Source organism: Lissotriton vulgaris, chromosome 1_1 (assembly GCF_964263255.1).
Source record: "Lissotriton vulgaris chromosome 1_1, aLisVul1.2, whole genome shotgun sequence".
NCBI lineage: Eukaryota > Metazoa > Chordata > Amphibia > Caudata > Salamandridae > Lissotriton > Lissotriton vulgaris.
The window spans coordinates 353,235,502-353,307,590 of NC_141685.1; the positions used below are offsets into that span (position 1 = coordinate 353,235,502).

The window sequence follows — 72,089 nt, forward strand, 5'->3', positions numbered from 1 at the left end:
CCCCTACGGAGGTTTCCAAAAGCTATTCCACGTTGGCTGTCAGCAAGTGACTTTGGAGGCCCCTGCGGCCTTTGGTTGGTGGCCGAGGGGGTACCTAAACTTCCCCGATGTGAAACCCCGCACTGGGGTGCCTGCGACAAGGTGCAGGGTTTTCCACACACACCTCATTTCCCCATAGGAGCCTGTTTTACAGCAGGTTTTGGCTTCCTGTTGAAACAATGCATTGGTTTCCCCTATGTGATGATAGTAAGCTGTTTAACAATAACCGTTCAGGAGAAGGAAAGAGCTCCCTTACAAGTTTCATGGGAGTGGAGAGGATGTGGAACAGCTGCCAGAGCTGCTGACTTAGGGATCCAGCAGTGCAACAAGCTGTAAATGTAAATCGAACCGTGAACCCTGTGGTCCGGAGTCAGGCACTCTGGCCGCTGCGCCACACCTCTTCTTCAAGCTGTGACCTTGGGCAAATCATGTAGCAGCCAGGTCAGAGGCTTTCCGACCGACATCCACAGTTTAAAGTCCGAGTGCCTAATTACAGTGTAGGCGGTTGGAGATTAAACCAACTGGTCGGACCGACGGGCTCAAGCAGCTCGGCGACCAGTCGGAGACGGCACATAATCCCCAAGGACGGCGTTTTCCACTGTTGGAATTATGATGTTGGGCTTTCCAACATAAAAAGCCTGTCAGAAAGCGTATTTGATAGGTGCCCCCCTTTAACTCCCTGCATGGTGTGGCTGGTGCCTGCTACGAGGTGCAGTGATTTACAGAATCTCCCATTTCTCTATGCAAACTAGTGCTGCGGCCGGTTTCCAACCACAGCACAAGCTCCCATAGGGAAATGGAAGTTTGCAATCTCATCATGAGCGATTGCATTGTAATACAGTTTTCTGAACCGTGGACCTGCAGTTGGTCGGTTCCCACACCAAGATGGTGTGGATCAGAGGCAACTCTGACCGACATCTTAATTAGTACCTAAATCTCTCCTAGTGATAAGTTGCGCTATATAAATTTGCTGCAAGATGAAAAAGCAAAACTTTATGAAAATAATTGTTCCACCATAGCAGATGTTAACAGTATTTCGGTAACAAAAACACAACGTGGAGGAGGGTCTAAAGGGGAAAATGAATTAATGACCTAAGTGCACCCTATTCCCTAATCCTACTTATAATAAACACAAAAGGGGTGCTACCAGTTAATATTCCATCAAGATAGTAGTATTTGTTAAAACACTATCCATACTCTGCTTTTAATCTTGGCATCATGGTGACCGCCATAATAAAATTTATCTTTTGGCACCATGTTAGTCAATTTTAACACACCACTATTCTACTAGCACATTTATATTTTTTGAGCACTGCAACTCTTTCTTCCCACAGCTCTTCACACCACTGTGGAACAGGAGCCCGCATTACTATCGATGCCCAGGCTGCTGGCGCAAGTCGCCTATTAGTTTCCATTCTGAATAGTTACCAAAAAAGAGACGGGCGCTGGGAGCAGGAATCACAAGAACAGAGTTTATTTCTCATGAGGAGAGCCAGTCATTTCAGACACGAAACAAGGTGTCATCGGGAGGTGCTCTAACAAGTGAGCTGAGACTCCTTCTTTTATACCTTACAAAACACTTGATAGTACAATCAGGACAGTGTGACGCAAAGGAAAAGACATCCCTATAATCCTCGTGTCAATCCTACCCCACATGTATTCTCAATAGGGACCCTTGACCTGCTGATAAGAGGGGAGGGCAATCACGCAGCTGAGTGTTCCGTCAACAGTTTAGGATGTGCGCGCCTGATCATAGCCAGGGGGTGGGGTGGCCAGGATCAATAGTGAGTCCTTTGAAGGGGGGGTGACTTCATACAATAAAGTGCAGTAAATGGTATCCTCTGGCTTAGGCGATGGCCTCGGACATGTGTGGTCAGTCGGACTCGGGGAAGGGGTCATCAAAGGAGTGGCATTCATGCCGCGTGGACAATCGAGCGCGGAGGGAGTGCTTTGTCAATAGAGGGGCATTCATGGAGGGAAAGGAGGTGTTGGTCAGGCGCGGCTGTGACTCCCAAGGACAGGGCCTTGCAGAGGAGGAAGGTTTATGACTTGTCCATGTGAGGGAGAAGGAGGGGGTCAGGGTGCGCGCAGGGACAGAGTCGCACAGAGAGAGAGAGAGAGGTCTTATGACCCGCACATGAGAGAACGGGGGCAGTCAGATACAGCTGGGGGGTTATGTCAGCTGAGGCGAAGGATGCTTCTTCAAGAGGAAAATGGGGGGGGGGCATGGGTCAAGCAGGAGGGTTGCCTTTCATAGCAGGGTCGCGCAAAAGGGAGAGGGTTTCATGGTTTATGCACGAGAGAGAGAGAGAGTTCGAATACACGCAGAAGGGAAGCCGGTGAGTCTAATCTTAGGCGGGCAAAAGGCCAGGGTGCCTAAAATGGCTGTCATGTACACAGGAGTACAGGCCTTCGCTGGCAGTGGGATGTAGTTAATGCTTTACGGTATTCATGGTACGCACAGGGAGAGGAGTGGGAAAAAGGGAAATGAATGCTGTTTATGTACATCAAGTTCTTCAATTTCCACAGTCGCCCCTTTTTACATTACAGCGTTCATTTTCGTAATCGATGATGGTACATATAAACAGGTGCCGTCAAAGAATTAGCAGTTGTCAATACTAACATATGGCAAATGATCATGGACAGTTGAGGTGTTTGGCAGAATGCGGCACATAGGAGATTGCATTTCGTCGAGTTCCTATCATTTTCAAAGCACTACATAGCATAAATGTTTCTGACTTAAAAAAAAAATGTGACCAATGAACACTTCGACCAAGGCAGTTGAGGGCGGAATTCAGTTCAATATACAAGATCTCTTCGTCACAGTGTCTTTTAGCAGTGAGCCATCACTGGTAGGCTCTAGTCCGTGTACTTTCGTTGGCGCTGTGGAGCACCGGCGGTGGAGCTATAGGTCCAGCTCGGGTCTATCCTTACGCGTTGCAGGGTGCGGTCAGTCTTCTGCTGTTAGACCACAGTCCTGTTCCCTAAACAATCCGTTCAGCGGTGCCTTATGCTCGGCACCCATATTTCTGTGGCAACACCCTATTCCCAGTTGAATGCAGTTCTTCCTTTTGGCCTTCCTTTTGGCAATAAGTCACGTGGAAAAGAGTGTCACGTGGAAAAGAGTGGGTGTGTGGTTCAAATAGTCGATAGGAGAGAGAGTGGAGTTGGGTCAGAGTTCCTGGGACACACAAAAGGGACCAAGGGAGCAAAGGATAATAAGCAGGCAGGCCCATTAATCGGGCCTAAAGAAGGGGGACGGAGACTCCAGGCACACGTGGTTTAGCAGACGGGGGGCTTCAGGGCAGCCCATCAAGCTTCATTTTCCACGTTTGAAGTTGCTGTCTCGTCCCGTATCTTGTTGCTCTGCGGCTCCACCTTTGGTTGAGGTCACACGTGTCTCAAGATCTGCAGCTAGGCTGTACGCCACGTCCGACCCTCCTCCTCCGGTGATCGTGAATCTTTGAATAGGTACAAAAACAAGCTTTTAGAGAACTGACAGACGAAGGCATTTATGCATGTGAATTCCTCCCTTAATTCTACGTGCTTGGGAGATACGCTCATCGGTCACAGTCAGAGGTCTATTACCAAGTAGTGCATATGTCGGCATTCCTACTGAGTTCATGCCAAGTTTATTCATCGTCCCATTTATAATTCAAGTGAGGACAAAATAATATTCCCATCAACTGTGCATTTCATCATGTTCGACATTTTCGGAACATTTCCCCTCAAGGCTGGCTAACCTTATCAAACAGGGCGGGGGCGCTATCATCGAGAGTCAGGTAAAACAAGTTTTTCTCGAGGGACTCATGGTCATCATGTTTATACCTGGGACAGCAGCTGGGGTCTATCAATGGGGCGGGGACGCTTCGGGCATTCGCGCTTGGGTGCAAAAGGGGGGTGGGGTAATCTGGGCATTGGGGGTCAAGCTGGACGTTGGCGTTCGTTTCTGATGAACAGAAAATAAGGTGCCATTGACATACAGTTCCCCTATAAAGGCCGGATTGGGGGACCTTAGTCGTCTTACCTGTCCTTTCTTTCTCAGCCAATTCGAGTTCATTTATTTTGCAGAAAGGAGAGGTAGTAATATGGCGAGGTACAATCATTTTAGTTTTGGTCAATTTCGCTGAACACCTTCGTGTTCAATAATTACCCAATCAGACTGGTGCCTGTGAGGCACGATTTTACCATAAGAAGGAAGATGAAATAAGGAGACTCTCATAGAGTGAGAGTTGTCCGCAATCTAAACGAGCCATTTGGTACACGCATGACATGTAGTGAGAGAGAGAGAGAGAGAGAGAGAGAGAGAGAGAGGGAGAGAGAGAGAGAGAGAGAAAGAGAAGGGGAGAGAGGGAGAGAGAGAGAGAGAGAGAGAGAGAGGGGGAGAGAGTGGGGGAGAGGGATAGAGGAAGGGAGAGACGTGTACAAAAATAGGTCGTTTGGTGCGTTCACAACACAGAACAGTAGGAGGTCAGGTAACGGAGAGACGTAAACAAAGAAAGAACACAAACCCCTACAGCACACACACACACACACTCAGACGAAGGAAGACAGTACATGTATTACATACATAAGACATTCACAACAAAAACATAAAACAATAGTTGGCCAATGAGATCTATATGTTTTTATATCCTACTTATCTTTTACTATCCTATTTACCTACGTGCTTAGCTCTGTCTACCTTTTCCTCCCTTTTCCCTCTCACCTGTTATCTTTTCCAGCGTTCTCAATTGCCAATACTTACATCTCGATCAGTCGATCAGAAATTAACCTGGTTGCGCTATTTACCCATGGTTGGATCTTAAACCATTTTTCAGTTCCTTCCTTTGGTGGGAAGTACTCCGGGCTGAGGCAACGGCAAGTATTGATCGGGAGAACAGTCGGACAGCTTGGCTAGATCTATAAGAGTATGAGAAGGGGGAAGCAGTACATTTTGAACATCAGCAACGTTTCTAATTCCCCAGATTGGTGCAGTCTTGGTAACCCTTACCCGTGCACTTCTCTTTTCGTCCTTTCCCTACCTAGTCAAATGTCTAGTTACATTCTTCTAACGTGCTATTTCGAGCCAATATTTCGTCATACAGTACCCGTCAAGTCTCTATGTCAGTCCATCCTCCCAGTCGCTATGTTCTGAGGAGATATAGTCATGTCAAGTCTACGTCTTTTTAAGAACTTATTGTCATAAGGACCATGCTCATATTCCCTTCTTCCCTTTCTCATCGGCGGTTCGGTCATCGTCCTTCCATACTTCAGCCAAGGTTCCGACGTGACCTGCAGAAGGGGGGAGAAGAAGGGGGGGGGGGGGTGCAGCATTCACAACACATCAGCGCGCATAAATCCGGAAATGTTTTTACCTACCACATACTCGACCTATCTCCACGTAGTGCATTTCTTTACCATCTCGGCGTTTAAGCCCAGAGGGACCAGTAAGGTCAGATAGATAATTATTGACGATCTGCGTATCTACATGAGTTACTTGGTCGTAACCCCTTTTGGTCGGGTGCAAGGGTGGCGGTCAGGTGGCATTTCTGTGGTGTCGCTTTAAGGCTTCTAAAACACTTTTCCGACTGCCTGTGACACATAATGTGGCTGCTAAATATCGGGGCCTTTTTAACCTTCAGCCTTCATCATACTTTCTCGTTGCTCACAGTAGTAATACATTCAAAACTCATTAATGCAACCGCTACAACTATGCTTTCGTTTTCAAAATACTTTTAATAAAAAAGTGTTGATGTATAAATACAGGCCTACAACCCAGTGGACTGGCCACGGAGCAGATTTGAACTGTACATAGGAAGAACAAAGTTGGTGGCAGTTCATTGCATAAAGTGCGGCAGTGCAATAAAATCGTATAAAACTTTACCACAGAGCAAGCATGATGCATGTCGTATTCAGTCAAAAATAAATTAATTCATTATCCAGATGCTCGTTCACTGTCTAAATTACACCAATTCATTGTTCCCATTCATAATCAGTACCCACCCTAAATCAGTTCATTGTCCAAACACGTGATCAATATCGGTATTGCTTTTCCTCTATAAGCACATAATCACTATCCATCTTATCGACTTTCATTGTCCAAAAATGCATACATATCTTAGAGCATCAATATTCGAGCAATCCGGGTGAACAGGGAGTTCGAAAGTTCCGTTTCGTGTATCGGCGCCATTTTGGGCGAGGTCAGGCAGGTTCCGGTATAGTCAGAATGTCTCCAATGACTCATGGTTGGACCAGAACCTTCCGTTGGCAGTTTCAAAAAGTTTTTCGCAATGTGGTAACAGTCTAACAAATGGACCATCAGTCAAAGAGTGGGGAGGGCAACAACAAGTTTCCTACCGGGTCATTCTGGTGTTCCACCCGAACTGAACAAGTCTGTACTTTGGCTGTGTTTTAGCCATTTCCAAACTGAGGCTGGCGCCGGCAGGAGTGTCGATGTCGCGGGTCCCAATGAGGGGGGACGGGGGCACCCATGCAGAGGGGTCGGGGGCCCCCCGGCTCTTATAGAATCTTCAAGGTCGAGGAGAGACGGTATGGGGCATGTGCCCGCCCCGGGCAAAAAGACCGCTTTTCGATGTGGACCCTCTTTAAGTAAGAGCGTTGGGGTGTCGCTGGAAGCCTCCACCTGGAGGGAGGCGGGGGAGGCTCGTTCGCGCCACCTCCCCCTTCCAGCGACCCCTTGCTGATCCTCGGCTCCGCCGTTTCGATATTGGCCGTGCCGGCTATTGAAGATGGGGGGTGGTCGGTGGCTGAGGCAAGACAGCCCCCCCCCTTCTTGACATGTGGCGGGACTACCTCCAACTCTCCAGGAATTTGACATGTGGCGGGACTACCTGTAACTACCCAGGCGTCGGCATGTGGCGGGACTACTTGCACTTGTCCAGGCGTTGACATGTGGCGGGACTACATGTAAGCGCCGCCGTTCTTGTTTGTGGCTTCGGCCTTCTTCGCGGGCCGGTCCAGGCGAGAGACAGAGGGGGGGGGGGGGTGGTCGGTGGCTGAGGCAAGACAGCCCCCCCCGTGGCCCGCAGGGCAGCAGAAGAGGAGAGAAGGAGAGGCCATCACCGTTTTCTGGGCCGTCCGCCCCACAGCCTCCCCTTCCGACTGCGTCCAGGCGAGCCCCGCATGCCTCGAGGCCTCGCCTACCGGATGGGCGTAACCGCGGACCTGTGGCACTTCGGGAGTTTCCGGAATGGAGGTAGGTACCTATTGATTTGTATCTATTTCATGTGACCGTTATTTGGGCGTGGTGGGCAATGAGGCAGACATGTTTTAGGGCAGGAATAGGCAACGGAACCTAGCTACCTCGTGGCTTGCCTTGGTGTCAAGCTTGTCTTCCCTCGCCATTTTTATGTTTCTTATTACGGGTTGTTTCTAACATTTCTTATTTTATTTTTAGCGAAGTTGATAACTCCTCAGTGGCCTACTGATTTCGCTCAACTCCTTTTCTTGTATTTTTATGCCATAACCTATTATAAGCTATAGCGACTAGTCCACACTTTAATGAACAGGTCCTTATTAGGTGTGCCTTCCAGTGGAGCTGGATGGTTCGACTCTAATAAGCGGTCCGGGCTGAACAGGCTACCAACCAATGGGGAGAAGATAGGCATGACGGATTACAACGGGGACAAAAGTCTGCACTACCTATCTTATCACGGCGGACAAAGACTAGACAGAATATTTCTATTCTACGTTGTTTGGAGGCCGTGAATACCTCAAAAGAACCAATACCGAATAATCGGTCAATCAAACAATCCAGTGGGGAGAATAAGTGGGCACGAAAAGTTATCGTTACCTACTCTTTCTCTACCTGCAAAGAGAGACCTTGTTCCTCCCTGTTTGCAGACAAAGAATCTCCAGACAATAATCCACGAACGGTAGTTCGGGAAACAGTGGGGGAGGAAGATAAGCACGACGGATTACAATGGGGACAAAAGTCTGCGTTACCTATCCTTCACTGCTTGCAAAGAGAGAGCCTGTTGTTTTCTCCGTTTGCAGACAGCGAATCTCCAGAGGGTTTCAACAAAGCGTAATACTAGTATTATCCAAAACAATCATTTCACAATTTGTCGCATTTACGCGACCTTACCCGGACCGGACCGTGTGGGCAGTTCTTCGCCCTCCTCCTTCCAGCGCCCGATCGTTCTCTTACTCCATGATTTTACCGCAGCAGTCCTGTGGGATTCCAGTCAGGACAGTAGGTCACTCGAGAGAGGTTCGTTCGGAATTGGTGAAGTTCATTCAATCGGCAGCCGGACGAGGGCCCTCTCAAGGCAGGTATACTCCGATCATTTAGATGTTCACCTCATCGTCTGGATCTCTCTCATTGGACCTTATGTCACTGATGGACCCCGCGTTGGGACGCCAATTGTGGAACAGGAGCCCGCATTACTATCGATGCCCAGGCTGCTGGCGCAAGTCGCCTATTAGTTTCCATTCTGAATAGTTACCAAAAAAGAGACGGGCGCTGGGAGCAGGAATCACAAGAACAGAGTTTATTTCTCATGAGGAGAGCCAGTCATTTCAGACACGAAACAAGGTGTCATCGGGAGGTGCTCTAACAAGTGAGCTGAGACTCCTTCTTTTATACCTTACAAAACACTTGCTAGTACAATCAGGACAGTGTGACGCAAAGGAAAAGACATCCCTATAATCCTCGTGTCAATCCTACCCCACATGTATTCTCAATAGGGACCCTTGACCTGCTGATAAGAGGGGAGGGCAATCACGCAGCTGAGTGTTCCGTCAACAGTTTAGGATGTGCGCGCCTGATCATAGCCAGGGGGTGGGGTGGCCAGGATCAATAGTGAGTCCTTTGAAGGGGGGTGACTTCATACAATAAAGTGCAGTAAATGGTATCCTCTGGCTTAGGCGATGGCCTCGGACATGTGTGGTCAGTCGGACTCGGGGAAGGGGTCATCAAAGGAGTGGCATTCATGCCGCGTGGACAATCGAGCGCGGAGGGAGTGCTTTGTCAATAGAGGGGCATTCATGGAGGGAAAGGAGGTGTTGGTCAGGCGCGGCCGTGACTCCCAAGGACAGGGCCTTGCAGAGGAGGAAGGTTTATGACTTGTCCATGTGAGGGAGAAGGAGGGGGTCAGGGTGCGCGCAGGGACAGAGTCGCACAGAGAGAGAGAGAGAGGTCTTATGACCCGCACATGAGAGAACGGGGGCAGTCAGATACAGCTGGGGGGTTATGTCAGCTGAGGCGAAGGATGCTTCTTCAAGAGGAAAATGGGGGGGGGGGCATGGGTCAAGCAGGAGGGTTGCCTTTCATAGCAGGGTCGCGCAAAAGGGAGAGGGTTTCATGGTTTATGCACGGGAGAGAGAGAGAGTTCGAATACACGCAGAAGGGAAGCCGGTGAGTCTAATCTTAGGCGGGCAAAAGGCCAGGGTGCCTAAAATGGCTGTCATGTACACAGGAGTACAGGCCTTCGCTGGCAGTGGGATGTAGTTAATGCTTTACGGTATTCATGGTACGCACAGGGAGAGGAGTGGGAAAAAGGGAAATGAATGCTGTTTATGTACATCAAGTTCTTCAATTTCCACACCACCACTCTGTGGCTTTCCATCACTGGCGGATCCGTTACTAGAGTTTACTCACGATAATAACAGTGAGCAACCTAGTGGATACCAGTTTGCATTCTATAAATCCCAGATGATGAAGTTCCGCCAATGGGTGGGCTGATGGGTTTTCTTCCTTTCACCCTTCTTACTCTATAGTTTACACACACACCTTCCATGAGAAAGCAGACACTTTCTAGCCCACTTTGACTAGTAGCACCCCTTTTGTGTTTATTATTATTAACAGTATTTCGGTGACAGAAAACTGATAAGAGAAGCAGTAGAGAAACAAGCATTGGTAAATTCAGGAAAATATGCTACAGCCAATAGAAATGGCGGAAAAGGAAGTGATATGCACAGGAACCAATGAAAAGCCAGGAAAAAGAGGGGGCAGAATATAAGCCCCTTTTAGTATATTAAAAAACAAATGCATTGCAAACATTCAAAGGGAAGAACAACTCCACCAAAAATGTATCGATTGAGTAAACTATGAATGCAATGAATCTTCACATAAAGAGTGTGTAATAAACTTTACACATAAAACGGTTTAGTGAAAACACCGGACAATAAAAATAAGTAAAAGAGTGGATTGTGAACCAGTTAATGGATAAACAATTAATGAACATAATGGGTTTAAACGTAAACTTTTTGACACATATGGATGTCCCTACCCCCAAAAGATCTTTGGTTCTGATTTCACAAGCACTCCAATCTGCTCCCGGCTGTCGGCTTGCACACACTTCTGATTGGCCTCAATAGCTCTTTAATGTGCCAGTCCCACGGTCTGTTGCGAGCCCTGCTCTCACACACCTCTCACCTCTCTCCCTTCCTGCCGCCTCAGGGTGTGAACACGTAGCCTGCATCTTTTGACTAACTCTTCAGCACTTGCAGCATAAAAGGACTGCGGTCACAGTTTCACATCCTAAGCCAACTTTGTGGACTTCAACAATTGCAGAAATGTAAACCCCCAAAAAAGAAACAATTTCAAGAGCTACTACTCACCTTCCATTCTTTTAAAAATACATACATCCGCATAAGACAAAAGTTAGTGTGTTTACATGTCAATTGTGTGCGTGCCTACACATTATATTTTTCACTACATTATTGCACATCCAATTTACTTACTGTGCTGTTACAAAACACATTCATTTCTGTAAGCTCAAACAACTGTGTCACCAAATTTTAAACAAAGTAACTAACAGGGATGAACATATTTTGATGATAGCTTAGCACAGTGGTTCCCAAACTTTTTTGACCTGTGGCTTCCTTGACCTAATCGGCTGTTGGCCAAGGCTCCCCACCATTTTTTTACCAGTGGGCTGGTGGTTTGGTCTGTTGTAATCAGTATCACCAGCATTATTTTTACACTAAAAAGGCAGGCTCCTTATGAGTGGCTTCACCAACACCGACCCAGAGTGATGCATTTAGGTGCAGGATTATGCGTCTCAGTACCTGCACAAATGCTTCTCGATGCTACGCCGCGCAGGTCTATGTGGAGAAAGCTATGTGCCTGGCTTCAGAACTCATTCACCGCTAGCAAGAGAGGAGCTGGAGTGAACCAGGGCAGGCAGCTACATGGAAGTGCAAAAATAAACTGTCAAACGTTGAGTGTATGCAGATGAGTGTGTGTTTGTGTGTGAGCATGTGTGTGAAAGTGAGCGAGAGACAGTGAGTAACTGCTATTGTGACTTAGAACGAGTAAGACTGAGAATTAGGGAAAGTGAGTGAAAGTGATAGTGCATTGCACTGAATCAGTGTGAGTATGGAAGTGAGAGAGTGTGAGTGAGTGAGTTTAAAATGAGCATGAGTGAGAGCGTGTTTGTAAGTGTGCTGTAGAGCTTGCGAGTCAGGTGCTGACCCTGGCATTCGTGGCATCAACTTTAGTTGTGTTTCAAGCCACTACTTTAATGGTGATGTGCAGTTACAGGTCCCATGTAAAGGTTAATAGGCCCTAATCCAAATGAAAGTCTTCTTCCCACACCCAGAATAACATGGTTCGGAATAAATCACGTTAATACTAGCCCTGGGCGAAGAACTACGCTCCGTTCGCGGAGTTTGCGGAGTTTTGGCAACTCCGCGCTCCGCGGAGAATGCGAAGTTGTCAAATACTCCGCAAACTGCTGCGTAGCGTAGTTCTCGCGTGCTCAATAGCATTTTCGCGTGCGCGAGGATGCTTGTCGGTAAGATTGAGTTGCCGAACACGCAGAAACTGCAATCTGGCACAGAATTACTCGCGAACACGTTAGTAGTGACCGGAAATAAGGGGACGCGAGCGGGCGGGACAAACCTCATGGGTAACTTTGCGCGCTACACATCCCGAGCATGCAGGCAATCAATCAATCAATCAATCAGGATATTTGTATAGCGCGCTACTCACCCAGAGGGTCTCAAGGCGCTTGGGGGAGGGGGGTCCGCTACTGCTCGAACAGCCATGTCTTGAGTTGCTTCCTGAAGCAGAGGTGGTCTTGGGTCAGGTGGAGGTGGATGGGAAGGGAGTTCCAAGTCTTGGCTGCCAGGTAGGAGAAGGATCTTCCTCCCATGGTGGATCTTCGGATGCGTGGCACGGCGGTGAGGGCATGGCTGGTCGATCGTAGCTGGCGGGTGGGAGTGTAGAAGGTCAGGCGGTTGTTGAGGTACCTGGGCCCAGGTCGTGGAGGGCCTTGTGTGCGTGGGTGAGGAGTTGGAATGTGATTCTCTTGCTGACGGGGAGCCAGTGAAGGTCTCTCAGGTGTCCGGAGATGTGGCTGTGTCGGGGGATGTCCAAGATGAGTCGTGCGGAGGCGTTCTGGATGTGTTAGAGTCTTTTCTGGAGTTTGGCTGTGGTTCCGGTATAGAGGGTGTTTCTGTAGTCCAGTCGGCTGGTGACGAGTGCCTGTGTGACCGTCTTCCTGGTTTCGGTGGCGAGCCATCGGAAGATCTTTCAGAGCATGCGTAGGATGTTGAAGCATGATGATGAGACGGCGTTGACTTGTCTGGTTATCGAGAGGGAGGAGTCCAGGATGAAGCCCAGGTTGCGTGCGTGGTCCGTTGGTTTGGGTGCGCTGCCCATGGCAGGGGGCCACCAGGAGTCGTCCCAGGCGGAGGGTGATGATCCAAGGATGAGGACTTCCGTCTTGTCTGAGTTCAGTTTCAGGCGGCTGTTCCTCATCCATTCGACTACGTCTTTCATCCCTTCGTGTAGGTTGGTTCTGGCGGTTCCTGGGTCGTTGGTGCGGGAGAGGATCAGCTGGGTGTCGTCGGCGTAGGAGATGATGTTGAGATTGTGTTGGCGTACGATGGCTGCGAGGGGGCTCATGTAGACGTTGAAGAGGATGGGGCTGAGTGATGATCCTTGTGGTACGCCGCATATGACTTCGGTGGCCTTGGATCTGTACGGGGGGAGGCAGACTCTCTGGGTTCTTCCGGTGAGGAACGTGATGATCCACTCCAGTGCCTTCTCTTGGATTCCGATGTTGCTGAGGCGCTGCACTAGGGTGCGTTGGCAGACCGTATCGAATGCTGCGGAGAGGTCCAGGAGGATGAGGGCCGCTGTTTCCCAGTTGTCGAGCAGGGCGCGGATGTCGTCAGTGGCTGCAATGAGGGCGTTTTCGGTGCTGTGGTTGGCGCGGAAGCCGGACTGCGAGTGGTCGAGGCTGGTTGGGTGAGCGCAATTGGTGATCCACTGTGTGAGGTTGTTGGCTGCTTGGTTGGGGTCCGTTGAGCTGGCGGGAGGGTTCTGGCTCAGTGAAGTGGTGAGCTGGTCGGTGGTGATCTTGTTCCAGTTCCTGCGGGGAACCTGTTGCGGGTGGTGGTGAGTCGTGGTCTTTCTGAAGCTGAAGTGGACGCAGCTGTGGTCTGTCCAGTGGAGTCCGGTGGAGTGGCTGAAGGAGATGTACTTGCTGGAGGAGAAGACTGGGTCAAGCGTGTGTCCGGCGTAGTGGGTGGGGGTGTTCACCAGTTGCATGAGTCCGAGGTTGGCGAGGTTGTCCAGCAGGGTGGTGGTGGTGTTGTCGTTGTTGTTCTCCAGGTGGAAGTTGAGGTCCCCTAGGAGGATGTAGTCAGCGGAGGCAAGGGCGTGCGGGCTGATGAAGTCTGCGATGTCTTCGCTGAATTGTGTGCGAGGTCCTGGGGGTCTGTAGATGAGGGTGCCTCTGAGTGTGGTCTTGGGGTCCGTGTGTATCTGGAAGTGAAGATGTTCGGCGGCTGTGAGGGTGTCATCTGAGTTGGTCGTGATGCGGATGGTGTTCTTGTGGACGATGGCGATGCCTTCTCCTGTCTGGTTGACGCGGTCTCTCCGGGTGATCTTGTATCCGTCCGGGATGGCGACGGCGATGTCGGGTGCTGAGGAGGCGTTCATCCATGTTTCAGTGAGGAAGGCGACGTCTGGAGATGTGGTGTCGAGCAGGTTCCAGAGTTCCACAGCGCTCCGGAAGACAAAAACGGCTCACGAACGGGTCAAGCAAGCTACTATGCATGTTCGCGGAGTTATGCGTAGTTCGCGGAGTGCAAGTGCATCTTCGCGTAGCTCGCGGAGTGCGGCTACGCGAACTACGCCCAGGCTTAGTTAATACCCAGAGGGTAATTCCAAAAACATAGCGTACTCCGGAGTTATTCCACATCGCCCAGACGTGGAAATATCGCAATCCAATTTCAGCTTCTCCAGCAGAAAGTGCAGGCTTCAGGTGACATCCAATCACCTCTGGGAGGCAGGATGTCAAGCAGACACCAGCCACGATTGCAGCAACCCTTCAATTGCTCCGTGGAGCACTCCCTTCCCTGGTTATGAAGAACTTGGAACTGGAATAAAGTGGGGTGATTTGGGTCCCACTTTTATACTTATTTTCTAGATAGGGATTTGGATCCACTGTCTAACATTTCAGAACCTGTTTGCAGTCGTTCTCCTTCAAGTGTCCTCTCAGGTTGCTCTCCAGACATAACCTTTCTGTAAAGTGATGCCTCTCGCAGCAGGTGGAACTGGGGCTGCCTCCAAACTGGATCACCCAAAACATGAAGGCAAAGAAGTATGAGGATCCGCACCTGGCTGTCATCAGCCCCTTTGAAGTAGTTATCAGGGATGGACAGAAGGTCAGACCTGGCATAAAAATGTTCTCAACTTGAACAATAGGAACTGCACTCCTACCTCATATCCCTGCGATCTACTCAATGATTCTGCTCAGAAAGAATTACTAATCAGCCCCTTACCAACAACAAAGTCTTTGTGGAATTTAAAAGGTAGCCCTCTCTACATTCTTCTCACTCCGTTTCTCAGCCTCCAGCTACAGAAATGCAGGCAGTACTCTTCTACTGTCTGGGGAAGCTGTCCCCATCCTCTGTTTCTGCCATGGTAAAGGAGGGGCATCCAGGATGGATCTCACTGATTTCAGTACTCATACTCTTACACACTCAGAATGGTACCATCACATTTGTACTCCATGCAAACTACACATGGAAATTACTCGACGTACACACAGGATGGCAGTGGAATATTCTGGGTTTTCACATAACAACATAGCTTTACAGAAAAGGGGCTAGCAGACCATATTTTCACTGAAACATATCTGCGCAACTATCTGAGATCACAAAATACAGAAAGTGGCCACCACCTTAAGTGCTCAATCCAAGACAAGGACAGTACTCCTTTATTCACACTCAGGGCACACCTGATGCACTCCTCCAGGTCACTGCACAGGTCCTTCCAATGCCTGTACCTCGCCACACATGATAGATTAGCATTAAGCCAGGGTCACAAACGAAGTCAGGCTACCTGATACAGTAGGAGTTAAGTGCTCAAGATAGGGGCAAACTCCCCTAAAACATGCAGGCGACATTCTTGTTTTAACAGCTGTCCTTGGTAGTTTGCTCTGTCCTATGTGTGGTGTTGTGCTCTAGTCTCCGGCGCCTGGCGTGATGACGTGCCGCGCCGGAGCAAGAGCGGATCACCGGCGCATGCGCGCTGGACGAGAGGGGAAAGCGCGCGAAGGGAGAAAAGGGCAGAAGCGACCGGAGCTGGCGATAATTAGACGCTCGGCGCTCTGTGATAAAGCGCATTTGTTAAACTGCAATAAATGCTTGTTTCCTCACACAACGTGGTATCCTGTGCTCTGTGGGGAGAAATTAACAACATTACAGTGGCGACGAGGACTGGGAGCACCCCACTAGCCCCACGCAGCTACACAGGAGAAGCAGCAATAAGAGGACAAGAAGATTACAGCAGGTCAGAGGCTGTAGACAGGAGCACCTCAAGGTGAGCTCGCTCAGAGCAGCAGCGCTATTCACAACGGAGCGTGGCAGCAGCGCAAAACCATAGCAGCCTGCAACCACGTGGCACTAAGCCACATCAGAGCAAGTCAGAACCAGCACAGCGCGCAGAGAGGCACGTAGCTGAGACCCTGGCAGAAAGAAGGGACAGTGGTAGGGAGGAAGGAGGAGTACACCTCCCCAGCACCACACAAGGTGGAACTAGCAGTACACCGGGCAGTCCCAAAAGCCAAGCTGACGACTCTGACAGAGAAGGGAACCCCAGCGCTCCTGGCTGTCCAAGGAACCGAGACGGAGGACCCAGAACAGCGCCCAGAATGAGCAACCAGGCAACAGTACTCACGGCACCCATCCCCTTCCTACCCTGACCGGGCGAACCCCAAATGAAATGGGAGGACTGGAGGGAGTATGTGGAGGCCTTGGAAGATGAAAACGGTGAGCCATTCCCCAGCGCTAGGAAGAAGAGGTTACTACTGCATAACCTAGGTCCGGAAGGTGTACGTGTGTTTGCGAACATTGTGCCCAAAGAGAGACCAGACACGGACGATGATGTCTTCAAGAATGCTCTGGAAGACCTAGACAACCACTATCGACCGGCGGTATGCGTATCCATCGACCGGTACAACTTCCAGCAAAGAAAGCAGGAAGAAGGAGAATCGATAGATGACTACGTGGCAGCCTTGAGACGACTAGCCATCACTTGCAAATATGGGCAGCTACAGGACGAATACATCAAGGACCAGATAGTCATGTACACCACGAACAAGTCGGTCCAGGACAAGTTGTGGGCACAGGGAGAAGCGTCGCTCAAAGATGTAATTGCTACAGTAAAGAAAGCGGAACTTTCGAAACGCTGCGCAGACGCAGCCAAAAAGGAGAGCACGCAGAGGCAGATGGTCAATAAAATTGACAAAGCTCCTTCAACCTATAAGCAAAAGGGATCCATGGGAGAAAGGAAGCAGGATTCCAGGTGGACATATAAGCAAACATCTCCAGGTAGACAGCCGACGGACAGTAAATTTTCTTGCTACAGGTGCGGGAGTACTGCTCACTCTGCGCAAGACAAACGGTGCCCAGCGTTTCGCGTCAGATGCTCCTTCTGTGGCCTGGTCGGCCATTTTGAGAAAGTATGCCGCAAGAAAGGGAAGAAATCCATGGTGAAGTGCATTGGGCAGCCCCTGTCGGAGGACCTGACTGAAGAAGATCTGGAAGACGACGACATGGTTTTATGCGTTGAAGACCAGGTGTTAGAGGTGACAGGCAAGCCCTCAGACAAGCCACGCACGGACATGCTCATAGGAGGAGTGAAAGTGCACATTGCAATTGACTCAGGATCTCCTTACTCCATAGTGCAGCGATCAGTGTGGGAAGAAGACTTTGTGCCCACCCTGGGTCCGAAGCTACACCCTCCCGATATCCGTCCCATTTCATACACCAGCAACGCAATTCCCATGGTGGGTTTCCGCGCCCTGAAGTTCGAATTCAGAGGTAGATCGGTGATCTGCAAGCTGTATGTGGCAGAGCGGGGACCCTCTGTGCTAGGCTGGAGGGACCAAGGTGACTTGGGAATCAAGTTGGATCCAGGGGGCAAAGAGCAAATCCTTTTAACAGAAGACAGCCTCTGGCCACAGCAAGACAAACTGAAGCGGGCCTTTCCCAAAATGTTCGGAGGCACGGTTGGGAAACTGGACTAATTTGTGCACAAGATACTCCTCAAGGAGGATTCCCGCCCGGTGTCCCACAAGGTCAGGAACATCCCCATTGCCATTAAAGACGCAGTCCAGCAGGAGCTCCAAAGATTAGAAGACCAGGGGATAATTGAACCGATTGACAGCTCAGAATGGTTGGCCCCTTTGGTCGTAGCCAGGAAACCCAATGGCAAGGTACGCTTATGTGTGGACCTCCGCGAGCTCAACAGTGCTTAATAGTGGAGAAGTTTCCCCTACCAAGGATCGAGGTTGGCAAGAACAAAAGGAGTGTCACATCAGCGTATCATCAGATTGACTTGCACCCATTGAGCAGAAAACTAACCTCATTCATCACACCCTTTGGGTGTTATCAGTTCCGCTGCATGCCGTTTGGTCTGGCCTCAGCGGCCGCGGTGTTCCAGAAGTTAATGCACCGTCTATTTAAAGATCTACCAGGTGTCCAGTACTTCCAGGACGACATCCTGATCATGGGAACAAACCAAGAAGACCATGACAATAAACTGACAAAGGTGCTGACAGTACTACAAGAAAAAGCCTCACCGCCGAGTGGAGTAAGTGCAGGCTGGGCATGTCATCCGTCACATACCTAGGTCATGAAATAGGGAGTCAAGGAATTTCCCCCAAAAGGCAGAACGTGAAAGCCATTTGCGATGCCAGAGCCCCAGTCAACAAGGAAGAGATGAGGTCATTCCTCAGAATGGCGGAGTATTATAGTAAATTTGTAAGACACTTTGCCACCAAGACTCATAAACTTCGTTAGCTCATCAGGGACAAGTCGCCGTTTAAGTGGGATGAAGAGGCACAGAGTGAATTTGAAGGTCTGAAGAACGACATAAGTGGAGCAGTACCCCTACATGGATTTGACCCTACGGGCAGCACCATATTGACAACGGATGCCAGTGAAAAAGGATTGGGAGCAGTGCTGGCACAGGAAAGGAAGGATGGCACAATAGAAACTTTCAGTTTCACATCCAGGGTGTTATCCCCTACCGAGCAGAAATATAGCGTCATCGAAAAAGAGATGCTAGCGGTTACATGGGCCATGGGAAAATTCAGACAATTCATTTGGGGCACCCGCTTCAAACTACAAACAGACCATAAACCATTGGTTAAGGTGTTAACATCCTGCGGCCACGATACAGCCACTCCACGCATCGCTAAAATGACACTCAAGTTGCTGGATTATACATATGATGTGGAGTACTTGCCGGGTACACAGTACATATAAAGTAGCGGACTATTTGAGCAGAGCCTCCGCCATGGTGGACGCACCAGTGGCTCCACCTGACACAGACGAAATGGTGGCAGAAATGGCCGACTCGGAGAGAACGATCAGCAGGCAAGAATGGGCCCAAGCGTATGAGAAGGACAGCGAAATGGAGGAAGTCAAACAATATCTCGTCTCTGGTTGGCCAGAAAAACGGCACCTCAAGGCGGACCTGAGGAAGTACTATGAAATACGGGAGGAATTGTCAATGAGTGACTCAGGCATTTTTATGTACCGGGGTGATAAAGTAATACCTCCAGTGACTTTAATCCCGTTGCTACTGAACCAGCTTCATGAAGGTTACCTAGGCATCGTGAAAACGAAGATCAGAGTAAAACAAATGTACTGGTGGCCACGAATGGACAGTCAGATAGAAAAGCAAGTCAGAGAATGTGTCCAGTGCCAAGGAGCGGATAAAATACTGAGACCACTGTGGCCTGCGCTGGGGGAATTTGAGCAGCCCCAGAACCCATGGGAAGATATTGCAGTGGACATACTAGGTCCTGTCCTCGACAACAGATGTATAGCCAAATACTTGTGCGTGGTCATAGACAAATATTCCAAATGGCCTGAGATAGATGTGCAAGAATCCATGGACACGGACGCAGTGTTGAGATTTCTCACCTCACTGTTCTTGAGGGAAGGAATACCGAAGACAATATTAAGTTACAATGGACCACAGTTCACCTCTGATAAATGGAACAAGTACATGGAGAGGAATGGTATAAAGTCCAAACACACAGCAATGTACCATCCCGCATGTAATGGGCAAGTGGAACGGTTCAACCGTGTACTGATGGGTTCCATATAGGCTGCCGTAATGCAGGGGAAAGAGTGGGAATTGGAAGTCCAAGGCATGCTGTGGGCATACAGGATCACACCGACGGTGCTAGGATACAGCCCCTTCCAAATACTGAGAGGCAGGTTCCCCTTTACAAGAGACAATGTGGTATGGAGAGAAAAAACAGTGACTAGCAAATGGTCGCCGACAGTGGTACAACAAAACCTGGAAAAAGCCCAAAAAGTGTACGCTGCACATTAAAACAAGAGGCACAACACCAAAGACACCGTCCTGGAAAAGGGGGAATGGGTTAGAGTTAAACTCCCAACTCTCCAAAAGAAAGGTGAGAGCAAGTACAGCAAACCCCTACAAGTTCAAGAAGTGTATGGTAGAGCGGCCTTGCTCAGCGACGGGAGAGTGTGGTCCCAAGGCCGTATGGCAAAGGTCAACAGGATCATGCAGTGGCCGGCGGACAAGGAAGAAGAGACTGAGGATCAGAGGCAAACCAATGGAGAGGAAGAGACGGAGACAAGTAAGGAGAGGCAGAAGGAAAGACCTGCTCTAGAGGACAATGAAGGGAACGACGAATCACGAGCAGAGGAAGGAGCAGTGACAAACATGGCCCCGGCTGGGGAGAAGGAACAAGCATTGGAAATGCAATAGGTCTCGCAGCATTAGAGTTAGTGCTTTTAGAATTGTTTATGGGTTTTTTGTTGTAAATCTTTTGCATTTTTATTTTTTGTAGCCAATGCTAAAGAATTACAAATCAAAAAAGCCATAAACAATTGTAAAAGCTTTAACTAAAAATCCTCTGAGACCTATTGCACTGTGTGAGGGTGAGGTGTTGAGGGTGAGTGAGGGTGAGGGTGAGTGAGGTGTTGAGGGTGAGTGAGGGTGAGGGCGAGTGAGGTGTTGAGGGTGAGTGAGGGGTTGAGGGTGAGTGAGAGTGAGTGAGGGTGAGTGAGGGTGATTGTGAGTTAGGGTGAGGGGTTGAGGGTGGGTGAGGGTGAGTGAGGATGAGTGAGGGTGAGTGAGGGGTTGAGGGTGAGTGAGGGTGAGTGAGGGTGAGTGAGGGTGAGTGAGGGTGAGTGAGGGTGAGTGAGGGTGAGTGAGGGTGAGTGAGGGTGAGTGAGGGTGAGTGAGTGTGAGTGAGGGTGAGTGAGGGTGAGTGAGGGTGAGTGAGGGTGAGGGGTTGAGGGTGAGGGGTTGAGGGTGAGGGGTTGAGGGTGAGGGGTTGAGGGTGAGGGGTTGAGGTGTTGAGCGTGAGGTGTTGAGGGTGAGGTGTTGAGGGTGAGGTGTTGAGGGTGAGGTGTTGAGGGTGAGGTGTTGAGGGTGAGGTGTTGAGGGTGAGGTGTTGAGGGTGAGGTGTTGAGGGTGAGGGGTTGAGGGTGAGGGGTTGAGGGTGAGGGGTTGAGGGTGATTGATTGTGAGTGAGTGAGGGTGAGGTGTTGAGGGTGAGTGAGTGAGGGTGAGGTGTTGAGAGTGAGTGAGGGTGAGGTGTTGAGGGTGAGGAGTTGAGGGTGAGGGGGTGAGGTGTTGAGGGTGAGGGGTTGAGGGTGAGGGCGGGTGAGGGTGAGGGGGTGAGGGGTTGAGGGGGTGAGGTGTTGAGGGTGAGTGAGTGAGGGTGAGGCTGAGGTGTAGAGTGTGAGTGAGAGTAAGAGTGAGGGTGATTGAGGGTTTCAGTGTTAGTGAGGGTGAGGTATTGAGGGTGAGTGAGGGGAAGGGTGATTGAGGGATTGAGAGTTAGTGAGGGTGAGGTGTTGAGTGTTAGTGATGGTGAGGTGTTGAGGGTGAGTGAGGGTGAGGGGGAGTGAGGGGGAGGCGTTGAGGATGAGTGAGGTGTTTAGGGTGAAGTGTTGAGGGTGTGGGTGAGGAATTGAGGGTGAGGGAGGGTGAGTGAGGGTGAATGGTTGAGGGTGAGTGATTGAGGGTGAGGGGTTGAGGCTGATGTTTTGTGGGTGAGTGAGGGTGAGATGTTGATGGTGAGTGAAGGTGAGGTGTTGGGTGAGGCGTTGAGGGTGAGTGAAGTTGAGGGTGGTTGAGTGAGGATGAGTGAGAGTGAGGGTGAGTGAGGAGTTGAGGGTGAGGTGTTGAGGGTGAGTGAGTGAGGGTGAGGTGTTGAGGGTGAGTGAGGGTGAGTGAGTGTGTGGTGTTGAGGGTGAGTGAGGATGAGTGAGAGTGAGGGTGAGGGGACAGCGGGTTATATATCCTCCTGGTGGTAAGACCAAGGCTGAAAACAGCGTCCAGTAGATTTGTAACTAGAAAGAGTTATTCAACTTGAATTGACAAAACTACACGTCCCAGAATGCAAAGCTGCCATGAAATCATGCGAGTCAAATATGACTGTACCTTTCTGAACATAGGACAAGTGCAGTACAGAGATTGTTTATAGTAAATGTTGAAAGACATAGTAGCGCTCCCTCTAGGATTGCCATAAGCTCTTCTATGAAAACTAAAAAAATAGCAATGTCTAACAGAGTTAGAGGCATGCAGTATCACTTGTGAGAAATGTGTAGTCTCTTCTGCAGCTAGCAAAACTGTGGAGGGATTAGTCAAATGGAGTATAAACGAGAAAATGCACCCCCTCCCCCGCACATCTGCAAGACGGGACTGGGCAGTTTTACATCAGTCAGAGAAGACCTGTCATCCTTGCAGCCTCAAGTCACATATAACAAAAAGAACAGACTATTGGAATGCAATGCTGCTGTGCAAAACAGAAATCACTTATTTTACAGGAATTCACATGCCCGTGAGTGAGACCACCGCAAGAAAATGTACAGTTTGAAGGAGAAAACATGTAACCGGTCCCAATCGCTGGGATGTGTGTGGGTGCAAGCGTGGGCAGGGGGCACAAACATTGCCAACAGTAAGAGATTCTCCCGTCGGCCTGCAAGGACGCTCCCAGGCCCACATGCACTACAAATAAGGAAGAAAAAAAAATGACATGCGCACGCCCCTCCCCCAGAAAAGCAAACACTATCGGCAGACGTCCCAGCCATGACCTCATTAGAAAGAATTGCGCCCGAGGTGGGGGCCGCGGGCGCTTACCCTCATCCCATGCCACAGCTCTGCTCGGTTCTGTTCCAATCGGTTAATTTTGTAGGAAATAAACCGAAATTATTATTATTATTATTATTTTTTAGAAAAGTCATAGCACAAGAGTAAATATGAGTGAGCATTATGGTGCTGCGAAAAAAAAGTGCAGGGCCTCCGTATTTAATCTGAAACGTGTAAAAGCTACCAGCCAGCGCTAAAGTGCGTTATTGACATGCACATTTCACTCTAGCCTTGGCCACCTGAAATAGGCTACGTTAAAACACAAACACCGATCACTACTTTTAAACTGAATTACGGAATTAACATGGATGTTATTTGTATATACACGTTTTGCGGGTTTCAGCTAAACAGGCAGCTTGAAACGTCAATGCAAATGAAGACCAACAGCATACATACATTTTAGTGCGAGATTTATTGTCCACGCTAATTCTATTTAAATATACTGATCCGTAATGGAAATAGTACAACGCTTAACACGAACCAACCGAGCGAATAACATTCCGGTGTATATGGCATTTTTAATGCAAATATACGACAGCTTAAAAATATCACAGAGCACACACGCGTGCATTTATCACATTAGAAATTGTGGTTTGTTGTCGTCCGGTAGCGGCAGGCAGGCAGGGGAGGAGAGGAGGAGGGGGGAGGAGAGTAGGGGAGGCACGGCGGGAGGAGAGGAGGAGGGGGGAGGAGAGTAGGGGCGGAACGGGGGCGGAGAGGGGAGAGGTGCGAGTAAAATAAACAAAAAAAAAGAAGCCGGAGGGAAGAGAGGGGAGGGGGGAGGAGAGCGAAAGGATCGGAGACACGGCGACACGGCGGGTAAAATAAACACAAAAAAAGCCGGAGGGAAGAGAGGGGAGGGGGGAGGAGAAATGCGACACGGCGGGAAGGGGAGGGGGCGGAGCGGGTCAAATAAACAAAAAACAAGCTGGAGGGAAGAGAGGGGAGGGGGGAGGAGAAGTGCGACAGGGGAAATGCGAGACGGCGGGAAGACGGACATGCACGCGCCCGTGACTTTTAAGGTCAATGCGCATGCGCATAAGCTTAATGCGCATGCGCATTGACCTTAAAAGTCACGGGCACTGCAAGGAATCGCCACGATTCCTTGCAGTGCAGATAAAGAGTGGATAACTCGCAATACTCTCGCCTTGCTCGATGCGCATGCGCATCGACAGGCGAGACCTAAAAAGGCACACAGAGAGACGAAAGGAGTCTTCCCGGTGAAGGTAACAGGGAAGAGCTCACTCCGGTAAGACAAACCCGTGCCGGGAGGGCAGTCACCCTGCCCCCTCGTTTCAAAGACTATGATATGAGTGACTATTGAACTGGAACCACTATTGTTGTTGTGTTGTTGGTAAAAGGAGGAGATATGTGGTGTTGCGCTCTAGTCTCCGGTGCCTGGCGTGATGATGTGCCGCGCCGGAGCAAGAGCGGAACACCAGCGCATGCGCGCTGGACGAGAGGGGAAAGCGCACGAAGGGAGAAAAGGGCAGAAGCGACCGGAGCTGGCGATAATTAGACGCTCGGCGCTCTGTGAGGGAGAGTTGCCACAGTGGGCGTCTTATGAGATTGAGGCCGACGCCAAGGGGCCTCACAGGCATACAGCTATCCGATCAGCGGTGCCCCTTACACCATATGCGCCAGGACTACACCTTCTGATATGGGCTGCAATCGACAGCTGGGACAGGGCCCGTCCAACCACATAGAAAAAATACACAGTGGCAATGGGAAAGGAGGAGGGGCTCCAGGGGACGAGCCAACAGGAGGAGACAGTGGACAACCACCCTGACCCCTCGCTCAGAGACATCATGGCGGCCATCAGGGAACTGCATGGCACCTTGGAACCTAAGCTGGGCTCGGCGACGGAGGAGGTTAATTTACTGCGCACAGACGTCAGGAAAATGTCGGACAAAGTGGCGGTGGCAGAGACTGGTATCGGCAGCCTCCAATCCAAGACAAAATGACTTGAAGAACAAGTAGCTGCCTGACGAAAAACCAAACGGACATCTATTCACGGCTGGAGGACCAAGAGGGACGTGTGAGTGCAACAACATCTGCATAGTGGGAATCACGGAGGGTCTGGAGAGGCCATCCACGGACTGGTTTGTGGATGACCTCATACTTAACCACTTGAAACCGAAGCACCTCTCCAACTTCTTCTCGGTGGAAAGGGCCCACCGCGCGCGGAGGTAGGCCTAAGCCCGGGGCCCCTCAGCGTTCCCTCATAGCCCAAATCCTGAACTCCAGAGATCGTGATGCCACCCTGCAGGCATCACGGGTTTCTGGGGACCTTCAACTAGATAACGCTATGGTTCGCTTCTTCCCAGACTTCACTCTTCATGTCCAGTGTCAGAGACGGTCCTTTGAAGGGGTAAAAAGAGCCCTCAGGGAACAAGATGTGAAGTACATGGTGCTCTTCCCAGCTCGACTCAAGATCCTGGATGGAATCAAGGCATATTTTTTTGATTCAACGGAAGAGGCCAGTGACTGGCTGGAGGGGTGGCGAACAGTGAGCAGAAACGGAGGCCCGCACAGATCCGAAAATCACCAGCCTGGTCGAGTCCCAGCGGGTGCGGACAGATCAGCACCAGACACCCAGGTGCGCAATCAGAGGGGGCCCAGGTGACTGTGGTAAGCACACTGAGTTGAGGTAACATACACCCTTGGTGATGGGGGTGCAAATGTAATCTGGGGCCCCGGACCAGAACAGGAACTCTGAGGAACACTCTTGACCACCAAACTTGAGTACTGTGGGCATGTTACGGGTTGATATTCGGGCTCGATGCCGCTAATGTTGATTCAGGGAGGGCGGGGATTGTTGGGGGGGAGTGAGACCGGGGAGTTGACTGAGGATTGTTGTGATATATCTATATTGACGGGTTTAACCTTTGTTACTTAGGTATAATTATTTCTGCTGACTGCAGGCCTACGTTCCCTTTCCAAGTTGATGATGGGGCGACAGGCACCCTGCAAGTTTGGAAGGTGGGAGTTTGGAGACCCACCGAGCAGGGAGGCAGGGAGGGGGGAGTTAGAGGGGTAGGGGGGTTGGTTCTTGGGGAAAGGTATGTTTTGCACATTATCAAACTAGCTATGGTGCATGTGAGAATGGCTTCAACAGGACACAGGGGGGCATGGTCTATCCGAGGAGAGTGAGGTCCCCAACCACAAATTAGTGAACAGACGCAGGTTAAAATATGGACGTGGAACGTAAATGGGCTGGGTAACAAAATTAAATGTGCTTTGATGCTGCAACACCTGAAGCGGCACTTCCCTGATGTGGATCTCCTGCAGGAAACACATCTGTGAGGCAATAGATGTAAGGCACTTGACCACTTTGGATACAAAATGGTGGCTCATTCAGGTTTACATCCAGCTCGAGGGGGGTTGGTATCTTGATTCGAAACACCCTTCCCATGGTAGTTTCTAGCAAGTAGACAGATGACTCGGGATAGATGGTGGCAGTGGCGGGTAGATGGGAGGGACGGACTGTTGTGTTGTGCTCATGCTACATCCCGCCCGGCCTGCACACCACGGCTTTTGCACGGTTGGGCTGCTTCCTGGCAGACCTTCCCTGGAGAACCCTTCTGGTAGGGGGAGACACGAATGCTGTAATGAACGCGGAATTGGATCATTCGGGCGGGGGACTGTGGTTCAGGGGAAAGTGGGTTGCAGGGCTGGGGGACTTGTGGCGCATACATCATCCCACACATAGACAAATCACGTTCTACTTGGCCAAACATGGGCCCTGCTCCAGACTGGACCACCTTTTTGCATGCACTGACCAGATGGGCGAATATGCGGAGCCCCACATCCTGGCCCGGGGAATCTCTGATCACTCCCCAGTCAGCGTCATTCTTAAGTGGAAGCGCGATTGTAAGCACACATCCTGGTTATTGCACTCGCTGCTAATTTTGCAAATCTTGCACTTTGCACAGTTTGTTTTTGAAAATTGCCCAAGTCTTGTGTTTAATACATTTTGTGGTTTTAAAAGATATGCTGGCACTTACTTCAGAGGATTAGTCTGCCCTTCCCCGGTCCACCGGGGGAGCATCCTGTTTGTTGTGGAGGGAGTAGGCAGCTTTCGGTTGCAGGGGCGGTTGGCGTTTTAGCGGCCCAACTGTCCCCCATAAAAACTGGATGTTATACAGGTCGCATAGCGGACGCGCGATTGTAAGCATACATCCTGATTATTGCACTCGCTGCTAATTTTGCCAATCTTGCGCTTTGCACAGTTCGTTTTTAAAAATTGCCCAAGTCTGGTGTTTAATACTTTTTTTTAGTTTTAAAAGATATGCTGGCACTTACTTCAGAGGATTAGTCTGCCCTTCCCCGGTCTGCCGCAGGAGCATCCCGTTTGTTGTGGAGGGAGTAGGCAGCTTCCGGTTGCAGAGGTGGTTGGCATTTTAGCGGCCCAGCCTTCCCCCATAAAAATCGGATGCTATACAGGACGCGCAGCGGACGCACACTTGTAAGCACACATCCTGATTATTGCACTATAGCTGCTAATTTTGCTAATCTTGCGCTTTGTAGTTGGGTGTGCCTCCTGTATCAGCAACCGATAGCGAGAGTGAGAGTTAATGGTACGGTGTCCAGAGCCTTCCCTCTCCGAATGGGAACGAGGCAGGGGTGCCCTTTGTCCCCCCTCCTGTTCGCCTTGGCCCTAGAGCCGTTGGTTCACTGGATCAGGAGGGACAGGTCATTCTGGGGTCTGGCGCTGAACAGCAAATGGGAAGAGCGTATCTCTTTATACGTGAATGATATCATACTTTATATGGCCAGACCTTAACAGTCGATGGCGCAGGCGCTGCATCTTTTTGAATTCTTCTGAAGCTACTCGGGATACACTATTAATTGGGCGAAGTCTGTGATCTATTCGCTATAGGGTCCTCCCTCGCGGATCCCCACCAGGTGCCCTGCATCAATCGCCATAGACGGGTTCAAGTATTTGGGAGTTTACATCACTTGAGATAGGGCGGAGTTCCATGCCAGGAATCTGGACCCCAACTGACACGCCTGGTAACGGACGCGGGTAATTGGCCGTCGCTGCCCCTCTCCCTCATGGGACGAGCTGTAATGTTTGAAATGTTAGCACTGCCTAGACTCCTTTATATCTTACAAAACACACCAAATCCAATTTCGGCTGGGGTATTCACACCAGTATCTCAGGCAGTGCGGACGCTGCTCTGGGAGGGTGGCAACCCCAGGATTGCGTTGCGCAAGCTGACGAGAGGAGTGTATGATGGGGGGATGGCCCTCCCAGACATACAGTTGTATTATTGGGAATCCCAGCTCCAGGTGGTCAAGGACTGGGTATATGCAGCTAGATCGGATAGGCTGCTCCTAGATCCCATCTTAGAGAAACCCACTTCCACTATCTATCGCAAACTCATAAATAACATACCTTACTTATTAGTGTTGTTGCAGGAGAGATGGGCGAGTGACATAGGTGCCCTGGAAGATGATGATTGGCAGGATGCCCTGCAAAGCCCAAGAGAGGAAGCAATTTGCACCAGGTTTCAATGTGTGGTTAAAAATTCTACATCGAGTATACTATCCTTGCACCCACTTGTATGCCTGGAGAAGGAGTCAGTTGGCCCTTAGTGCACTGGGATGTCAAGACGATGGCTCCTTCTACCATATAATATGGGAGTGCCCAGAGATAGTGCCCTTATGGTCAAAGGTCACAGACACAATGGCGAAGGTTGTGGGTTCACCGGTTCCACTAGCACCCAGGTGGTTATTGCTAATGATCAAGGGGGCTATCGACTGGTCCAGATATAATGAGATCTGGCTGGCACTGGCAGCTGGGAAGAAATATAACTAGTGGCGGGGGGGCGCAGGCTCCTTAGCAATTGGACCAGTGGTTGCGAGATCTAGACTGGTGCCAGACAGCAGAGGAGACTATAAGAGTAGAGGTTGCACTAAGAAATGGAAAAAAGATCTGGGGGCCATGGTGAAGATACAGGGCGATGGGGGGTGGGGGGTACCGGGTCTTTAACAGTTGAAAGCCCAGCTTGTGTCCATGTCAACCCTAAATTATGTGGCAAAATGTTGTTTTATCACATGCTTTTTGAACAATGCTCTGTACTGTCTGATAATATGAGCACAGTTAATAAAAAGATTTATTTAATAAAAAAAGAATTTCACAAGATTATGCTTGAATGACATGAGACGAGTAAATCTGCATTTAACACTATTTCTTAGTGCAAAAGATGCATTATGCGCTATGAAATCACCCTAAATGCGACAGAACATAAATAGTGAGCGCAAGCAGCCACTCGCACTTGATAAATGTGCTCTTGGCACCCTAGCAACTAAAACTGCATAATGCAGCTGAACATGAATAGGAAGCAAAAGTGGCTGTTCTCGCTTGCTAAATGTGCTACATTGTTTGGATTTTTCCATCAAAATACTCTTATTTAGGCAAGCAACAGTAATCATGTAACAATTTGAAACTCAGCATAAAAGAGTAACTCGGAACTACTGAATTACTGCGGCGTAATCGAAATTCTGGCTAGGGCCAGTAGAACCCAGGACCCCAGAACTGACTCCAAGGGTCAGATGACTGATCTCCTGTTTGAACTACAGGGACACAACAAACTTCCAAATGCCTTCCCTGCAATTCCTAAGCTGACCAACACCAACTGGACCTGTCGGAGCCCTGCTACTGGCCTCTGCTGAAGTGACTTATGACCCCAGGGGGTGCATCCCCAGATACTATACCCTTAGCTGATATTAGAGTGTACTCTTTCTACCTCGAAACTATAAGAACTGGACACTAGGTGAAAATCTAGTGGTTCTAGGCTCTTCATGTGGGAAAAGAACCATCTCTGGTCTCCTCCCGTAAGCGAACTGACTTTTCGCGTCAGCAAATACTGCATGTGTCTCCCACCAAAATTAAACTACGATGGAGACCTGCTCTTTATCTCACAGCCGCAGCGCCCACCAGCGTGACCATATAGCTGCAACTTTGGCTTTGTGCTTCTTGTTGCTATTTTAACCCAACACTTTTAAAACTCATAACTCCAGTTCTTATTATTGGATTTTTGTAATTTTGGTGTCATTTTATTTATTAAAGCTTGCAAAATGTTTCTAAATTGGTTTGGGATTTTCTTGTGTTGTGTTTTCACTTTTTTACTGTTTGAGTGCTGGATAAAAACTTTACACATTGCCTATAAGTGAAACCTGACTGCTTTTGTGCCAAGCTACCAGAGGGTTAAGTACAGATTTCGTTAGTGACCTTTGTGGTTCACCTTCACAAAGAATGTGTTTATTACTTGAGGGGGCTACCAGAGGGTTAAGTACAGGTTTATTTAGTGACTATTGTGGTTCATTCTAAAAAGGATTGTGTTTAATATTTGAGTGGAGCACTCACCCCTCTCAACTTATAACCCAATTTCATACATATATATATATATTTATATATTTTATATATAAATGAGTATATCTAGCTGCACTGACAGGATATCATGACATGATAACAGTTGAATATGGACATTACGTATCGGATAAAATATTTATACTATTTTGGTATTTCTTTTGGCATTTTTAGCTTTTTTACATTACTAATGTTTTTATAGATTTTAAATGCCATTGCAATATTTTTGGTCCTTTTGTAAATAATTTTACATTAAGATGTCCCTTCTTGCATTTAAGAGGATATTTATATTTGTCATTTTAACTGTCACACTAGTTGGATGCAGCCATTTGAAACAGATGCATTGGCAAAACACATGTATTACATTCGACTTGATGTAGTATATTTTCACTGTCTATTGTGTGAACCCTCACCAAAATGGAAGATCTTCAAATAGTGTGATTCCAGTGGTTACAGTGGTATTCATTTACTATTAAAATGTAGTATTCATTTAGTAAGCATGAAGGCTAAGTAGTATGCCCACAAGCCGAAATATGCTAATGAGGGAATACTAGTTCTACTCAACTACCCTTCAAATACATAGCGAATACTTCAATTGATTGCTAAAAGAAGACTAGTAGTATTCTATAAGAATAGTATTTGAAGCTTAGTAGTATTCTGTTAGGGTTTATTTGCAGCTCTTGTGCTATTTCAAGAGCAAAATGAAGGGTAGTCTCATTGATTGTGACCACTATTTGAAGACTAGTGGTATTCTTTGTGACCACTATTTGAAGACTAGTGGTATTCTTTGTGACCACTATTTGAAGACTACTGGTATTCTTTGGGACCACTATTTGAAGACTAGTGGTATTCTTTGTGACCACTATTTGAAGACTACTGGTATTCTTTGGGACCACTATTTGAAGACTAGTGGTATTCTTTGTGAGCAGTATCGGAATACTAACGGCAATGAGCGCGGGGAGTCACGCAGGGGGGGTTGGCGCAGGGGGGGGGGGGTGTTCACGCGGCAGCCCGCACTCCTCCTCCTCACCTGTGTCTGTGGTGTCGGTGCTGGCTGTGTCTCTCTCTGGTGTGGCCTGCCTGTCCCATGCTGTACTCCGGGCTGCAGACAGTCCAAACACAAGAGCAGTTGGGTTACGGTGACTGCTGCAGCCCTGGACCCTGTCAGCCCCGCCTTCGATGACACTAGCTCAGTATGTGGACGACGGCGCTGCACCTCCAAATACGGTGTGTGCCAAAAGAGGCAAATGAAGTTTAAAAAATAAAAAAAGTGATTACATTCACTAAGCAAACTTGTCACTGAATATATACTTTTATGTAGCGCTGCCACAGTATTTGTTGTAATTAGCAAGTATTATTGTCAGTGAGGAGCTATTTTACGATATTTGGAGCCTTCTACTATCCTCTAGCGCCATGTAGTGTCGTTTAGAGCTACCCTTTTCCTAAAACCAACGGTATAGACTGAAGCAAAATGCAGACCTATAGGATTTAGAGTAAGAGAGCATGTTCAACATTTAAATTTAAAAAAATGCAGCCCATGATTTTCTCAATCTGCTGGTTTTACAAATTGGTTATAACTGGGGTTATGTTTTGCTCTTCATCAAATGAAAATATAATCCAGCAAACATCATGTCATAACCAAACCAATTCTTTTTAGGGGTGTTCAGCATTACAGAGTTTTCCTCTGAAATATTGTGAAGTTTTTTTCAAAATTTCCAAAATTTCGTGCATTTCACAAAAGTTCAGAAGATTTCAAAGATCGGGAGTTACTTCATAGGTTTATATTGGCATGAGTGCTCCACATGAAATGTGTTAAATTTGGGCTTTTAAGGTTGGACAACAGTGGCCATGCAAGCACACTTTATCAGTGACCCATTCTGTGCCACTGTACAAGGGGCAGGCAGAAAACAAGCATTTGCAATGCAATAGGTCTCGCATTAGGAAAGTGTGAGCTATTGGTATTGTAAATGACAATTTTCTTTAATATGTGTTGGCTTTGAAAATATATAAATTAATAGCAGTGGTGTCCCAGAGTGATGTGGGGGTGCCCCAGAGTGATGTGGATGTGGTGGTGTCCCAGAGTGAAGTGGTGGTGTCCCATAGTAAAGTGGTGGTGTCCCATAGTAAAGTGGTGGTGTCCCATAGTAAAGTGGTGGTGTCCCATAGTAAAGTGGTGGTGTCCCAAGGTGATGTGGGGAAAAGTCAACAACTTCAAACGGCGGCCGCGCTGCACTGGCCCATTGCGGCGGCCTTTATAATTTATTTGGGTACACTGATACGAGTGAGAAACTGACGAAACAGATACGAGTGAAGGATGGACGAAGGTGACCAGTGAGAGATGGACGAAGGAGATACAAGTAAGAGATGGACGAAGAAGATACCAGTGACAGTGATATGAAGTAGATACCAGTGAGAGATGGAGAAAGGAGATACTAAGCGGAGTAAAAAAAAAGCGAGAATAAAGGACTGACAAGGAAAGCAGGGGCATATAATTGCAAATGATGGGATGGGAGATGAATAGAAAAGATATAAATAATGAAAAGCTGGAGGCAGGAGAGAGGGAAGAAGGAGGGTAATAGCAGAAGGATAGAGGAGGGAAAAAAGGATTGTATTTATATAGCGCTTGTTACCCCTGATGGGGTGTTGAAACATGCTATTCAGGAAGCCCATAAAGGATTAGTGGTGAATTAATATGGTGAAATATTAAAGTAATTTCAAATGGTGGATATTAATCAGTTATTTGGAGTGAGACGGATAGCGGAGGGATAAAAGGGGAAGAAAGGTTTGCATTCATATAGCACTTGTTACCCCGATGGATGTTGAAGCGCTTTTCTGGCAAGTAGCACGCCACTCTGGAACTCAAAGGATTAGTGTTGAAAATTGGTATAGCAAAATATGAAGAAATTTGAGTAGTGGATATGTTATTCCGTTTTTTGGGTATAGAAGTGTAGGTGGCGGGATAGTGAAGGGATAGAGGTTTGTATTTATATAGAGCTTGCTACGCCTGATGGGGTTTTGAAGCGCAAGCATAACTATAGAAATGGAGTCTGTGAACATCAATAGGGTTGCTGTCTTGTGGGTGCGTGCATGTCGTTCCATAACCCGCTCCTTAACCATCGCTAATCCCCTCCTTACTCCTCCCTTAACCACTCCCATTTAGTAGCAAGCATTCCGCATTTTCCAGCCATGCCACCGTTCCTCCCACATTTACTTCTAAACGCAGCCATATGTGTGCAGAGATCTCCGCAGTTAGAGTGGAGAGCTCTACATATAAAAAATAGGAGAGACGGAGGCATTAACATCTGTATGCAGGTTACCGAAAAGCATTTTGTATGGAGTACTATTTGGTACTACTAATGTTCAGCTGCGGCCCACCCATAAGGGTGAAGGGGCCACACCCCCTCACCTTTTTCCAGAGAGGAAGAGTTTCTGTCATGCTGAGCAAATGTCAGCCTGCGAGACACTCCTTATCTTCATAGTGGGGTCGGGTCAGCAACTCTCACCAAACCCATCCCACATTGTGATGAGTAGGGGACTGCTGCCTTCCCTCACTGGCTATACAGGAAAGCAGCAGTCACACCACTCCTAGGACCTCTGAGGCTTACCTTTCTCTGAGCTGCAGGAGAGGTACGTTTTGTGTTTTTGAATGTTAGGTGCGTGCGTGTATGTATAAACATATGAATTTGTTGTAAATGAGCGCTATGAATGGGTGCATGAGTGCATGTTTGTGAATGTATGGGTGTATTTGTGGCCCGCCCGCCCCCTTCCCTGTCAAAATTACCAGCCACCACTGCTAATGTACTGCAAAAGGCCGTTTGCACATAAACTCCTTTGTGTTCATCTCCAGACACACAAAGAACATGTGTATAAATTTCCAAAATATGCGCAATGCTTTGGGTTTTACATACATGGTTGGATATCGGTGATCTTATTGTGAGCTTCAGAAATGAACGTGAAGTTTCGCCGGTTTGGTAGAAATCTATTTTAATTTTGTTGCATATACGAGTTGCTTGCCCTATTGCGCTGCCTTTGCAGTGTTTAACTTTGCACTTGCATGTGAATAGCATGTTTTACCTTCCAGCACCACAGAATTCTTTGTCAATTACTCGTTAATAGTCACATTTGCCCTATCGCTGGAAACCAAGATCTATATAAATGGTGACGTAGAAAAGATGGATACGCAGCAGAGTAACAGATTCCTTGATTATGGTACAAACTCCTAGTTGTTTTCCCTTTAGTTTGTCTGCCTTAAAAGTCCCTGAATCTCGGCACAGCGCCAAGTAACCCTGACATGGTGATAGAGTGCCTAGCAAACCCCCATAGCATAAAAATACTGCGATAGAAAACGTGCATATTACAACTTTGACATAAATGGACAATGACAGGACTGCGGGTATTTCAGATAACACTTGTTGTCATCCCAGTTTGTTCCAAAGAGGACTGAGCTCCAAAGAAGCAGTAGATTTCTCAACAGGTCAGCTGCCGTTTGACTGAGCCTGCCATAGCCCTGCGCTGCCTGGCCTGTGACTGGCCCTGTCCAGTCCTAACCTTTTACGTATCACGTGACATAGGTTTTGACGTTAGCATCGCTCCACTTCTCTTTCACACCCCGACTGTCGGGATATCCCTAGGTACCCAGAGCTCAGGCCTCTTTCAGCTTTTCTCATCCAGTCTTCAATGGCATCTGTTACCATGAGCAGTCGGATTGCCTGGCAATGCTGAAATAACGCCTGACTTACCTCAGAGGCTGGCAACTTACCCCACCTGGTGTCCACGACACCTGATCCGAATGAGTGAGCAGCGATGGGCATCGCGCCAGAAGAATGACTAACAAACCATGGCAGTTGACAACTGCAAAACTGAACAGATCTGAGAAGCTTAGTCATTGAAGTTCAGGTATTGCCGCCTCAGTGGCGCCATGAAAACACCTCACGCTCTGTGAAATAAGAATTACACTTGGAACTGTTACCACTTACCATTTCAAAGACAGCACATTCTTAATTGTAAATAACCTACCAGGGTGAAGCCTACATGATTTGATATTTAAGAAAGTCTGAGGGGAACATGTTGTGCGTTTTTGGGCACTAGAAAACGTGCTGTAGATATGTTTTAATTTCAGAGAGGCTTGAGGTAGAAAAATAGCTCTGTGCGTATACCCCTGTAGAAAGAACCGGTGATGGAGAACCAGCGTTTGAAAAGCAACTCAACCTGGTGACAAAGAAGGCTCTTCCCCAGTCAACCAAGCCCACTGCGTCCACCCAGGTCCAGGTGCACCTCATTGCTGGGATTCCCTCTGCATGGTGTCCAGGCATTCTGCAAGCATCAGTGCTCTGCAGCAGGCCTGATACCCATATTCTGCTGGTACCTTCAGTCTCATACAGGATAGTAATGTATAGGTTATAAGAGTGGATCTGTGCACAGAGAGAGAAAGATACTTTACCTAGAAAGCATGCAGTAGAAAGATTTATACTTGCAAGAAGTAGGCCTTAGTGTGTTCCACTCCAGAAAGGTTTGTCAAGCAATATACCCAAAAAATCCGTGGGGGACGGGGGGGAGCAGGGTAACAGGCAAAAAGAACATATAAGATGTGCCCTGGTGAATCTAATAGCATTGCCAGTGCTTGTTGTACTTTCAGCAGTAACACAGCCCACAACCATTGCACTGTCACCATAGATAGTCATACTCAAGACATAATCACACCATCATGCCTGCGCCCAGGGCAGCCCCAGAGCCCTAGGATTGGCACAGCACCACCTCACAATGGCTGTCCCCGTGAACATAAACACCAGCAACACACACACTGCTAATAAAATCACCCCCTCGAGTGCACAATTTTCTGTGGTACAACAGCAACCAGGTTTGTGATACGTATACTACATGCATTGGCAAAGTCAACAGGTTGGTCTAAGTCAAGCACACATTTGTTATCAAAAACAGATAAATGGATACAGGTACAGAGTGACCTGCAGCGGAACACAGCCATGTAAACAAGCAGAAAATGGAATCAGTTTCCCTGCCTCTCTGGGAGGGTTTGCCCAAATCCTGGGAGGGTCAAGCCCGAACCATAGGGGGCCTGGTCTCTGAAGGGACTGGGTAAGAATTATGGAAATGGATGGAAATATGGTAATGGTCCATATCGCTGCAAATATTTTTGGGCAGATTTTCAGTGTGAACTCAACCAAAGTGTAGTGGAGCGGTAATTAAAATGCACACAGTCGCATTCCTCTTCTTTCAGGCATGTAAAGATTAAGTGATTTGCCCAGAACAACAGGCTGTTGAGTCCACATCGGTACTCGAACCCCGTTCCCCAGTTGCAAAGCCGGCAGCGATGACCGTTAAGCCACATTGATCACTTCCCAAGCACAATGAAAACACCTTTCCTGCAGCTGACCAAATTCAACTTGTGCAACACGTTTAAAAAAAATGAGAAAAAATAGTATGGTTTATGGATCATTTTTATCTTCCCAGTGCATTTTACATCATGCCAACTAATATTGGAGCCCATTTCGCTGCAATTAAAGTGAGCAACAAGGATCACAACCTGCAAGAACATAACTGTTTAACAGTACATTTCTAAAATACGAGCTAGCTTTAGCTTAAGCAGTTTTTCATTATTAGTCAAATGTTACTGTCGTGAAACGAACCTTCAAACTGCGAGTATTCCTGGATCTTTGGAGAAATAAACCAAAAAGAAATTAGGGGAGCCAGAAACAGTTGTTCGGAGCCGGCCCGCACCCGCACCAGGGCAGACGTTCTGAGTGAGCTACACGTCTGTAAGGGCCGCACCCACTGACTGCAAGCAATTGCACAAAGTATTTGTATAATGTAAAATGATTAACACACACACATACTCAGATGGCTGCAATGCACCCCTCAGTCTCACTTACTCATTTACTCTACATTAGCAGGCAAGCATTAAAAAGAACAGTTGACACTGGTCTCACACTTACATGCAAGGACAGCAATTCCGGTTACTCCCCAGAGTCTGATCAAACGTTTTCACTCGTCTCCAGTCCATTGGGAATGGCAAACGTGCGTGCACTCCCGGAGATCCCCATCAGAATCCCTCAGGCTCACAACAGGGGCAGCAGCTCAGAGCAGGTCACTCAAGAGCATTGATTTAAATTTACCGCCGTGGCCGGTCGGGCGATACGAGCAGCGCCATCACGCAGCCTAGGCTGACAACCTCCCAAACTTTGAACTGCGGTCCTATTAGGAGCCACGCAAACAATGTACGTCATCGCGTCAGCGCTACGCAAGTAGAACAGGGAAAAAATACTACTCACAAAACGGGAGGCCACAAGCAATCTAGCAAAGTATCCAAACGTCCAGAAAGTGGCAATGACTAGAGAAAGAATAAAATATGAAAAGTACAGAAATCTAATTTAAAAAAAAGGCGAATGTGAAAAAATAATAAATAATCCAAGTAAACAAGCATTGAAAATGAATTAGGTCTCGCCCTCCTTTAAGTTAAAGCAATTCTGTTTGAAATTAGGTGGCTTTTTAGCTTTGCTTTTATTAGTGTCCTTCACACTTTCATGTACATATCAAGCATATGTATGCATATATGTGTATATATATATATATATATATATATATATATACATGCATTTATATTTGTATTTACATCATACATATGCAGATTATATACATGCTTATATATGTATGCATATATACACACACACATATATATATATATAAATATATATATATATATATATATATATATATATATATATATATATATATATGTGTGTGTGTGTGTGCATATGTGTGTGGGTGTAGAGGTAGAGAGTAGAGAGTAGAGAGAAGTAGAGAGTGTGTAGTAGAGTGAGTAGTAGAGAGTGAGTATTAGGGAGTGAGTTGTAGAGAGTAGAGTAGTAGAGACTGAGTAGTAGGGAGTCGTAGAAACTGAGTAGTAGATAGTGAGTAGTAGAGTATTAGAGTGAGTAGAGTATAGTAGAGTAGAAGTGAGTAGTAGAGAGTAGTAGTGAGTAGTAGAGTGAGTAGGAATAGAGAGTTAGTAGTAGAGTGAGTATTAGAGTAGTAGAGAGTGAGTAGTAGTGAGTAGTAGAGTAGTAGAGAGTGAGTAGAGAGTAGTACAGAGAGAGTAGTAGAGAGTAGTAGAAAGTAGTAGAGTGACTAGTAGAGAGTAGTAGAGTGAGAAGTAGAGTGTAGTAGAGAGTGGTAGAGAGTCAGTAGTAGAGAGTGAGTAGTAGTGAGTAGGAGAGAATGAGTAGAGTAGTAGAGAGTAGTAGAGAGTGAGTAATAGAGAGTGAGTAGTAGAGAGTGCGAAGTAGAGAGTAGTAGAAAGTGAGTATTAGAGAGGAGTACAGTGAGTAGTAGAGAGTAGTACTAGTACCAGCACGACCCTCCCCCGATACCTACACTCAAACACTACCCTGCACGACCCCCCGGCACTACCCTAAACCTTAAAACACTACCCTACACTACACAAACACCACAACACTACCCTAAACCCTAAAACACTATCCCCAGCATGGCTCTCCCCCGACCCCAGTCTGGTCCCTTTACTCAAACACTACCCTGCACGAGTCCCCGGCACTACCCTAAACCCTAAAACACTACCCTACACTATCAATCAATCAATCAAAGACATTTGTAGAGCGCACTACTTACCCGGAGGGTCTCAAGGCGCTTGGGGGGGTGGGGGGAGGGGGTGCTGCTACTGCTCGAACAGCCAGGTCTTGAGCTTCTTCCTGAAGGAGAGGTGGTCTTGGGTCAGGCGCAGGTCGGTCGGGAGGGAGTTCCAGGTCTTGGCGGCCAGGTAGGAGAAGGACCTTCCTCCTGTTGTCGTTCTTCGGATGCGGGGGACGGCGGCGAGGGCGTGACTGGCTGATCGGAGATGGCGTTTGGGAGCGTAGAAGTTGATGCGGTTGTTGAGGTAGCTCGGGCCTTGATCGTGTAGGGCTTTGTGTGCGTGGGTGAGGAGACGGAAGGTGATTCTTTTGTTGACGTGAGGTAGTGTGGCTCACTGGTTAGAGGCGGCAGACCCGAGAGCAGAGGACGGCCCGGGACCAGGGTTCGATTCCCGGCGCGGCAGGTTTCTGGACCAGGGTCAGCGGACTCGATAATTCTCTCGCCTCGGTGCCCACTCTGATCAGCGATCACACTCGGCAACTCTGGGCATTAGCTTGCCTCATCCTCACTAACGGCCCCACCAGACCGCCGGGGATGCCTGGTCTCACCCTGGAGATACCCATTAAGGGACCATCTCTCAGGGAAGCCAGGAAGGGTTTCGCAGAGGTCGAATCGCCTTGGGACCCTCCGGGTAAGTAGTGCTCTATATAAATGCCTATACATTTACACACATTTGACGGGGAGCCAATGCAGGTCTCTCAGGTGTCCGGAGATGTGGCTGTGTCGTGGGATGTCGAGGATGAGTCTGGCTGAGGCGTTCTGGATCCGCTGGAGTCTCTTCTGGAGCTTGGCGGTGGTTCCGGTGTAGAGGGCGTTGCCGTAGTCCAGTCGGCTGGTGACGAGGGCCTGGGTAACCGTCTTCCTGGTCTCGGTGGGGATCCACCGGAAGATCTTCCGTAACATGCGCAGGATGTTGAAGCACGACGAGGAGACGTCGTTGACTTGTCTGGTCATGGAGAGGGAGGAGTCCAGGATGACGCCCAGGTTCCGTGCGTGGTCCGTCGGTTTGGGTGCGGTGCCCAGGGCGGGGGGCCACCAGGAGTCGTCCCAGGCGGAGGGCGAGGAGCCCAGGATGAGGACCTCCGTCTTGTCTGAGTTCAGTTTCAGGCGGCTGGTCGTCATCCACTCGGCTACGTGTTTCATCCCTTCGTGAAGGTCGGCTCTGGCGGCGGCGGGGTCGTTGGTCAGGGAGAGGATCAGCTGGGTGTCATCGGCGTAGGAGATGATGTTGAGGTTGTGCTGGCGTGCGATGGCCGCGAGGGGGCTCATGTAGACGTTGAAGAGGGTGGGGCTCAGCGAGGATCCTTGAGGGACGCCGCAGATGACTTCGGTGGCCTCTGACTTGTACTGTGGTAGTCGGACTCTCTGTGTTCTTCCGTCGAGGAAGGTGATGATCCACTCCAGTGCTCTCTCCTGGATTCCGACGTTGCTGAGGCGCTGCACTAGGGTGCGGTGGCAGACAGTGTCGAAGGCCGCGGAGAGGTCTAGGAGGATAAGGGCCGCTGTTTCTCCGTTGTCCATCAGGGCTCGGATGTCATCGGTGGCCGCGATGAGGGCGGTCTCGGTGCTGTGGTTGGCTCGGAAGCCAGACTGTGAGGGGTCGAGGGATCCGTTCATCTCGAGGAAGGCGGCCAGCTGCTTGTTGACGGTCTTCTCGATGACTTTGGCTGGAAACGGGAGGAGCGAGATGGGGGGTAGTTCTTGAGTTCGGTGGGGTCCGCTGTAGGTTTCTTGAGTAGGGCGCTGAGTTCAGCATGCTTCCAGCTCTCCGGGAAGGTGGCGGTGTCGAAGGAGGTGTTGATGATGTCCCGCAGGTGGGGTGCGATGACAGCGTCGGCCTTGTTGAAGACGTGGTGAGGGCAGGGGTCGGTTGGAGATCCGGAGTGGATGGAGTTCATAATGCGGACGGTGTCTTCGGTGCTGATCGGAGTCCAGGCGCGGAGGGTGGTGGTGGGGGGCGGAGGTTCGGGCGTGGCGTGCGTCGGTTGAGTGCTGAAGCTGTTGTGTATGTCCGCGATCTTGTTGTGGAAGTAGGCGGCGAGGGAGTTGCAGAGGTCTTGCGATGGGGTGATGTCGTTGTTGCCGGCGTTGGGGTTGGAGAGCTCTTTCACGATGTTGAAGAGTTCCTTGCAGTTGTGTGCGTTGTTGTCCAGCCGGTCCTTGAATGCAGTTTTCTTGGTGGCGCGGATCAGTTGGTGGTGCTTTCGGGTGGCAAGCTTGAGGGTGGTCATGTTGTCCGGTGTTGGTTCCCTTCTCCAGGCTTTCTCGAAGGCTCGGCAGTTCTTCTTGGAGCTCTTGAGTTCGTCGGTGAACCATGGGGCCTTCTTGCTGCCGGGTCTGCTGGGCGTGGTCCTCAGTGGGGCGAGTTCGTCCGCGCAGTTGCTGATCCACTTCGTGAGGTTGTCGGCGGCCTGGCTGAAGTTCGCTGAGCTGGCGGGAGGGTGCTGGCTCAGGGAAGCGGCGAGCTGGTCGGCTGTGATCTTGTTCCAGCTTCTTCGAGCAACCTGTTGCTGGTGGTGGTGGATCGTCGTTCTTTTGAAGGTGAAGTGGACGCAGCTGTGGTCCGTCCAGTGGAGTCCGGTGGCGTGGCTGAAGACGATGTATTTGCAGGATGAGAAGACTGCGTCGAGTGTGTGTCCGGCGAGGTGGGTGGGGGTGGACACCAGCTGCTTGAGACCGAGGGTGGCGAGGTTGTCGAGCAGGGTGATGGTGTTGCGGTCGTAGTTGTTCTCCAGGTGGAAGTTGATGTCCCCCAGGAGGATGTAGTCGGCGGAGGGGAGGGCATGCGGGCTGATGAAGTCGGCGATGTCCTCGCTGAATTGTGTGCGTGGTCCCGGGGGTCGGTAGATCAGGGTGCCTCTGAGGGTGGTTTTGGGGTCCGTGTGGATCTAGAAGTGCAGGTGTTCGGCGGTTGTCAGGGTGTCGTCGGTGTTGGTCTTGATGCGGATGGTGTCCCTGTAGATGATGGCGATGCCTCCTCCAGTCTGGTTGTCGCGGTCTCTTCGGGTGATCTTGTAGCCCTCTGGGATGGCGATGGCGATGTCGGGCGCTGAGGAGTCGTTCATCCAGGTTTCCGTGAGGAAGGCGACGTCAGGAGCTGTGGTGTCGAGGAGGTTCCAGAGTTCGATGGCGTGTCTGTGGACGGAGCGGGTGTTGAGGAGGATGCACTTCAGGTGGTTGCTGCTGTTGTTCGGCTTGGTGGGTGCTGGTGTAGTGCAGGTCCGGATGCAGGTGAACTTGCAGGCGTGGCAGCTGAAGGGTCCGTGGGTTCATCTCGGGGTGGCTCTGTAGCATCCCGGGATTCGGCCGGTGTTGAGTGCATTGAGGGCGGCGGGATCGTACGTCCGGCGGGTGGGCTGGGGTCTGCGGGGTCCAGGGGTCCTGGCACTGGACGCGGTCCAGGCGCGGACGGGCTTACCTTTGGCGCACCTTCGGCGCTCAATCGGTGCTCCCGCTGCGCGCGTCCGCTGCGCGGTCGCTCTGGGGGCGTCATAAGTGAGGACACAACATACCCTAAACCCTAAAACACTACCCCAGCGCAACTCTCCCCCGACCATCCCTCTACACCCAGTCCAGTCCCCACACTAAAACACTACCCTGCACGACACACCAGCACTACCCTAAACCCTAAAAACTACCCTACACACACACCACAACACTACCCTAAACTCGAAAACACTACCCCCAGCACGACCCCCTGATCCCCATTCCTAAGATAAGAAACTACTGTTCCTCATGCTATGAAAGCATCAGCGATAATGCAAAGATATGCACGAACACCCATTGTCTGAAGGATCTTACAGAGCCTGGTGCTGTTGCTTTTTTTGTCCAACACTCCATAATTGAACAGCTAAATACTATGTTTAAGAGGAGAGATTTTACGGAGGAAGTGAGAACACACAGATATGAGCACTACAAACAGAATGGAAACTCTGTAATAGGTGATGTTTATGATGGAATTGGATACAAAAACCTGTTTGATAAGGGGATATTAAGTATGAAAAACAATATCTCTTTTGTTATGAACACAGATGGAGTCAACATTTTTAAAAGTAGTAAACTAAGCATGTGGCCTGTGTATTTGATGATTAATGAGCTCTCCGTAACAAAACGTAAAGCAAAAGAAAACATGCTTGTCTATGGAATTTGGATTGGGCAAAGAAAGCCATATATGTGGACATACCTACATCCTTTAACTGAGGAATTGAGTCGTTTGGAAAAGGGAGTTATGTTTACAGATCATACAGGCTCTGTTTTTGTATGTCGTGCTGCACTACTTTCATGCACTTGTGATCTACCAGCTCGTTGTTTGGTTACCAACAGTAAGCAGTTCAATGGGAAATTTAGCTGTTGGTCCTGTTTACAGCCAGTTATGACTTCAAGATCGGGAATGGGGCATTGCCATGTTTTTCCTTACAATGATGATGATCCTGAAGGACCACCGAGAACAACTGAAAATCTGAAGACTGATATAAATGAACATTAGCTAAAATACAACAGGGTGAACATGAATATTCAGTTCATGGTGTGAAAGGCCCTTTCCGGTTTCTATTCCTTTCCCTTTTCCCATGTATTAATGGATTTCGTTTAGATTATATGCATGGGGTCTGCGCAGGTGTAATGAAACTGATGCTCACATTGTGGTTCGGGAAGCAATATGAGAAGTCAAGCTTTTCAGCACACTCTTACAGAGACCTTGTTAGCAAGAGATTACAGGCTATCAAGCCTCCATTTAACATATCAAGACCTCCTCGTAGCCTTGAAGATGTACATTTATGGAAATCCTCTGAATACAGAAACTTCTTGCTCTTCTGGGGAATACCAGTACTAGCTGATGTATTACCCAATCAGCTATTTGTACATTTTTGCCTCTTCTCCAAAGGAATATATTTACTAGATAAAGAAAGTCTAACATTTTCAGAAATCAACCGAGCAGAGACTTGCTTGCTCACCTTTGTCAAAATGTTTGAAGACCTGTATGATCAGAGGTTCATGACTATGAATATTCATCAGTTAATGCATATTTCAGACTGTGTACACCACAATGGGCCACTCTTTTCAAATAGCTGTTTTCATTTTGAAGACCTAAATGGCTACATAGTGTCTCACATCGAAGGAACACAAAATGTAGAAATGCAAATTTTGAATACTGTGACATTAATTCAGATGATACCATTACTTAAAGCAACCTGCAATATTGATGGCGAGATACAAAATGCAATCAATAGACTTATGGATCCATCGATACGTGTGGAGAGAATGGAGATAATAGATGGGTGTTTTCAAATGGGGAAAATGACTATAAAAGATTTAACAAATGATGAGTTCCTAGCAGCTGAAAAAAGAGTATCTGTATACTTTGAAAGGAAAGTAGCATCATATGATAAAATTAGTTTAAGGAAGGGTTATTGCTATGTGTATGCAGCAAACTACAACAAACTAGTCAGACGGGACCAAAGTACAATAAAATATTTAGATAATTCAGAAATACAGTTTGGAAAAGTGTTGAAATGTATCCAGGTCAACGACATAAATAGAAAAACTCACAACTTGGCACTATTAAATCCAATGCCTTGTGTAAACACATATTCCAGTGACTGCAATGTCCATCAAGTTAACCCAAGTTGGAACAAGATAATAGCAGTATATATTTCGGCAATAGTAGGAAGTTGCTGCTTTGTTTGTACCACAAAATTGTCATTTGTATGTGAATTCCCAAATCACTATGAGAGAGATTAGTGGATGCTGTTGTATTAGCCAAAAATCGACATGCCCAGATCTTTAAAAGGTACCATACGTTTCAGCAGATTTGAAAAACTGATATGGGGGTTAGCAAACTTCACCCTGGAATTACTAGGATATGATACACAATCCTCTGTGATCGGAAATGATACACATCACTTTAAACTGCAACCCTCTCCCCCACTGTAAACTGGTAATTGCCAGGGCACCCGTAAGGATATGTTTACTTTTATGTGTTTACTTTTTATGTGTTTACTTTTACCAAATGTTTTTAGAAGTACATTTTAAGTACATTTTAAATGTTGTGTAAAAGCTAGATTTTAACACCATAGGAATTCACACTGTTGTGTGCTATTATCAAATGTACTTAAGAAAATTAAATTAAATTCAACCATATAGTTTTCCAAGAGTTTTCAATGATAAATGAATGGGCTTCTGTCATTGATTGTGGATATTGTTCATTGTCTTACCGATACCCCTTATACTTTTACTTGTTATCTTTGGACTGTTGAAAATAAACCAAAAGGTCAACCGAGTATTGGAATACTTTGACCATTAATTCAAACAAATATATTATTGAGGAATGTAAGATCCTCCCACCTATGCATGTGTAATTGGGAAATATCTACTAGTGTACCTGTTTATTTGTTAACATTGTGACTATTAGCCTAGCCATACCTTTTCGGTTTAGCAATTGACCCAAAATGCTTTGGACATAACTTTTTATAGAATCTGCAGCTATGGGTAAGTGCAGTAGTATTCAAATTGTATGTATTCAGTAAAAGTTCTGCATTGTAAATGAAGGCTATACGGTTAGCATAGAAGTATTTGCTTAGTATTCAGCAGCAGCTTGAATAGTAGTCTGGGTAAAGTGCAGTAGTATTCAAATTGTATGTATTCAGTTAAAGTTCTGCATTGTAAATGAAGGCTATACGGTTAGCAAAGAAGTATTTGCTTAGTATTCAGTTAGTGTTCAAGAATAATTACTCACATATCAGTAGTCTTCATGCACTAGCCTTCACAAAAAGAATACTACAGAATACTAAAATTGGCATAAAATAGTCTTCGAATGCTATAAAACCACAGGTTAACCACTAAATGTAGTATTCCACTTCGGTAAGGGAACAGCTCATTGTAATCTGCACTAGCACTTTAAATATTGGGTAAAACAGAGGCAACGCATCATGTGATCAAGGCCCAGGTGGGGCTGAAACGCGTTGTTGCGGCGATGCAGGGTGATTAAATAAAACACTTTTGCACGAAGAACTTTGGGTCCGCGTTCATCTATCCTGCTCAAAAGGGGTGTTCCTGTGACGAATCTTAACAAAACTTTCCAACAAAACAGTTCTTCCACCTCAGCTCCTTCCTGGAAAGTTTCAGGGTGATCTGTCAAGCGACAGCTGGGAAAAAGGTAAGGGTTCCAAAACGCATTTTCCCCAATCAATTACCCAAAGAAATTTTAAACAGTGATACAGAAAAAAAAGATGAACAGAATTACACCAGGATTGGCAAAAAGTTAGAGCTTTGTGTTATTTGGTGTAAATGCATTCAGCCGTTTGTGAGGAACTAAGGTTCAAATGTTAGTGGTATCTGGGCAGGGCCAAACGATTTGATTGACAGGCTGCAACTTGTTTTGCTAATCACTTCAGTGCTGCTTGACGAATCTTCAGAAAACTTTCCCCCCAAAAAAACTCATCCACCTCAAAACATTCTTGGAAGGTTTCGAGGTGAACTGTTAAGAGGGGACTTAGAAAAAATGTAGGCCCCAAAATGCCTTTTTTCCATGTAATTTCCCATAAAGATTTTAGGCAGTGATACAGAAAAAGCAGCAGAATGGAATTACATCAAATTTTGAAGAAAGTTAGATCTTTATGTAAAAAGCATACTTTTTGCAATTTGGTGTAAATCTGTTCAACAATTTTGGGAAATTATGGTTGATATGTTAGTGATATCTGGGGTGGCCAAGGAATTTGATTTATAAGCTGCAACCTCAGCAGAAACGTTATAGCCGCAATTTTGAGGACTTGAGTACTCGGTCTCCCTCCAATGAAAATAAGAAATATAAGTAATAAAGGTCCAGGATATGGTTAAAAATAAAAAAAATCATGCCGCCTGCGCATAATTCCACCCACCCCCTGCCTACGCAAGAATACTTAGCTATGGCATTAAGATGTTACTTCCTTACTTTACAATTAAAAAAACTGGAAACTCAATGAGAAAAACTAAGATTAAAAGTAAAATTTACATCAGTAAGGAACTAGTAGCTAGATTCATGAAGCCAAATTTCGATCGCAATAGCTGCGAATAAGCAATTGCGATCGCAATTTGATTAAAAGGAATTCATGACAGTGTAAAATCTAAAAATGACAATTTGCTAAAGAAAAATTGCGATTTCGCAAATAAATTCGCAGAAACCTGGAAGAAGCCCATTTGCAATTCTGAAATTACGAGAAACGAAGGAGTCTGCGAATTAATCTGCGAAATCGCAAAACAATCGCAATCGCTATTCATGAAAAATCTCAGAATGCGAAAATCCTGAAAATCGCTATTTGCGACGCGCAATTTAAGGAGAACCCAAACCAGGTGGTAACCAGTAAGGAAAAATTTTTTTTTTTTCAAAAAAACATTTACAAACTACCAACAGGTGCAGGCCTGACCAAACACACTTAAGGATATGCAGCTGGAGCATGAGGACTCTCACAATGCCAGGACTCTACATGGTGGTCAGGCGGCGAAGGCTACAGCGAGCAGCACGGAACAGACGTAGGATCCAGGAGCGGATCTTCCGCCAGCGGGTCACCCTTCTGGGCCAAACCAGGGAGCAAATTTACTCTAAGTAACGCCTGAAAGGGGCAATGATCATCAAGCTGCTCCGGGACCTAGACCCCCTGATGCAGCACCCAACAAGGAGGACCAATTCCATGCCCACCCATGTCCAGGTATTGTGCAGCCTGCACCTTCTGGCCTCCGGAAGCTTCCAGGGGATAGTCGCTGTTGCAAGGGGGGATATCCCAGCGCACCATGTCCCGCTGCCTAAGGAGTTTCCTGGAGGCTATGCTGACCCCGCTACACCACTACATCTCATTCCCCACCAGCCAACAGGACTTGAATGACACCAAGCTACAATTTTACCACGTAGCACAATTTCCGCACGTAATAGGATGCATTGACTGTACCAACATCCACATCTGCTCACCAGCACAAACGGCATACATGGTTCGCAACCGCAAGTCCTACCACTCTCTCAATATCCAGATGGTGTGCAATGCTAAGACAATCATCACAGACATAGTGGCACAGTACCCGGGGAGCACACATGACTCCTTCATATTCCGGCACAGCGGCATTCACACACGACTGGCCAGAGGAGACTTTGGGGTAGGACACCTACTAGGTAAGTACACATGCCCCACAATAGTACACTGTGATAATGTAGCTGCGCAGAACAGGCACTCACCCTCTGCTCCTTTCATTCAGGTGACAGCGGCTACGCTCTCCGTGAGTACCTCCTCACCCCATACCTCAACCCTGCAACACCACAGCAACGGCGTTACAATGCTGCACACATACGCACAAGAAATTGCATTGAGAGTACATTTGGCCTTTTGAAGAGCAGATTCTGCATACTACACAAGACTGGTGGGGCCATCAAATACGAGCCAGGGGTCTGCTGCCGTATCGTGGTCGTGTGTGCAATCCTCCACAACATTGCTACCAAGTGCAGGATACCTGTAGATATCTCTGGCAGTGAGTCGGAAGGGGACAACCGACCACCTGCACATGTGCGTCATGCACGCGGGGAGAATCCTGCAGAAGGACATAGGCGCCTTAACCAAATCAGCATGAACTATTTCTAGTGCACCCACTCCCCACACCCATTACTTCACTCATGCATGACAATAGTAATAATGACATGAGTCAGATTAAGTTAGACAGAATAATTGTCATTGTTACAGCACAATAAAGTGGGGATTCCCCAAACTGTTACATGATTGACATATTGCATCATTTGTCCCATGTTCTTGAGGAGGGCATGCTTGTAGCAGCAGCATGGCCCCTCATGGTAATGTTCAAATGTTCAATGCCGCCTCCGGCCAGATGCTCCCAACCTCCTTTCCACATCCTCCTCCTGATTCGGCCGTGAGGCAGCAGAGGGCCTGCTGCTGCGGCGGGGTGCTACCACCGGTGGCACAGACTGGCCACTCTGGCTGGAATTAGCCTCACTAGTGTCGTCACCCCCCGCCCCGACAGGCCAGGGCCAGTTGTCTGCATGCCCTGTACCGCTGTTGTCACCTGCTCCAGAGCTCTCGCAACGTCCTGACAGCACTGGACCATTTGGACCTGCATGGCCAAGGAGCGTCGCGAGAGCTGGGAGGTGGCGTTGCCAATAATGTAATTGGACAGCGTGTATGCTGACAGGCGGGTCAGCAGCTGCCGGTGTCTGCGCCGGTTGAGTTCCCGGTGGCTGTACATGGCCTGGGTGTTAGCCTCCATAGCACCTATCATCCTCTCCATGCGGTCTGACATCAGACTAACATTCCTGGCGGTCTTGTTTAGTTGAAGTGTATAGCCGCAAGATGATGGGCTCATGTCTGATGCAAGTGGAGCATACAGCGCTCAATAGAGAGCCCACCTGGCCGCACGTTTGGTCCCCTGCCAGCACGGGACGTGCTATTGCGCTGCTCCCTCACCAGTCCGCTTGACTGGCTCCTCACAGCCGCAGGGCGGCGGGTGTGTCGGCTTGCTGCTGCTGGTGTTGTCAGCCCCACTGGGGGTTGGGTCACGGGCTGTGGTACTGCTGCGCCTGTTGGCGCAGAGGTGGCACTGGCCACAGGGGCAGGTGGTGGAATGACCGCTGGTGCGGCAGCTTGCCCTGATGGTCCTGGCTGTGGGGATAGATGTAAGTCTCCCTCAGTGTCCTCTGTGTTATCCTCAATGTGCAGGGCATCACTGTCCCTACTGGGGACTTCTGCGCCACCTGTGATGTAAAGTGGACGTTGATTAGTGTCATGTTTCTTCCACATTTAAGCTTCCTACATGCATGCAGGCTACCATTCCCTGACTCGCTGCAGGATTGACTCTCACTGAACAGGTCTGGCTTTATGGGGCTAGATGGTAATTGTGGTCAGACTACATATCCCACAATGCAATAGCGCTTTTGTGGTGTGCTTTGGCAGCATGACTGGGGTTTGAAATGGGATGATCTGGAGTCATGAACATGGTTAGGGTACAGGGGGTCGCAGTCGCATGGCACTTACCTTGTTTATCTTGGGTAGGTCGGGAGGAGTCCAGCTGGATCACACCCACGCATGCCTGCGGATTAATCATGTCCTCTACTCGGTCCTCGAGTGGTGTGTTTGGTGGGACAGTGGGCTCCCTCCACCTGTCGCAACACGCTCCCCCAGCCTCTCTGCGATCTTCTCCTTTGCACGCCCTATGAGGTCGTACCAACGTTTTTTAGGCTCATCCACGGAGCGCTGGGTCACCCCCACAGAGTTCACTTTTGCACGGATGTGCACCCAAATCCGCCTTTTATCGGCCTCAGGCACCCATCTGGAGTCTTTACGGAAGATGCGATTGTGGTCCTTACAGACTCCCTCTATCAAATATTCGAGCTCTTACTCGGAAAATTTAATTTTCCTTTTTCTTCCTGTGGAAGTTCCACCTGCAGCTTCCTTTGACATGCTGGGCACTGGGGTGTCTCCTGGTTTTCACCTGTAGGCACTCTGGAGGGGAGCTCTGGCAATGCTGCTTCCACTTCAGGCTCTCACTGCTGAATGAGGGTGGAACCTGCCTACTTCCTGGTTGTGATGTCATCACTGTGCTCAGAATGCGACTTCCCGTTTTTGCGATCTCGCAATTAGCGAGATCGCAATTTGCAATTTGGGTAATTGCGAGATAGCAATTTCAACACGGGTATCGGCCGATTCTGCGAATTTTTACAGATTTTTGGGTACTCGCAATCGGCGATTGCAGCCGATTGCGATTCGCTTTTTTTTCTCGCAAATATTCATGAATGTCATTCTGCGATTTCTAAATTGCGATTCTCTTTTTCTCGCAATTTAGAAATCGCAGAATTTGACATTGATGAATCTGGCTGTTAGATCCTAACACAGGTAAAAAAGAATTGAAATTCAATAAAGAAACCAAATGTTAAAGTAGATTTATATGTAAGTATTTAATAATATAAAACTAAAGTTTAAAAAAAATAAAACTAACAAAATTCACCAGTTAGCCATAACTGACCTAAGTATAACTTGCATCCTTGTGATGCATTGCTTATGACCTCTGATATTACATCACTCATGACATGTTAAATCACATCATTGATGACATCTCTGATAACATCTAAAATCTGTGGTGTTGAGTTATACTTAGGCCAATTACGTATAAGATCCATTCTCAGCTGTTTTTACCCTTCTCTCAGATGTCACCCATGTTTGTTGTTCACTGGGAAGACAAGAATTGACTAGATAAGCAAAAATAAATAAAAGGGCTGATTACCAGTGTGGTAGTAACTGTAAATACTACACTTGCAAAAATAAACTAATTATAGAGTAGAAATCATTAGCTCAATAGCTACAATACTATGCAGTTGATACAGAAGCTTTAGCTGTGCATTCTCCTGTATTTAGAGTGTCCTACTGAATTTTTATTTTTTATTTTTAGTTACCACAAATTCTAAATCAGGTTGTAAGTTCTTAATTTCTAACTCAAACATGGTGGGGCATATTTACAAGCCCCTATGGCCACAGGAACGTCAATTTTTATGACGTTCCTATGGCGATAATCCCTTTGCCTTATTAACAAGGCGACGTTAAGTCACTTATCGTGGCTTATTGCCGCCTTGTTAATAAGGCCCCCTTCCATGCTACACATAGCGTGAAAGGGGGCTTTATGTACAAGGCGGCGTTAAGCCACGTTAAGCTATGCTTAGCTTGAAAGCGGCATGCAATGGATGTTGTACTGGGCATTCCGCTTAAACACCCATTGATATTGGAGCGCCCACTATTTACAAGGGTGGCGTAAAAAGGAGGCAGTGCCAAATTAGGACCAGGGAAAACCAGGGCTTAATATGGCGAAAAGAGGAAAGATGCTTATTTTCTCCTCGTTCTTGCTGTTTCTTTGTTTGCTTTATTGTGCAGCACACATAAAAACAGCAAATCGCCATGAATGATTGTTCATGTGCAGGAAGGTGTCTCTTGATGCACATAAACAATCATTTAAAAAATTACAATTTGCAACTTCTATGTGTGCTGCCCAATACAGCACACATAGATGTTACAAATCGCCAGTCTGATTGTTTATGTGCGGGAAGGGGCCCCTTCCTGCACATAAACACTAATTCACACCAACGCAGGCACCCTTGCACTATTGTGCAAGGATGCCTACGTTGGTGCTAGATTTAACACCAGCACTAGGGAAAAGCAGGGGTACGCTTCATTCTTGTGAATACGGCTCATCCCTGCATTTTCAGAATGGCAGAGCATGATGTTAGCAATGTTTACTTAACACCAAGGTTTGCCATTCCCTTGTGAATATGCCCTGTTGTTTTGAGCAAAGGTGGGTAGCTTGAAGATGCCTTCATGGCTCCACCAGCTCTGTGAATGGTGGCAGAGCCTTGTGCTTGACAAATACCTTACATAAAAGACAAAGGCCTTTGATGCAGCAATAGATTCCACAGTCTCTCACTCACAATGCAGTAGAGGACTTCCATTAAAGACCTTAAAATAAGCCTCTCTAACTCCAGTTAGCATGTAAAAATATGTTTGGAAAATTCACACCTTTCTGATAAACTCTCATGTTCTCTATTTTTGATCAAAATCCTTCATTTTAAGGTTTTACTTTAGATCTGTCCCTACCTCTGCTTGTCTTGAAGAAGAGGGCAAGCATTTTTTTCATCCCTCTAGCAACAATGATTAATTTCTCGATTGCCCCTTAACATCTGCTGGGTTTTCAATCCTTTGTATTATACTTCATACGGTATGCCCTCTTCCTCTGTGTCTTCATATGTGTACTGAACTTGTTAGAAGGGCTATGCATGATACAAAAATCCATAATATTAAAAATAAAGGGCCTTGGGGCACATGCATCAATGTAAGGGATTGGAATTCCTCAATAGTGATTTTTAAGGAATTGCTATTAAGGACGCGCAATTCCCTATGCATGTAGGAATCGCTAAATTAATTGTGATTCCTACACATTTCCTATTAGCGAAACGCAAATTGCGATTCGCTAATAGGGAATGCCTTCCCATTCATTGCTATGGGCCTAGAGGCCCTTAGGAATGAATGGGAAACCACTCTTAATTTGCAATTACCAAAAAGGTAATAGCAAATTGCGCATGCAATTTCAAGGGTGATGGGGGCTAAAAGGCCACCCTGATTTACCCCCAAAACTGGCCTGTGTGCACATCAGTAAGTGGATTTAGAAATAGACCATAAACAGCTGTTTGCAAGGGGCATGCTGTGGGCATCCCCTTCAAATTGTGATTTGTACCCTGATGTATCAATGATTTATAACCATAATTCCAACTGCAAACCATTTATCACTTACCAGACTCCAAAGTGGGCGTGGAAAGTGATTTGCAAAAGGAAAGTGGCCCACTTTGGACCCACCCCCTCTTTTTCATACTAGCCCAAAGGGCAATCTGGCAGGATCAGATGGGCCAGTCTGTTTGTAGGCTGGTTTTGTGGCTGTGTGCAGGCCAGCTTTGTGGTGGTGGGCCAGGTCTATGGCTATACCTGGGCCACTCTTTTCAAGATCTTTATATAATAGGCAGGTTGCAGTAGCAGCCAGCACTGTGCAGATGACTGGTTCCACTGCGTTCAAAAAGCATCACGGGATGGGTGTCCTGCATGGTATATGGGCGGAGATCAATCATATCCTATTGGGAGTGCCACACCAGGCTTTGCAGATCTAATTTGAAAATAAATCAACTGCCACCGGACCCACAATAGCTCCCGCACACACCTTTTCAGAAGTTACTCCCTCCAACTCCATCATGTGTCTAGCCGTGTGAGCACTAAATGCGCTACCAATGTATGCCCACTGCCAAATTCCCTGTAAAATGTAAACAGTGGCAAATTGTGAGGTAGGGGGTTCCTGTTTGACCTGCAGGAATCCCACACACTTGGGAGACATACTGGAGAGGCCACAGTGGGGGCTTTCCAAACATAGGCCTTTTTGTTGCCCAGGCTTATTTTCTATCCTAGCGTGACACTGCTTCCACTTTGTGAAAGTTGGAAATAGTTTCAAGGAGAGTTGGCAGAGCTTCATGGGACCACTGCCAACTCTCAGTGAAACTTAAAAAAAAACATTTTTTAAATGCAGTCCTGGCTCCTTTTAGGATATAGGACTACAGTTAGGAAAAATGTTCACTTTATATAAACAAATCACAGACATGGTGGTCTGCTAACCTTTGCAGGCCACCATCCCAGTTACTGTAGCAAATCACAAGGGTCACACATTGCAACCTGCCGAATGAATATTAATTGGGCTGTTCATTCAGACACCCCTCTGCCATTCACTATTTTTTTAACCGATCCGTTTGTACATAGGTTGATTTTCAAAATAAGATTTAGGGCTTGATGTACGAAAATTAGTAACAGCAAATCGCTATTCAGTAACCACTATTACTAACATACAAAAATAATATATGGCCCATTAGTGATTCGTAGTCGGTTGCAATTAGACCTACCTCAGGAATATGAATGTGGTAGGTCACAATTTGTTACCCGCTAGGATTCGCTGCCATCACAGGCATGGTGGACTGCAAGGTCAGCAGACCACCATGTCTGTGATTGCCTTTAAAAAAGCAATATTTTTTTAATGCAGCCTGTTTTCCTTAAGCAAAATGGGATATGTTTAAAAATAATAAATTAAAAGTTTCATTTTTATTTTTTGCATGAGTAGGCAGGTGTCCGTGGGACCACTTCCTGATCTTAAAAAATATATTTTTTTACATTCTCAAAGGGGACGGAGTCTTAAGTGTACCCCTTACCGTTTGCGAATGAGTTACCACCAACTTTGAGTTAGTAGTAAAATGTGAATGTTTTGCGGCCACACTTCAGTCACAAAATATTCCGAAATCCCATTCTGATTTGGTATTTGGTAGGGACGCCCTAAACATGCCCCTTCTAAATACTGCCTTCTAAATACTGAATTGATATGTATTCGCAATTCCAAATTCGGTAATAGTACATACCAAAATGCATTTTTGTAGTCAGAAAAGGACTAATTATGCGAGTCATTCCTTATTTGCGATTAGCAATTAGCGAATCGCAAATAAGGAAGCAATTTCAAGGGTGCCAGGGTGTTCAAAGGACACCCTGTAGCACCCCTGAAATGGTAATGTACACTGGTGTTGCGCACACACATGTGTAACACACAACTTAGAAAAATGCACTAAAGTGCATTTTTCTAAGTTTTTGCTATTTACCACGTAGTTAGACTTTGCGGTAAATAGCGGCCCCAGATTGCGAATTCGCAATTTTGAAAAGGTTCATGCATTGCATTTAAGGAATCTCAATTTGAGATTCCCTAAATGCAAAGAATCGCAATTTAGCGAATTCTTAATTACCGATTTTTGCATTTGGGATGATGCAACCCAAATGCAAAAATCCCGGTCGCAAAGGGGCAGATTCTGAGAATCTGCCCCTTTGCAAGCGGATTTAAGCTTGATCAATCTACGTACAGTCGGCGCAAGGGGCTTGTAAATTATGCCCATAGTTTTTCAAAAATTAATAGTAACTCTGTTTGTGATGGTGAACCCGGTCTTCTGCTATTTTCCTGAAGTGCTAGCGGCGTTTTAATGCCAAGAAACGGGCACTGATGCTGGCGAATGAGTATCTTCACATAGTCAACCCCATGGACGCCACAGGCGGCGCACTGGGCACGACGAATGAGCGCCGTGGAGAGGGCATTATCTGAGGATGTTCCTAGAAGTCATGAAAAAATCCCAGATTAATTTTTCATTCCAGTTATGAAAAGTCCCTATTCATGCTGTATATTCCGTTCTTGTCAAAGCAGGGGGTCATGAATAATTAATGCAAGCATTGCTGTTTCCGCTCTGTGCACAGAGTCGCGGATTCCTGATTTGATTTCTCGGTTGTGCGCAGAGCCACATAAACCACACCATTTTACAACCGGCGCTCTCCAGAGCACGCTCAAAGGCCTCCATTAGTAAACAGCATACGCATAAAATACATATATTCATACCATCGAAATGAACTCAAGTAAAAATAAGTCTCATTTAAATGCCAATAAAGCACACTTTCAGGAATTTTTGTTTTCCTCCTGTGCTTTCTTTCTTGCCACTTTGTACTGCGGAAGGAGGAAGTCACACTGGGTGGAGGGGGAGGGGACAGGAGGTGGGGAGGCAGGCTGTGTGTTCTGTTTACTTATAGGAGCACAAATCTGGGCTGCACACTTTTATTTCTTTAACCAAGAATATAGATAAATGTACGTTCTCTTTAACAACGTGTAAAGAAGATGACAGAGATTATTTTAGCCTTTTTCAGAGCCACATGATATTAAATAAATGCTAACTTCCTGTAGCTATTAAGGGTCAATTCATTTTTTCATTTAAACTTCCCCAAAAATATTTTTCATTTTATTTTATATATTTAATGAAGTAAAGATTTTATTTAAAATTAGGTTGTAGTGTGGCAGTATTTTGATCATCAGGTATACACTTACAATTAATATATAACATTAATTTACAATATTGTTTAACAAAAAATATTTCTTCAATTTTTTTCTCAGGAACTAAAGTTTTCTACTTTTCACTATACTTTATCATAAGGAGACTCTGCAGTTGGTAAAGTACAGGGTTAGATCTTGTAGGTAAGGTAAGTGTAGACGTGGGCCCCGCAAGTAAGGTAGGAACATCTGCTCTAGAGTCATCTGTAGGATCCAGTTCATCCAAGTTGGATTTCGTAGTACTGATATTAGAGCAAACCAATAGATGAGAACAAATATACAAGATTCAGAAGCAGTAGAGGAAACATTGGCTGAGGTGGAAGGAATGAGGTGGACAGAGCTACACGAAAGAGAGATGAGATATATGTTGAAATCAAGATCAGATGACAAAGGGTAGGCTGAACGAAATATTGGAATGGAAAGTTTTGGGGTGCAGTAAAGGAGGGGAAGCCTAATGTGGCTTTCTGGAAGAGGAGAGTACCCAAGATACAAAGGGAGGCTTCTTGAAGGTGATGGTCTTGTGTGAGTTGACAGGAAAGGCAAGTAAGGGAAGGACTTCAAGATATGCCATCTCCAAGGAAGAGGAGGACAGGTAAGCTATTCAAATGTTTCAGTGGAAATTCCTGACATGAGAGGAGTAGCGTGATCAAGTTTGGTGTGTATGGAATAGTGGTGATAAATGCTGCGTAGTAGTGTTCGTGGATTTATTATCCCTTTTACAGTGGTATCTCATATACCCAGGGCCAGTAAATCAAATGCTTCTAGTGGGCTTGCAGAGCTGCTTGCGCCACACATCAAAGTAGCCTTCAAACCTGTCTCATGCCTCTGCCACTGCAGGGCCTGCATGCACAGTTTACTGCCACTGTAACGTGGCTCATAAAGTGGTTGCCACGTCTGTGACTCCCCTTTTACTACATATCAGTCACCCCTAAGGTAGCCCTTAGCTATCCCTATGGGCAGGGTGCGGTGCAGGTAAAAGGTAGGACACATGCCTCAACTGTGTGGCATGTCCTGGTAGTGACAAACAGCCTATTTGGTTTGTGACTGCTGTGAGGATGCCCACTCATAGTGATGCATTGGGGTTTCCCTGATATGTGTTTCAGTGGTAATTCCTTACATGAGAGGAGTATGTTTGGAATAGTGGTGATGAATGCTGCGTAGTAGTGTTCGTGGATTTATTATCACTATTTTAGAAAAGCCACTTTTAGGAGTAGGCATTTCTGTGTGCTATGTGTCTTTGTGCCTGTCTGTTGTGTATTGACTGTCTGGCCTTTGAGTGACAGGGGCTGGGGATATGCAGTGGCTCCAGAGTCTGGATGAGTCAGCGCTAGGCTGAATAGGCCAGGTCTTCATTTGGAGTGGTGGGAGGAGTAGCACCTGCATCTGAATAGGGCTGTGCCTCACTTCCACAATGATGGCTCTGCTGGACGCCAGGAGGAACCACCACTGGGGACAGACCTGCTGGGGGAGCTGAAAGGACATCCCTTCTGCTGAGGGACCCTGTGTGCCAGCCAGCCTGTGCCCAATGCTGCATACTTTTAGATCTAGAGCATGGTGAGCTCTGGAAATTCACCCTGCTCTCCCAGAGCGCATGTGGAGCACTACGCAGGGTCTGGAGAGCTCTTCTCCCCTTCTTCCATCTTTGGTTTGGGGAAAGAGCATGAGGAGCACATTGGGAGCGATTGCTAAAGAGCTGCCGGAGGGGAGAACAAGAGGAGAGAAGCGCTCTCCCCGCCCATTTTGTTGCCTGTTGCCAGCCGCCCTGCATTGTGGCAAAGTACTGACCAAGAAGCGGGATGCGGATAGCAACCACCGGAAGTCAGGGGGAGGATGCCTGGTTGTGGGCGGGGCTCCCATGCATAAGAGGAGAGCCCGCACCTTTACCAGTAGTTACTGTGAGTTGGGAAGTTATGACAGTGGCCCGATTGACCTAATGATTTATGCAAATACCTGTAAATACATGACAAGTGCCCGGTGGCCCAATTTATGTATGTGATATATTCTAATGTGTTTTATGGATAATACAAAAGCTATTTTTATATAACCTTGTGTGGAGTTTCTGTTGTGGTGTGCCTAGTGTGTTGCTGCTGTGTGCATGTGTTGCACAAACGCTTTACACAGTGCCTCTGGAATAAGCCTTACTGATCTGCCAAGCTACCAATGGGGTGAACAGGGGTTATCTTCGGTGTGTAACTCCCTTGCACTCTAGTCAAGGCAAGTCAGGCTTCCGAGTGGCGCAAAGAATTTAGACTGTCCTGAGGCACTTCAAAATTAACGCTGGTGGAACGATGGCACAGTTGTGTGGAATACACTCAGTAAAGAACACGCATCACGATTACGCCTGCCAATCATTTTGAGAGGTGAGAAGGAGCTTGTGGTGCCACCATGCTGGGAACATAATGCAAATGTTCAGTGACATTCTGAAAATGCACCATATGGGGCCATCAAAAGAGAGACAGCACGCGTAACCGACTCTGAAATGCTCCAGTCAATTGGAAGTGTCAACCATCACCGGGGGATCCACAGACGCGAAGCCTTCAATGGACTCCAGAAGATGGAGGTTGCCAGGGATTTCTCTGACATCAAGAAAGCTAGACCTCCCCAACAGGCTATGTCAGACAAGCATATGACACGTTGCCCTTTATATAACAAAGTTTATGGTCACCTCATCCTCCAAAGCACGGTAGTGTATGTGTCTTGGTCGCTTATTGCATATTTCAGAAGCAGGTAAAAGTTCAGGTAGTCGAGAGTAGACATGTAATTTGTCTCAATCATGGTTGATTTAGAGCAGTGCATTCCAGCACGCTGGTGTGTGTGTTTTTATGTTACTGATTGATGACAGCATGGATACCTGGCTAGAGACGCATGTGTTTGCCTGCTTGTTATTGCTCGCAAGTTTTTGTCATGACTGATGGAGCAAAACAATGTCAGCAGTGAGTTATGAAAGGTCTTCAATAACAGGGACAGAAGAGCACAGCAATTAATCCAGAGTCCTCTGATATGCTGTAATTATTGCCAGTTTTCGGGCGTGCATGCGTTTCAGGATGAGGAGAAGGCGGGTGATTCATCTGCAGTCACTTTCAAAAAACATTGATCTGCTTTCTGAATTTGAATTAGGCACAGCGATTTATTGGTGTTTTTTAGCACACCAATTTATTGGTGCGCACAAATGCTCTTTTAGAAACTGTATGATTCACGTATGGTTTTATTGAGCATGGAGAAAATATTTCCCTATTAGCATGCGGTTCTGTGCTGCAGTATGCATTCCTCTTTGCATCAGATAGTTTGTAAATATCTGCAGCGTTTCTTGAATCCTGGTTGCTTTGTGTGACAATTGTTTGTTTGCTAAATGGTGCTGGCTAATGATCCCTTCGAAGACACTGGAGCAGAATCGCCTCCATTAGCACAGATGGGCACTTGCAGGTCTGCCATCTGCCACCACCTGCACGGTGCAACCTAACCGCCCCCATAAAAATATTGATAGTAGACACAAGAGTGCTGCTTAATGTTCATTGGCAGACATGGTGAGGACATGGAAGAGTGAGGCTGCTAGAATAGGAGAAGGGGCGTAGCTATGAATAGCCCAGCAGGTGCAGGTGCAGTGCCACTGGAGCCAAAACAGAGGTGGATCCAAACTCCCCCGCATGCATTAGGGCGTGTGGCTGACTTGCTATGTCCCTCACAAGTATCCTTTATAACCTCCCCACCAGCAAATGTCCTCATTACACTGCTTTGGCCACTCCACTAGTAGGTAAATGTACTCGCTGACCTCCACCGCCTCCAAACGGAGTACCGCCCGGGGCGTACCTCCCACCCTGTCCACCGCCCCCGCCCCAGCTACGCCACTGACAAACTATCGATGGCCAGGTAGCAGGAGATGCTGGTCACACAGATGCTAGCGGCTCAGTGCTGCAGTGACACCTTGTTCTTCCCTTCCTCATGTGAGCAAACATCTGACATTGTTGTAGCAGGGGCCCACCAGTTATTGTAGACACATTAAGCAGTGCACCAAGTATGTCTTCTGGCATTCGCTCATGCTTCGTGACTAGCTGGAGGTGAGAAGGGAGAACCGACACCTAACACACGTGTTTCAGGCTGACGCGAATGCTTTGTAATGCCGGCACTGCCTGTCCATTGGTCTGCAATCAACAACTCTTGTAAGTACATCTTGAGTGTTTTCATTTTGTTTTGAAATGAGTCATCAAGCCCCCTCTCACTGTCCACATTCAGTAATGCAGCCACTTTCACTCTGAAATGAGTACGGAGAAGGCGACAAGAAATATTCAATGTTTCTCCCATATGTTCAGTGGGGCAGATTTACAATAACTGGTGCATCCCTGCGTATTAGCAGGGATGCAGCAGTTATTTTGCGTGACGTAAAAAAAAAACTTGCGCCACCATAAATGCGCCACATTTACAATGCGGGGCACAGTTGCGCAGGGGTAGACAGATGCATGACGCATCTGTCGGCGTAAAGGTGATGCAGTGCTGGAGTAGTGTCGCAAGCGCGACCCAACTCCAGCACTGCTCAAGGGCGGCCTATACTTGCTGTGCTGTGTCATTCCTTATGCCTGCTATAAGCAGGCATAAGGTTTTGACGCAGCCGGGTCATTAAAGTGACTCAGTGAAATCTAGTAGATTTCACTGTGTCACTCTTACATGGCTTCCTTGCAACGGAACGCCCACCCTGCATACATTATGCCTGACGCAGGTATAATGTAGCGCAGGACTTTACAACGAGATGCATCCCACTAGATGCATCACGTTGTAAATATGTTGCATAGTGGCGTATTGTTTATGATGCCGCTGCATCACAGAAGTGACGCAACAGTGTCTTAAAGATGTCGCAAGGGGCTTGTAAATATAGGGCTTGTAAATATACCCCAGTGTGTTTATTGCACTGAATACTGGACAGCGATTCTGTTGTAACCTGTGTTGTAACAATGCATCCTCTCCACAGTCTCTCCATTCCCTGCTGCTCAGCCAGAGTGAGTGTGATGGTACGGAATGTTGATGAGGGCCTCCTTGGAGCAGTGAGGATGCTGCTCCTGGTGGGGCTATTTATACTTAACCTGGAACTGAGAGATTTTATCTTCAATAAATCAACATCATATAATCTACAGGACTGGCTACCCGACTACCTGTGTACTAAGAAGGCATCTTGTATTATAACAGATTCTCAAACCATATATGCAACCTCAGGCTATCCAAATCCGTTACTCTCTGCATTCATTCTTTACAGGTACATTTCCACAAAACAGATCAGAGACACAGCCTTGCTAAGGCATACCTCTCTGGGAGCATGTTTGGGGGTATCCCCAAAGGGCTGAAGCCCCTCACAGTCATTGTGCATGAGCTGCCCGTCTTTTGGTGTGATAAGGTCGATTTGAATACTTAAAGTCGAAATGACCCAGCTTTTCAATTTCAATTTCAATTTCAAATAGCTTTATTCGACAGTTTTGCCATGAAAGCACAAACATATACATTACACACAAAATTTAAAATCTATAAATATCTGTTTGCCTTAAAACAATTACTCCCTAAAAGATATATTAAACATCAGCACACTGTCGGATAAATGGACTTTAAAAACAATTAAATTCATAGATCTATATTTTCAGATAATCCCAGATAATTCATAGATGATTCAATACAGAGAATAAAAGGAGGGCGACATCATAAAATTAACTCAACATTGTTACAGAAAGCTCCCTGGCACGAATAGGCCAGGCCCAACCCAAAAATGTGGCCACTGCAATTGCTATAGGCAATGTTGGATTCATAGATAAAACTCTCAAGGCCTCATTATGCCTATTGAAACCTAACAACTTGCAAATCGGTATTACCCACATTGCACGCGGTTTTTTGTATAAGGGGCAAAAAACAACAAATGACTAACTGATTCCTGCTGTCCTTGCACTTAGGGCACTCCTTCTCACTAGTCTCTTTCCATTTGCTGGTAAACGCCCTGACGGGAAGGGTACCAACCCTTAGTTTGAAATACAACTTCTGGTCAGTTGGTTTTTCTAAGGCGTCCCAGTACTGCTCTAAGCCAGGCCTTGTCTTAAAATCTAAAATCTAGCAGGTCAAGCGCCCTACTAATCCCCCAGAACATACTGTTGTCATAATCATACCCCAATACATTTCCTTCAGAGATTTCTTGGAGGGAAATGAAGCATTAAGCGGATCAGTCCATAGATTACTCAGACCTAAGCTCCCCAACAGGGATCTAACCTCTCTCAGCCATTTAACCTTATGGAAACAGTCATTATCCATTACATCTTTAACTCCTTTAGCATAATGTGCCAACTCAACTGTGCACCACATCCTAGGCCAATATAAAAGAGGGCGGAATTTTGCCATATCCATTACTACATTTCTTCCCAAATCAAACAGCAGTGGGCAGATTGGCGTACTTTCGGGGCACTAGTTACATTTTGAAGAACGGAGTTTTCTGCAGCAGATAAGGTCGATAGGTTCGAAAACCCCCAAAGTTCCGCTCCATAAAGGGCAGAGCTTAACACTTTCATATTATAAATCTCCATCAGTGGGCTGATCGGTTTGTTCAAGGAGGATCTAAACTTTCAAGCGAGGATCCCAGCCTGCTGCTTATGTTTCAATGTGGCCGTATCAACTTGCTTTGACCACCCAATATTTGCCTGTAGCGTAACTCCTAGGTAGGTAAAAGCATCAACCCTTTCAAGAGGTGCGTTATTCATGTATACCTTACCCTGGAATGATCTATGCTCGTTGAAAGACATAAACTTTGTTTTTTCTGTATTAACTACAAGGCCTCGGATCAAGCAAAAGTCCTCAAACCTCTTTAGCGCTTTTTGCAGGCCGCTGGGAGTCTTGGAGATGATTAAAGTATCATCCGCAAACATGAGGATAGGTATAAACTCTTTCGCCAGCACCTGTGCGTCCGAGGGGACCGCAGAGAGGAAATCGGCCACCCCGTTGATGAAGAGCGAGAACAGGGTCGGTGTTAGCACACAACCCTGCCACACTCCCCTGCTCAAGGTGAATGACTCGGTAACCTCCCCCCTGGCCCCCCACCGAACCCTTGCATGGTTTCCCTCATGTAAGCGGATAATTAGGGACAATAACTCAGGAGACATCCCCATTTGGCTTAGGACCTCCCAAAGCCTACGTCGGGGCATCAAATCAAAGGCTGCTTTCAGATCCACAAATACCGCGTACAGGGCCCCCTTTCCCAGAATTTCATCAGTCACAGTTCAATGAAATGAGTATTTTGAGTCATAGTAATGTCAGTTATTAGAGCATTTGCAAACCCAAGGGTTCAAATACAGAGCAAACCAGGGGGCATATTACCAAGCAATAGCGATAATTATCGCTATTGCTTGGTTAGAGACAAAAATTTACAGCTGAGCTGCGGCGATTTTTATCGCAGATAAACCTTGGTATTACCAAGGTTTATCGCAAATGCGATAAAAATCGGCCGCAATGCATGAATATCGCTGAAAAGTCAGCAATATTCAGGCATTACCGAGCTAATGCTCTTAGCCATGTTATCCACCTCCCTTTGGATAACATGGATAAGAACTGCTCAGGGCAGGTGTTAGCTTTGGGAGATATTTGCGCTTAGCGCGAATATCTCCAAAAGTTGGTAATAGGAGATAGAGATGTTAGCGACTGTTTCCAGTCGCTAACATCTTGGCACGCCCACTTTGCATGTCATTAGTGATAAATATCACTAACATGCAAAGTGGGGCCCAAGATGGTCGCTATCTCCTACTAGCTGTCGCTAACTGGTGTTAGCGACAGCTAGGTAATAGGGAGATAATTTTATCTCCGCTTTCATGGCTTTTAAAGCCAAAAAAACAGAGATAAACCCCCTTGATAATATGCCCCCATATTTCTTATTAGGGGCACCCACCAATCCCAGATTTCTAACTGACCCCTGAGAGGTCTGTGCTCCCACCCCATGTGTGAATGCAAGCACTGAGCCCTAGCGTTCACAAGCTTCATCTGTGCTCTGCGGTGACAATGCTTCGGGTTTTTTTTAACGCATTTATATATTTGATCAATCAAACGGTGCCTTTCAAAGCCCATTTGTTCTGGTTTGTGTTCTAACAGTTTGTTGCAGGGTCTCCTCAAAGAAACAAACAGCTGTTTGAAGAGCTCTGAAACTGGAGTCCTTATGAATGCTAATCACATGCAGATCCGTGCAGGCTCCAGCAGGCAGTGCCGAGCAGAGCTCCTGCATGCCAGATTAGGAGCACAGTGTGGGAAAACATCTATGCCGTGAAGCAATAGAAGACAGATGTCGAAAGCAGCAAATATCTGCTCTATTTTCGTTTTTGTTTGTTATAATTGTTTAGTGTTGGTGGGCGGATGTGACAGCCTCCTGCAGTCAAAAGCATATCAACTAGATGCACTGTTTGCAAGATGCATACAAGACAGATGTCAAATAAAACGAGTTTAGCAGTTCCAGTTTGGCCTTCACCTGGGAAAGTCCCTTTAGCGTACATAGCTGTGAAGTGTTCTCAGGTATTTTTCCGGTTTCCAGGTATCTGTAAGTATGATGGGTTTGCCTGCTGCTGATTGAATATCACGGGGTTTATTCACAAGCCATTTGCGCCACCAAGCGCATCACTTTTTTTGGCGCACCGGCAGCACAGTGTGCTGGCCCATATTTACTAGGCAATGCAACGCCACCCTGCATGGCTATTCATGGTCTTGTAAATACGGCCCCTTTTCATGCATCACTTTGCTTGAAAGGGGTGTGTCATGAGAGATTCTGTGGGTGCACTGTGGTGCAAGGGTGCCTGCGTTGGTGCATGGCAGCCAATTGTGCTACAGCTTAGGGGAAAGCACAGGGATACGTCATATTTTTGTAAATATGACGCATCCCTGTGCTTTTCAAATGACGCAGCTCGGCGCAGCAAAATGGCTCATGGCACCATGCTGCGTCATTTTGTTGAAAATAAGGCCCGCATGTTTAGTGAGGTGAGTTCTCCAAGGGGGTAATTATGAAGGATCCTTACTATTGGCAGTACACCACCACCAATGCCCCTTTCATGAGTTTCCAGTTTGGTCGGTAATGAGAGCTACTGGCCCCATCGGAATTACAAGTTTTAAAGTTTAACCTCTGGAATTTAGGAGCTGAAACCAGCCGAAATTCTGGGTGAAACTCTGGGAAGATGAGAAATTGCCAGAAGAATAAAGTGTGGTTCCCCTATTTCCTGAGTAATACTGGATTTCTCAGTGACACCTCAGGTTTCTACTTGTAATGTTGGTTAACTCTGTTCCAGAGTTATTAGTATTGTAACTCTAGTGCACACAAAGGCATACAGGGCACTCTTATTGAGTTCCTAAATGCTTCGTAACTTTCTGAGTTACAGTGTAGACAAGACTGACATCATGTCCTGTGGCCTATTGTCCAGCCTTTCCCTCAGCCCACATCCTACACTACAGAAAACCCAGGCACGTATTTAGACACAGGTCTCTCCATGCACACAATATCAGTCACTTGTGTAGAACCTACTCCATAAAGCTTTGGATCCATATCAATCAATCAGGAGTTTGTTAAAGCGCAACTACTCACCCGTAAGGGTCTCAAGGCGCTAGGGGTGTGTGTGGGGGGGGGGGGTGCAGGTTCCATTCCATCAAGGAGGGGGTCTGTCGAAGAGCCAGGTTTTGAGGTTTCTTGCGAAGATGGGGAGAGATGTTGTCTGCCTGAGGTGGAGCAGAAGGGCGTTCCATGCTTTGGCCGCGAGGAAGGAGAAGGAAAGGCCTCCCGATCTGGTCTTTCTGGTGCGGGGGACCTCAGCGTAGGAGAGCTGGGCTGATCGTAGGATCCTTTGGGGTGCGTGGAATTTGAGCCGGCTGTTCAGGTATGCTGGTCCGGTGCCGTGGAGGGCACCTAATACCTAATGTGCATAGTTGCCTACACAACAGCTATATCAATGGTCTTTAATAGCTAGGCATTCACAAATGACTTTCTAAGCAGCCTCGTATGTATAAATTGCTGTAACCATGCTGTGATACACTTCCAACACAAGTCACCTTATAAATCATGGTCTGCCCTTCATGTGCTGGGTCCAACAGGCCACAAGTGCAGACTTCAATATGTTCTGCCCTCTCAGAGCCTTTGTGGTCTCTAAGGCCACTATTACAAGCAGGCTTGATGAAGGTGAGGTATTTACCTCACTTGGTAAACACATTTAGGCTGCTTTGTGAGGTACTTACCTCGTGTGGTCAATACCAACTTTTCCAAGTTTTTAGTTTTGGAATAAAGCATAGAATACAATCAATATAAAATCCACTGAATTCTGCATTTTATTCCTGTGTTGTTGGCCTTTCAGCCAAGGGATTTCAGCAGGTCTCATGCAAAAAATCATGAAAGAAAACAGCAGAGGTGCAATAAATTGCACACAATGTAGAAATCTGGAGGCAAATGTATCATTCTTTCACACTGCGCAATGCAGCAAGCCACCTTGCTGTGCTGCATGAATGGGAGGGAATGCTTCACAGTTACCATTATACGGTTGTTAGAAACAGGGGGGCATATTTTCAAGCCTGTGCGCTAAAATTATTGCCGCTTTATCGGCCGAAAACGGCCGATAAAGCGGCGATAATGGGCTTGATAATATGCTCTGTGGAATTCCAATCGAAGCCCATGTTAGATGTCTTCACATCTAACATGTGCATCGATTGGAATTCCATAGAGCATATTATCAAGCCCGTTATCGCCGCTTTATCGGCCGTTTTCGGCCGATAAAGCGGCGATAATTTTAGCGCACAGGCTTGATAATATGCCCCACGGTCTCTAGTTGTCAGTGGTTTGCACCTTGTCCAAGTAGGGACCCTCGGTCTAGTCAGGGTAAGTAAGATACACACTAAGAATAACCCATGCTCACCCCCTTGGTAACTTGGAAAGAGCAGTCAGGCTTATACTCAAAGGCAATTTGTAAAGTATTTGTACACACACACCCAGTAACACAATGAAACCCCACAAAAGTACTCCACACCAATTTAGAAAAAAAACCAATATTCATCTGAGTAAACAAGACCAAAATGACAAAGATCCAACATACACAAATCAAGTTATGAAGTTTTCAAAAATAGGTTACGTTCCCATTCTTAGGAGATGACAACTCTGATCGGGTCGCGCTAGATCAGGGAAAATCCACAAGTTCAGTCTGACCGCAATGGAATGCGGGCTGAATACAGGAGTCAGGCAGACTCCTGCACAGTTTTAAAAAAGAATGGCCCTGCACTCAAATAAACAAATAAGCGATTAGTAAGGATATTAGTGTCCATAGTCCATTACACATAAGTACAGTTTTATCTTCCCAAATGAAAAGACGTATGTCAGCGTTTTTGCTGTCGAAAAGCATTCCTTTTATTCCATTGAAATTCTTTAAAATCACAGCATGCATTAGACAAGGCAACCAACGCGTTTCGTCCCTCATGGGACTTCTTCAGGGCTAAAATATACACAAAACAAAGACTATTTACAATCTATTTACAAATAAAACCCATATATCACAGTGCTAAATGTACCAGATAGAATATAACGAACTTTCCAAAAATCAATTTGCAGATCTATTTCATGTAAAGACGGACGTGTATTTTTTTCTTTGAACTTAAGGGGAGGTAGACTGTCAGCAATAAAATGCAGAAAAGTTTATTCTCATTAGTGCTTCATAACACAATTTATACATGTATAGTAACATTTTAGGAGGCTAGAACTAATAATAACAATTCTTACACACATGTATTATCAAAAACCACCAAAATACCCAAAACCCAACAAAATAATAAGATGGCAAATAATTGATAAACAAAGCCAAAAGCCCAGTATTAGCAAATGCCTGATCCAAAATGGTGCATACGTATGAACCTGTGGCTATATTTCCAGGCCAATGATTTTGGAAGATATCGATTTAATAACAGTTAATGCACTGCAGTTCATATTCTTGATATTTAGGTAATTCGGCTCAAACTGAATACCTGGGTGCTGTCTGTTAATCACCTAGCTAACTAGTTTTTTGTTGTGTTTTTTCTAACCACAACACATTTCTAACTTTACAACGTTCTTCCATTCTGGAATCATGAAGCATGGAATATGTGAATTTGGCTTAAGTAGATATGTCTAGTGATTTTTAATTATAAAAACACCCTGTACTGTGGTTTACCTTTCATAGCTGGTTTTGTCCCCTCTAACTAAGTAATAAACAAATGTTTTTCTTGCATTGTTATTGAGGTGACACTTCTGTTTCTCTCTTTTACAGATTTACTTGTCGCATTACTACTTTTCTTGTTCTTTTAAGGAACGACTTCAAAGAGCACATGTTATATGTCTCTTACTTGCTAAGGTACGCTACATCTAACATACAGTGTTTCTCAAACCATTCTTCTGTCATGGGTCAACTTTTCAACTTCAAAAACCTTTGGCTTTGTTTATCAATTATTCGCCATCTTATTATTGTGTTGGGTTGTGAGTATTTTGGTGGTTTTTGATAATGCATGCTTGTAAGAATTGTTATTACTAGTTCTTTCCTCCTAGAATATTAATTTACATATATAAATTGTGTTGTGAAGCACTAATGAGAAGAAACAATTTCTGCATAATATTTTTGACAGTCTATCTTCCCATAAGTTGAAAGGACAAAATACTTGTCAGTTTTTACATGAAATAGATCTGTAAATTGATTTTTCGAAAGGTCTTTATATTCTGTCTTTTTCATTTGGCACTGAAATATGTGTTTTTTATGTGTTAATAGATTATAAATAGTCTTTGTTTTGTATATATTTTAGCCCTGAAGAAATCCCATGAGGGATGAAATACTTCGGCTGTCTTGTCTAGTGTGTGCTGTGATTTTAAAGAATTTCAATGGAATAAAAGAATAAAAGGAACTCTTTTCTACAGCAAAAACGCTGGCTTAGGTCTTTTCATTTGGGAAGATACAACTGTACTTTTGTGTATTGGACAATGAGCACTAACATTATCTTATTAATCACTTATTTGCTTATTTGAGTGCAGGGCCATTATTCTTAAAATGTGTGTGGGGAGGTTGTATACCACCCTTTGGGGAAGCATGAAGGGCTCTTTGCACCTAGTTCTAATTCAAAATATCAAAATAGCCACAATAGGTTACAATGACTGGTGCGGGGTTCTGTTGCCCTGACCTTTTTTCCTGTGCTTTTGAGACTCTAGCACAGTACTTTGGATATGCCAAAACTTCACGATGATACGAGGTTCAGGTGAGCAAAGCAGGTGATGTGTCAGCTCTTTACTGCTGTGCTGGGTATTTGGCACCTTGGCACTCGGGGATGGTGCATTGCACAGAGGAGGTGAGGCATCCCTGTAGCAAGTGAGGGGTCAGTTCCTAGAGACAGTGAAGGGTCATTGAGGCTCTAACGCCTGGGGCAAAGGAAGGTACCGGGGAGGTGATGCGTCGGTTGCAGATGTAATACCTCAGTTCCTCTCTGATGTGCAGTATCAATGATGAAGTTAGCGGTCAAGCTGCAAAGTCTCAGCTTCGCCTCATTAAGGTCCACTGTGCCACAACTTCAGAGTCGGAGCGGTGTATCACGGACGTTATTGGTGCCGTGTTCAGGACTCCTGCAGTAGCAATTCTTTGGAGGCGCTGCATTGTAAGTTGCGGTCATAGCATTGAGCGGGGATCACAGCTTTAGTGCAAGCAGTGGCACAGCATCAGTACTGCAGACAGGCACTGGTGTAGAAGTTGCTTGGCATCAGATTCTTCTTGTAGCACAGAAACTCGCTCCCAACGGCCCAGCACCTGGAATTGACATAACTTGGCAAGCTCAACTCATGCCCTTGGATAACCTTTAGAAAGCAAGATGTAGAGAGCAAAGTCCAGTCCAATCACTCCCAAGACAGAAGCAGCAGGCCAACACAGCAAAGCAAATAGCAAAGTTGCAGTACCTCCTGGCAGCCCAACAGCTCTTCTTACTGGCAGAATGTCCTCAGTACTGAAGTTGTCCTTCCATATGGTGTCAGAGCTCCAGTACTTTTACCCATTCTAACCTACGAAGTAGGGAGACTCAAAAAAAGGTCTTTGTAGTGCACAAGACCTTGCACTTACTGGCCCGGGCCCTAGACACACTACAAGGGATGGAAACTTATTTGTGTGGGGACAGCCACAGCCCTATTCAGGTGCAGGTGTCAGCTACACCCATCACTCTAGCTCCGGAAGTCTCCTCAGCCTGGTGATAGACAATCGGGATATGCAGGGCACACCTCAGCTCCATTTGTGTGTGACTGTCTAGAGTGAATTCACAAAAGCCCAACTGCCATCCAACCCAAACGTGTATTCTAGGGACAGGCAGAGGTACAAAATGGTTATGTAAGAAAATGATATCTTTCTGATAGTGGCATTTTCAGAATTGTACTGTAAAACCCACCTTCACTAAAAAAACATGTATTTTTAAATTGAGATTCCAGAGACACCAAACTACAACTTTCTATCTTTTCCCAATTGGAAGATACTCGGATACAATGTTACCAGGCAGCTCCTAAAGCTAACCTATGGGAAAACTGAGGTTAGCGATTTTTCACTACCAGGACATGTAAAACACACAATTACATGTCCTACCTATTAAATACAAGGTACACTGCCCATGGGGCTACAGAGGGCATACCTTAGGGGGGCCTTGGATGTGATAAAAGAGAAGGTTTGGGCCTGGCAAGTGGGTGTACTTGCCAGGTCGAAATGGCAGTTTAAAACTGCACATACAGGCACTGCGATGGCAGGCTTGAGACACGTTTGTGAGCCTACTCATGTGGGTGGCACAATCAGTGCTGCAGGCCCACTAGTAGGATTTGATTTACAGGCCCAGGGGCACACATGATGCACTGTACTAGGGACTTGTTAGTAAATCAAATATGCCAATCATGGAGAAACCAAGAACCATCAGGTTTTAGACACAGAGCACTTGCACTTGAGCACTGGTTAGCAGTGGTGAAGTGCCTAGAGTCCTAAAGCCAGCAAACACGAAATTCAGCACACAGGCAAAAACAGGAGATCAGAAGCAAAAGACGGGAAATCACTCCAAAAGATGCCGAATCTAACAGCTGTGCATTCCTATCTTTTCCCTGCACTGGTGCACTTTTGGCTGCCCAGTGCAAATGAAAGCACCCCTACGTTCTGTTGCAAGGGTACCTGCATTGTAGGCAGGATTGTTTTTGTGCAGAAAGGGACACCTTCATGCACAAAAACAATCCCCAGACGTATTTTCCTCATTTTAAGTGTGCTGCAGAATGCACCTCACTTAGAAAGAAGAAACAAAGAAAAATAAAGATATTTCTCTTTGTTGCTCCTCTGGTGGGCAGACATCCAATTCTGATGCATTCTCAGGTCTACCAATGTTGGTAAATCTGAGGATGTGTCAGAATCCATGGCTGGATACATGGGAATATCCACGCTCCACCCATGCATCCCTGCCCCAGAGTAACGCAAGGTAGCGATTCGTGCTGCCATGAGTTGCACTAGATTTATCGAGCCACTCAGGGCGTGACTTGATAAATCTTATTTAGGTTTGGCGTCAGTCTTGCATCCCCTTGAATGGCACAAGGACGATATAAAACTTGGTAAATATGCCCCCTGATCCCTACATGAGCTCCTGTTTCCATAGGGATAGCAATTTAACCTCCAACTTGTAATCAAGGTGGGTCCCTATTTATGTATTTCATGGGGTAGGCAAAGAGCTTCACTGCCACTGTCAATTTCCTTTTAGATGGATTCTTCATTACCATTAGTTCCATTCCAGACTCCCTGGCATACAAGAAATCATCAAGACTTTGTTCTGCCCAGCGCTCTCCAAGAGGCAAATCAGTTTTGTGTCCAAAAGGGACACTTTAACCAGACATGCGCGCAGACTTACCAGCATTCTCGCCATTTGAGACAGGTACCAACCATCACCTCACACATCTTACATCTCAGCACTATCCTTAGC

General features: G+C 46.8%; 1 pseudogene; it reads left to right on the plus strand.

The window, feature by feature from the left end:
- Nucleotides 1-20,032: 20,032 nt before the first annotated feature.
- LOC147747171 (uncharacterized) lies at nucleotides 20,033-44,432 on the plus strand (annotated as a pseudogene).
- Nucleotides 44,433-72,089: the final 27,657 nt, after the last annotated feature.